Here is a 72,089-nt window from a genome sequence, read left to right as displayed (position 1 = left end):
CATGGCATCACTTCTGCAACAACACAGCACACAGGCCTCCGTGGTGCAGTGGTTAGCGTCAGGGAGGATGAGCCAGCACAGACCATCCCGGGGTCAGAATCGAACTGGTTCGGATTCTGGGCATGGCCGTCGACCTCCTGTACACACAGGTAAGGTGCTTATCCTCCCAGTGGGGCGGGTCGGTAATGGGTACCTGGCTTAGGCTGTTTGGTGTGTTCATACATATATAGGAGTAAAGACATGATACATGTATGAGGAAAATAGTAGCAACATGAGTGTAAAAGTCTCCCCCGTAATCAAAGGGAGAGACTGGTTCCCATACATCGACACCAGCCCTTCTTACCCTGATGCTTAATACGTACATAGATCACAAACCATCACCATACCAAAAGACGCAATTCTCTTTTCGGTATATCGCCGTAGTTCCAATACTCAATCTGGGAGCTGGAGGCCACTTCCTTTAGGCCTATATGTAACCACAATGACCCCAGCTAGTCTGACATACTTTTTTATATGGTTGGTTGGTTACATGGGCTTTAGGCCTATTAACCAACCGCCAGGGTCAACTTGGTCGCTGACCTCAGTAGTAATCACGAATCGAAAAATCATGAACACCCTCTTAACACTTACACAAGCTGCGAACACATCGAATGTGGCACAAGTAACTGTAGGGTCGGGTCGGGTGTGAACTACAATAAGGCAGGTAGAGCGAGATGCTTCGCCTTGAAATAAAACAATCAATAGTGTTAATTGGCCTATATACTAACAACCAATAGTGTTAATTGGCCTATATACTAACTCAAAATTCAACATGACTGACTTAATGCTTCGCTTCCTGTTAACACGGAGGTTATCATACCTACACTACCCACATACCGATGACAATATACCACAGCGTGTACGGTGACCACACAAAGCACTTATCTCTTCCAGATTAGAACTATTGTGTGCCAGCTTTACCTTTGACAATAACTGAATTCTTTCGTGGATACTTTTCCCTTAAGAGCAAATATTAAATCATGAAATATATATATATAAGCATATATGTCCTAAAAGGCATGGGTCTCACTGTATTTTCCAAAATCATTCCTCATTAGACAGGCACAAAATATTCAAAAGATAACCCCAAAAACATTGTAATCATGCAGGATTCGAAGAATGTTTATCTTACTGCTTGCAAGCAGTTAAAAGTGACGGCATGGATCGTACTCAGGAAAACCTTAAAAGATCTAATGGCCAAACGTTTATAAAGTACATCCAATTAGCGAGAGGCTTAAAAAGACGACATCCTACGCCTTGAATGGGCGAATCGAGAAGCAATGGGGCAGTCTAGTCCCACACACAGGAGTCCCTAAAACGAACGTTAAGACATATATAAAAAATAAGATCATATACTCACTCCACCTTTGCGAGAGTTGTAATCATGTCAAATTGAAGACTATTGTGCCCAGATTTGTGTCAGACCCTAATGAGAAAAACCTACGTGTTTCTGGTTTTCTCATTACCAAGCAGTACGTTTCATACATATTAAATTACACTCGCCAATCAGGATGTACCAGGCGGTGTCTAAACAGTTCGTTGGCGTAGGAAGGTGGTTTAGTGGCTGGTGACGGGTCACAAGTGTCCATGACGTGAATCACCAAGGAGAAAATTTGTCAGCTCTCACGTGACGCTTACGTCAACGTTTCCATGATAAAGCAGCCACATCACCAACTACAAAACATGAACAACTGCCGTGGGTTTATCTGAGATACGCTAAGTTTGTTAATGTCATTTAAGTCCTGCGTTAGTCACCAAGTCCGGCTCGTTCATTTACAAGCAGTTCGTATTAACCAGGGTAGGCTGAGATTTCCTCCCACCCTTGACCCACATTCCACGAATCTAACCCAGCAGTCGCTTGCGCCTACAGATCCAGGCAATACATATAGGCTTCTACCCGTTTAGATTATTTAAGGAAGTAATCATCGTTTGAAAAACAGGTCTGATTACAAGACCATTGTAGACGACTGTGGCTCCGAGGCAAGTGCCACGCAGACCGCCACATTGACTCATACCCTCTCCCGCAGCTGATAACATAATGGCTGGAGTGCACTTTACGCTGCCACCTTCACTTGACGCCTGCGTTTTTATTCCAGCACTATCAGGGACATAACTCCTCCTCTGTCCCGAGACAGACCTATTCTATTTCCATCAAAGACTTATATTCATTTAAATCTTTTATTTCAACAAAACCAAGTTAAGAAAGCACTAATGTCCCGCCTCCTTAACCACTCTTTCCCAGTACAAGGTCTCCCTAAATTGAGCGTCCAGCCTCACTTGCAACCCACCAGTCAAATAATAAGGGAAAATGTATGAATTACCATAATTCTGTAATGATTCCAACATTACGACAATGGAACCAGGTCACCCATATCATACATTAACGCAAACCTACATATTTATATATGTCGTCTATTTGCAGCGCTCCTAAAGAGTGTGGGTGACATGTAGGCTTTAAACAAAGATTTCTATGTGAAATACGATTAACAACACACGTTTTCTCTTTCAGCGTGACACAGCGAGATATTACAGACTGATTTCTGAATGATTAAGTACAAACATGCGCAAAACAAATACTAACTACCTTGTGAAATAGGTGTAGTTTACGCAATTCTGGCTGGGAATGATTGTACTCATCCTGTTTCCATAGCAAATAAAATGGCCTCCAACTCATAAAAAAATAAATCATAATACCTGGTCATCATGGTGCAACAATGTCCAAAACTTCATTTCAGAACATACACTGTAAGTCTATTTGTGCTACAACTGCCGATGAAGAAATTTCAGAATCATGTGATAGCTTTATCGAATGCACCACAAAGGGGCCATAACTTGCCTAAGGGCTTTTGATAAGTCCATCATTACTCAGCCACAGTTATTTATTATACAATAACTTCTAGAATATGCCTAGGAACTATGAAAATTTTAGCCTTATACAATCTATAAAAATTGTGCCAATTACATTCCGCATCTCCCTTTTTTCTTGATATCAGTTATACAATTAATTACCATTACTCATTCACATACTCTCTTAATTCTATGTGCCATTAGTCCCACTGCTGAAGTATTTCTAGCGATGATGGTACATTACATAATGACTCTTCTAGCCCTTTCTGCTCAGATTGTTAAACTGGCAAACAATATTCAGAAGACCTTATCACATTAGCAACAAAGTCCACATCTTTTGATGCAGTAATACAAATAGCTTTTTTAATGAATATCCACCAGAGGTTTGGTTCTTTTTCTGTTTACATAACCTTTCCAGGCTACTAATGCAGTTGCTTTCATGTCCTATCTAGAGCTTTTAAGTTTAACTACTATTAACTTCATAATTTTTAAACTTAAGAGCCTATTTTTCTATCAGCTGAACTGATAAGTCAAGTCAGTAAGTGCATGTATGTTGAGCTATAATGCAGTGCCATTAAATCTCATCCAAAAATATTCATAAAATCAAGGCAGATTCATTTTTGCATATTAGTTATCTTATACATAAACCAGTAACTCCATTCTATTTACTGTAAGTGTGATTAAGTGCCTGTGGTTTCCAAAAGAGAAAAGAATAATCAATTCACTCAAACTCTTCCCGAATGACACAAAAAAGTTCTGACTGTCTTGTTCATACATTTCATGTGCATCATGATGGTAGTAGGGTGAATCTATAAACTTCACATAGAAAACCTATTAATTGTGGCACCTACATAAATTTATGAATTACCAAAGCTCAAATATATCTCTTTATATAAATGCTGTATATTATATAGCAAATTGCCTCTTCCATCTTTGTAACATAGACATCAGACAGAAACGAATGGCGGCCCCATTTGCACATATTCACTCGTAGTTTTAAAATCAATATCTTTCTTTACCACTTAGGTGTACAATAGTATTTGTCAAAACATGTGGTTATACAAAATATATGGATTAATAAAATCAGGTGCATATACTGTACAAATTAGAATATGGTAACTTTAAGTGTCATAATTGCAGCAAAAAGCATAAATGATGAAGAGGATCAATTACCATGTCTATGGCCAATCTCCTACATGGTGATTGGAGAAAATATTGGACAACAATATTGACCACATGATTTGTAATACAATCTTACACGTATTTCAAACTGTACACTGTACTAGTATCATGGATACTCATTGTTCTATCATCAAGGAAACGTATTGCAGTTCGACATCGGAGTCTAGGGTGTACTAAACGCAATGAAGAAATCCCATGTATGGCTAGACAATGCAATGTAAAAAGCCCAGAATCAGCTGTAAATAACATAAAGCAAATATATGAAGCTCCATTTTTGTGAATGTAAGGTGTACACTGGAGGTTCAGTTATACAAAATATTCAGATAACGGTAAATACCTTGAGTACTTGAGTTTCACCACTTCAATATCTTGTTTTTCATATATCTACGACATAGTGGACAGTGCTAGAAATGAGGAATCTGTTAGAGAAGAATGGGTTTGAGATCCCATTACTGCACTTCTCCCTGTCAGCCTTCAATCTTCCATTAACCTCGCTAAAGTCTGGAGGGTTTTGAATTTCAGGAAGTGCTTCAGTAAGGAAAAATGGTAATACACTATTTTACAAAAATATAAATTTAGTACTCCCTATTGACTTATATAAGCAGTTATTCGACCTAAGAATAAAGACAGGCAGAAGCAAAATATTCAATATCTTCAAAGATAATATGTAAAAATTCTGAGTTACATTTATTGTCCAAGAAAAATTGGTGTAACGAGTCAAACAAGAGTAAATACTGTTCACATACAAACCCAATGGATTTTTTTTTTGACAATACTGCTTTCTTTTTAATCAAACCTTCATAACACATATGGACTTTTCTCAAAAATCACAAATACTATTTTTTTGTGCAATAAAACAAACATCAAAACACAAATATCAGTGACTAATATAATCATACTGAAACACTGAAAGCCCTAATGTACTTATTGTAATAAAATATCTACTAAGTTGCATCAATTATACTCAAAATGCACAAAGTTTAATTGAAATGTGCTCTTATGCAAATATATATGAGCCTTAATCACAAAATGACAATACAAACTAACATTTGATGCATACAATGAGCACACTGGTAACAGTACTCACTGTGAAATGCTATTCAGTGAGACAACATATTTCTCCAAGACAGGACTTTAAATCATAAACATTCATCAAATCATTTATAGTCTTCAAGATCAATGACAAAGTGAAAATACATGCAGAATAACCTCTCAACATTTTGTCTACATGTAATGGATCATTTATATGAGTCTAGTTTAGTTCTGCAATGCCATTTAGCTTTGAATATCTAGTGATTTTACCAGTGCTGTGTTTAGAGTATACATTAACAAAAACATTAACAACTGTTAAGAATGATTCTGAAGATCATTCCCAATCAAACAATATCAAATACGAATATCTGGGAAAACGTGGACTAAAAGTAGGTTTAATACCTGTTAATAAGCTTAATCAATGAGAAAGTAAAGAAAGTGCTCTAAATCATGCACTGTAACTGTTACTGTATTCTCACTGCAAGTCAAAATCACTTAATAATGAGCTAAAAGAAATGCAGGACTAAAGTGGTAACTCAGTGTACCATTAACGAAACTAATTTTCTTATTTTCCTATACATTAATGAAACATTCGAATTCCAATATCACTTACTTTTAAAACATCTAAACACCATATTCACATTTCGAAATAATGACTTCCATCATTATCAGTCACAAAAATAAATGATCTTTCTCAAAATATACATAAAATACCAATGTCCATATACAAAATTACTTGAAACAATGAAATCACAATTCTTTTACATGTAAACATAAATAGAAATCATTTAAATTCTCAATGTTTACCAACAAACATCCTCAAACACGTCATATTTGAAGGTTACAACTTTCTATCTGGACACGACAGCCAAATATCATCCCACACCACATATGAGACTGACTACATCATGAGGATGGACTTCCATCCTAAAATGTGGAACACATAGGGCAGGCTGGACCACCCCATTACTGGGGTGTCTCCTGAATTAACCCTGTCTGGCACAGCAATTCAAGTGGGAGCCACACCTTCCTACAGTATCTAACTACTCTTGCAGTGCTGGACGTCAATGATATATCATTTGAGAGGTTCTAGCAACTCCTTTCTTGGTTTTACTAAGGCTGTCAGTGACCCATGTCATAAATGTTTATCCTAAACACGATGCTTGAAGCTGTGACACAGTTTGGCATTGGCACTCACCTGTGTGTGGCCCTGCCGAACTTCCCTCTCCTCCCCCACCGCCTCGAGCAATAATATCCTCCCGGCTCCCTCCTCAACCACTGAGGTACATGATGACTACCTATAATAACAGAGGCAGCACTGAGAAATGAGTATCATCCCACCACATACGCCACACGTATTGGTAGAGCCTCACGTGCGGGCAGTGTTTACACCAACACTGGCCTGGGCTGGACCTCCGTGGGGCTGCCAGGCGAACCCCTGTCCGGAGCGTAATACTAATAACAATGGATCTCACTTCCCATTCGTAGATTCACTAAGTTTATTATATAAAATGGTCTTTTCCTTGCCCATTATCATGTTGAATCTTTTATTCATTCATGTCTTCATTAGGAAATGTGTTAAGTATCTGACATGGGGATTTGATAGTCTTACGCTCGCTGAGTGGGTTGAGGGGGCGGAGGGCAATTGGTTCCAATATTATTCTGAACTAGCTTTTTGTGCCACTTCCGAAGGAAATATATTCTCTAACAATGTTCATCTATTAATTAATATTACACTAAATCTATGTCATATGGATGCTGTAGGACACCTTCCTATAGTAGAAAGCTACACAGCTTAATTATAATTCCCAAAAAGCAGATATAATGAACATTTTAGAATTCAATAGTTTCAGACATCAAATGACATATCCGAGATTTATTTATCAGGAAAAGGACACGTGTGATGAGTTTTACCATGTTTATATCATTTGTGACTTGCAAACATAGTGGAATAAGACTCCACAATCCTTGAAGGATAGCTTAATCTGCAAGCAAAATAACTACCAAACTGTGATTATATATATATATATATATATATATATATTTTTTTTTTTTTTTTTTTTTTTTTTTTTTTATACTTTGTCGCTGTCTCCCGCGTTTGCGAGGTAGCGCAAGGAAACAGACGAAAGAAATGGCCCAACCCCCCCCCCCCCATACACATGTACATACACACGTCCACACACGCAAATATACATACCTACACAGCTTTCCATGGTTTACCCCAGACGCTTCACATGCCTTGATTCAATCCACTGACAGCACGTCAACCCCTGTATACCACATCGCTCCAATTCACTCTATTCCTTGCCCTCCTTTCACCCTCCTGCATGTTCAGGCCCCGATCACACAAAATCTTTTTCACTCCATCTTTCCACCTCCAATTTGGTCTCCCTCTTCTCCTCGTTCCCTCCACCTCCGACACATATATCCTCTTGGTCAATCTTTCCTCACTCATTCTCTCCATGTGCCCAAACCATTTCAAAACACCCTCTTCTGCTCTCTCAACCACGCTCTTTTTATTTCCACACATCTCTCTTACCCTTACGTTACTTACTCGATCAAACCACCTCACACCACACATTGTCCTCAAACATCTCATTTCCAGCACATCCATCCTCCTGCGCACAACTCTATCCATAGCCCACGCCTCGCAACCATACAACATTGTTGGAACCACCATTCCCTCAAACATACCCATTTTTGCTTTCCGAGATAATGTTCTCGACTTCCACACATTTTTCAAGGCTCCCAAAATTTTCGCCCCCTCCCCCACCCTATGATCCACTTCCGCTTCCATGGTTCCATCCGCTGCCAGATCCACTCCCAGATATCTAAAAACACTTCACTTCCTCCAGTTTTTCTCCATTCAAACTCACCTCCCAATTGACTTGACCCTCAACCCTACTGTACCTAATAACCTTGCTCTTATTCACATTTACTCTTAACTTTCTTCTTCCACACACTTTACCAAACTCAGTCACCAGCTTCTGCAGTTTCTCACATGAATCAGCCACCAGCGCTGTATTTGTATGTAGCATTTATGGATCTGGAGAAGGCATATGATAGAGTTGATAGAGATGCTCTGTGGAAGGTATTAAGAATATATGGTGTGGGAGGCAAGTTGTTAGAAGCAGTGAAAAGTTTTTATCGAGGATGTAAGGCATGTGTACGTGTAGGAAGAGAGGAAAGTGATTGGTTCTCAGTGAATGTAGGTTTGCGGCAGGGGTGTGTGATGTCTCCATGGTTGTTTAATTTGTTTATGGATGGGGTTGTTAGGGAGGTAAATGCAAGAGTCCTGGAAAGAGGGGCAAGTATGAAGTCTGTTGGGGATGAGAGAGCTTGGGAAGTGAGTCAGTTGTTGTTCGCTGATATATATATATATATATATATATATATATATATATATATATATATATATATATATATATATATATATATATATATATATATATATATATATATATATATATATATATATATATATCCTTTCTCCTAATGTCATAATTTGCTTGAATTATAAAAAATAAAACCTCAGTGAAAGCGGTTGTAAGCAGCACATGAGTTTAAAAAATATTCGTCATATATCATCCATCTCATTGCCCTCTGTAACATGCCAGGGGACAGAAAATGTATTCTTCAAGACCCTATTAACCCCTCTAGTGTTAAGATAAATACTAATTCCATCATTTACGTTTCTACAGTGAAAGAAATAGAGCCACACTCCCCTTTCTTCCTGTCATCAGACTCAAGATGTTATTCATGCTCTCATACACACTTTCTATAGTCCTTTCAACATCATCCCCCTCACTACGTTTGACGCAACATTCTTTTCCTTTTTCTTGGGCTTCTCAATGCTGTTTTCACCTCACGTTTAATGCCTTCCTATACCCAGTCCACGCTGACCTTTATCCCATTTTCTCAGCGCTTGATCCTTTCTCATAACATTAATCCTTCGCTTTTCATTCAGTCCTCCTCCACCATTTAAACTAGTTCCAAAATACCTTTTACCTCTCCCAGACATCTTCACTACATCCTCATCTTCACTCACCTTCATCACTCCCTCATCTTCACTCACCATCACTCCCTCATCTTCACTCACCTTCATTACTCCCTCATCTCTCACCTTCATTACTCCCTCATCTTCACTAACCTTAATTACTCCCTCATCTTCTCTCACCTTCATTACTCCCTCATCTTCACACACCTTCATTACTCCCTCATCCTCACTCACCTTAATCGCTCCCTCATCTTCACTCACCTTTATTACTCCCTCATCTTCATTCACCTTCATCACTCCCTCATCTTCACTAACCTTAATTACTCCCTCATCTTCACTCACCATCATCACTCCCTCATCTTCACTAACCTTAATTTCTCCCTCATCTTCACACCTTCACTCCCTCATCTTCACACCTTCATTACTCCCTCATCTTCACACCTTCATCACTCCCTCATCTTCACTAACCTTAATTACTCCTTCATCTTCACTCACCTTCATCACTCCCTCATCTTCACTAACCTTCATTACTCCCTCGTTTTCACTCACCATTACTCCCTCATCTTCACACCTTCATCACTCCCTCATTTTCACTAACCTTAATTACTCCCTCATCTTCACTCACCTCAATCACTCCCTCATCTTCACTAACCTTAATTACTCCCTCATTTTCACTCACCTTCATCACTCCCTCATCTTCACTAACCTTTATTACTCCATAATCATTTACCTCATTACTCCCTCATCTTCACTACTCCCTCAACTTCACTAACCTTAATTACTCCCTCATCTTCACTCACCTCAATCACTCCCTCATCTTCACTAACCTTAATTACTCCCTCATCTTCACTCACCTCAATCACTCCCTCATCTTCATTAACCTTAATTACTCCCTCATCTTCACTCACCTTCATCACCCCCTCATCTTCACTAACCTTCATCACTCATCTTCACTAACCTTTATTACTCCCTCATCTTCACTAACCTTCATCGCTCCCTCATCTTCACCAACCTTTATTACTCCATAATCATTTATCTCATTACTCCCTCATCTTCACTACTCACTCATCTTCACTAACCTTCATCACTCATCTTCACTAACCTTTATTACTCCCTCATCTTCAATCACCTCAATCACTCCCTCATCTTCACTAACCTTAATTACTCCCACATATTCACTCACCTCAATCACTCCCTCATCTTCACTATCATTAATTACTCCCTCATCTTCACTCACCCTCATCACTCCCTCATCTTCACTAACCTTCATCACTCATCTTCACTCACCATCACTCACTCATCTTCACTAACCTTCATTACTCCCTCATCTTCACTAACCTTCATCATTCCCTCATCTTCACTAACTATTACTCCATAATCATTTACCTCATTACTCCCTCATCTTCACTACTCCCTCACCTTCACTCACGTTTGTGAGATCTGTCCCCATACAAATAACGGACTTTCGTTTCGTTTCAGATCAGCCATTTCCCCTGATGCCACTTCGTCAACAAAAACTTCCTACAAAAACACAATTTATCTTTGCAATCCAAACAATGGCGTCAATTTTCGTGGCACTGTTCAGGAAACTCTTCCCCTTCTTGTGGAGCGCGGCCACCTCCCAGGGGAGCCTCTCGTGCACGGGCGACACCCCCATGAGCACGGTCAAGGACAACGACCACTTCGACTGTGGTCACTGTAGCTCGCAGGAGCTATCGTCTAACCACAGCCGCGGCGACTCTGCCGTCCTCCTCCTCCTCCAACCACGGGAGTGACGAGGAACGGACCTTCGTCGCGCCTCGCACGATGAAGATGTTCGGGCAAAATAACCCCATACACTTGGGAAGAACCCCCTCCTCACGGTGGGCTTGGATGTCCTTTCCCACTGACGCTTTCGGGGCAGTTTTTCGTTGGGTTAAAGCCGCCTTGCTCCGGAGATTGAGTGAGGACACACCAACTTGCCCTGCCTCCCCCTATGATTGCCTCCACAGCCACGAACCCAACTGTTTACACGAGTTGTTTCCGTGCCTCAGGGCCCTCAACGCTTGCAACCACGATGAGTCGACTTCAGAAATCAGGATGTGGATATGGCTGCTGAAGCGCGTATTTTCAAAGGGCGCCTTCTCATTCTCTGTCAATTTTGACTACGTGAGCAACGAATCGCCAAGCAAAACACCTTGCTGTCAGGAGGTCCCCTGCCGGGTGAGTGGTTTCATCGCCTCCATCCTGACAAGGAGGGGAGTAAAGGCGCTGAGGATCCTCTTCAACATCCTCAAAATCGTGACCCCATTCATCATCGGTACATGCATAAGTGTGTTCCTGTGAGTCACTCGTAGCGCTGACGGCGACGGATGATCCCATCTGCCTTGCAGGTTTAAGGCACACGGGACTCATATCTTACCGTGTTTCTCATTCTTATCATTACGATCAACCCTCCTCATACCATATCTGCATCACAGCCAATGCCTCATATACACATAGCATCGATATGACTATTTTACACCTTGAAACATGCCTATTTTCGCCCTCCCCGACGGACCGCTCTTTCCACACATTCCTCAGGGGGTGTTGGAGTGGTTTGTGCACCCCAAGCTCATCCTGTGAGCAGTAGCGCAAAAGGATTACAGAGGTCTCAAAGGGTCTTAGTCAGACCCAGTGGGTTGATAATACAAAGGATGTTACAGTTCAATGTAGATTCTTCATTACGTACATTATATAGTTTTACCGACCAGGTGCAAAAAGTGGATACAAATCTAAAATTTCAGGCATCTTGTTATTAACAATAAGGTGTTGTGACATTTCTTGCAGGGTTTGTTTAGACCTATCCCTAAAAGGTTCTATTTTTCTCCACATTCTAAGACATAGTGTTCTACTTTGCGTCCAAATCTTTGGCCATAAACTTTACAATTCACATAACCAACATCTTCACATAGGACAAACACCAATAGCACTTATCTAGTAGTCTGTTGATCTCATTACTTTCTCCATATACATGTTTGATTTTACACGTTTCACTGTGATGGAAAATGCTTCCACTTGTGCTTATCCGAACTCGTCTTTGAGCTTCAAAGAAGTCTCTTCCTGTCTAATTACAGTTTTGAGGCTTCTAACCCAATGTTGTTCCTCAAAGTTCCTTATGCCACCACACCTCTCAGAAAAGCAACAATATCCCAGGTCCCCTCACCCACTACAGACCTTGCACCCCTCTTAACCTGGATGTTTGTGTTGTATAAAATGTCATAAAATGCTTCATCCTATATAAATTCAGCCCAAGGAACAAGATGAAAAGTGCACAATAACACTATCTTGCGACAAATCAAAAACTATATAAACAGAAATCAACCGATATTCATCTAAATTGCCCTTAGAGAAAAAAGACACCTCAATGTAATTACCTAAAGCCATGCAGATGGTAGCCATGAATCTAGATGAAATAGAGGAGTTTCCCGTACAAGTTTTCACCTGCCAAGAAATAAGGGTGAACTAATTTAAATATTCTGATGCACACATTGGTCCGTCAACTCGTACCACGAATTGCAGCACAAAAGAACACCGAATATCATAATCATCATACACTGAATAGATCCATTGCTTCGCCTCATTTGTCATTCGATCTTGTAATTCTAACATGATATTATGCAATACTGAGCATCGTAACGGTTTGTATCAAAATTTTCATCATTTTCAATGGCTCTTGTTCAGTACATTTTTCTTATAGGTATCCAATCTATTCCATTAAAATCGTTTTAATTGAACGTTGAAATGAGAACAAACGAAAGTTGTACAAATTTAGATAAAAAATGCAATAAAAAATCAAAACAAGCAATACATACTTCAAAATTGTAATATTTCAGTTTTTAATATGGTCAATGTTGGGACATTCGGATAGTTACAAAAATCTATTTCATCTCTCGTCTTTATGAAATACGAAAAATTCATTGTGATTTATCAGTATTTTATACAAATTGGAAGCGACCACGCTAGTAATAGGGGCTTCTTTTCACCTTTGAAGTTGTCAAGAAAATTATATCATTCATGATATCCTACATAATCATATACATTTTCTATTCTTTCATGAAACATTCTTATTTGACTGACTGATGGTCGCGCCTAACAAGCATACTTGAAATATACGTAAATGACACAGTGGCAGCTTGGTTGTCACAGCCCTTGACACACAGTGTAAATGACACAGTGTAAATGTCATGGCTTTTCCCCGACCCATAGTTCTGACGTCACACATTATCAATTAAACATTTTCTTTCCCTTCGAACCAACTGGCAAGATCTTGTTCATTAAAAATAAACATTTGTAAGTATGTTACAGTCAACGCTGAGGAAGAAGAATAAGGGGAAAATTCGTTGTTTATCTATACTGTTGGAGCACATGAGTCTTAGGCGGCCATTAGGGTAAACTTTGTCCCATACATAAATAATAACAATTACCTTTCTCGTTTTCTAATCTTTCATTGAAGGGGTACACGTTGCTCGTTCTCTGGTCCTCTTATCACTCACACATTTGTGGTTTCTCGCGAAAACTGGACAAAACTACTCACCTCTGTTGATGGTGCTCCACCTGCTGTTGGGGTCCCGCTTTAATCCAAAATATCAAATTTCAAGGATCAAAGTTCCATAATAATATCCTCCCCAACAACAACAAAAAATACTAAACCTAAAATTCTAAAAAAAAAACACTAAATAGCTTAGAATTAAGGAAATTTTCCTAGTTGTTCAATTTGTAATGGACGTTTCGGAATATTATGATTATCTTCTGTTATTTGACAGTGTAAATAATGATCCCTCCAAGGAGAGACAACGCCTTTTCTCCATGTAGCATAAATCTTCAGGAATTATTGTAATTCAAATGGCTCACTCTGTATATAAATGGCTGGAGATAAAGCTAAGACTACCTCAACTTTTGACAGACTGAACATTCTTCTTAGAGAAGATTGTTTACATGAGTTTATATAAGACAGACAGACAACAGGAGGCCTGATTGGCCCACGACTGGGTTGTCTGTAATCCTTTTTTTTTTTTTTTTTAACATAACAAGAATATGTAAATCAGCTCAAAGTCTTTCAAGCCATCACCAACTCCCCGCTGCTGCATATTAGCCTTCTACGGTCCCCGTTACCGCTCTTATTCATAGTTTATTTTGGCGTTTTTCTCGGTAAATTATTCCAGTGCTCAACACACCAATAGGAAATCTTTGTTTCCACACCCGTACTACATCTTTTAGCTTTGAGTTTTGTTCCAGCTGTCCTGGTAATGCTATTTTCTTGTATTTCGAAAAGATTTTCATGATTTACGATGTCGACATTGTTCAGAATTTTGAACACTTTGGTTAAGTCGCCACAAAGTCTATGTATCTTAAGGGAGAAGAAATCCATTTTAGCCTCTCTTCTTATGCCAGATTTTTAAGGGATGGGATAAATGTTGTCGCACATCTTTGTACTTCCTGTACTTTTTCATCTTTTGACTAGTTTGTGAACCAAAACTGGACTGCATATTCAAGGTATGGTCTTACTAAAGAATTATAAAGTCTGAAAATTGTTTCTGGTGTCTTGTAATCTATGTTCCTGGCCATGAAACCTAAAATTTGGTTAACTTTTGACATGCTGCTTGACTGTTTAGTGTGCTTCAGATTGTTGCTAATGACAACTCCAAGGTTCTTCGTTCATATACTGAAAGATAAAGGATAAACAGGTGAATATACGATTACAGAAAGGAAATCAAGGGGAAGTATAAAGCATTTGATTTATAGATAGTAGTTAGTAGGAAGCCACCAGCCAGGTACTATCAATGCTATATTGCTAGTACTACCTGCTTGGGTATTTAGAAGGTTAGTGATGGCAATGCAGAGCCAGCACTTCTATGGTTGTCAAGCAGCACTCCTTTGACCCAGGTCATTGTCTTTTCTCTCTGCCTCACCCACACGCGAACTGCTGGCATTCTGTCTACACTCATACAACCTCTCCTTGTCACCAATAACAAGTGATAAGACTTAACTCATGCAACTGTTCCTAACTCTAGATTTTCCTGCACTTAGTACCATGCATCACCCCTGCCATTTGGCAAAATGGTATGAGCAATAGATTGAAGTAATAGGTGGGAAGATTTGATAGGAACATTTGGTAGAGACTATTTGGTAGAAGTAGTAGAAAGAAACATAAGCTGAGAGTATTAGGTAACAGTAGTAGAATATAACATTAGTAGACACATTTGGTAGTATTTGGGAGGACCATTAAGTAGAAGCCTCTGAAAATAATATGCTAGAGTTGCCTTCTACCAGTAGCCTGTTAAGGGTGAGGCATAAAGGCTTAGAAGCACTGGAGTTCACCAGTTATGGAGACTTTTTCTGTGGCCATTCCCTTAAGGAAGTTCCTAAAGGAAATGGGCATCAGAGATACAGATAGATAGAGACAATTTATCTGGCTGCTTAGTAAAATGGGGTAGGCATAACAACTGCCTGGCCCATTAAAGGCCATCAGCTTCAAGTTATAACCACAACTGGTCTGAGGAATGCTTATATTGTCTTTCAACATTCTGTTGCTGTCTAGGTTGCAAAAAACTTCAACATAATTAACATCAGGCTCTCAAGTGAATTAGAAAGGTCCAAAGTAACCATGTCCATATGAACCCTGGTTTGTTGTCACCTATGCAATTATTTGTCAGTCTACATTCCTTATTATAGGCCTCTGTTGAGTGTGAAAAGGTTGATGTTGGCAAAAATATGTGAATATTAATTTTGGATATGATATCAGATTTCACTGCCTAAACATTACACTTGCTCAAGACCTTCAATACATTACTTGATCATGTTTTACAGATTTATCACAAAACCTACGTTGAGAGTTAACAAGTGCCAGTAACAATAAAAGTCATTTTCTATCTGAAATAAGCTAGAATAAATACATTTGTTTAATTTGCAAAAAATGAATGGTTGGCCAGATATCACAGCAAGCAGTGAGCTACCTGAACTTGGTGCCCCTGTTCCTGGAGTGCTAATGATTAATTCAATTTTGCCAGTGATGTTAATTGGTCAGTCTTTGATAATTAGCACTTGACTACAGAGTTCCTCATAACCAGCAACTTCAGATAAGGTTGCCTTTTTTGTTTAGGTAGTTTACTTTCATTGTAATAACTGTTTTTAGATAGGGGAGAAAGAATTCTTCCCACGTATTCCCTGCGTGTCGTAGAAGGCGACTAAAAGGGAAGGGAGCGGGGGGGCTGGAAATCCTCCCCTCTCGTTTTTCATCTTCCAAAAGAAGGAAGAGAGAAGGGGGCCAAGTAAGGATGTTCCCTCAAAGGCTCAGTCCTCTGTTCTTAATGCTACCTCGCTAATGCGGGAAATAGCGAATAGTATGAAAAAAAAAAGAAAAAAAAAGATCATTACCATTTATTGTTGAGTGCAAAAAAAGATCATTAATGGGAAATACAATATATACAGTATCTACAGCAGAGTCTGTTAATCACAGAAGGTAAAATAAAATATGGAACAAAATGTCATAATTTACTAAAGAAGCAAAATTAGCCTCAATACCTAAACAAAAATGGAATGACAGCAACAAATCTGAAATTAATTTTTGCTCTGTAAAAGGCTCTGATGTTCAAGTGCTACCCACTGAAACCTGTCTACAACTATTGCTAAGATCTTGTCAACAACACCAGTAGATATGATCTTACCTCTATATACTACCCTGTACACATGGATCTAGTCGTGTGATCAGCAAGCAAACTATGGTCCTCATACTTCTACTTCCCAGAAAATAAGCATCTGGTATTGTCATCAGCACTGAAAGTTTTAACATAACATAGAGAAGGACCTAAAATTATCACAATCAATGGAAGTACATTATCCAGTACATTGTCAAGACAGTAATATAATGAAGACCTTAAAAAAAAATCTCAGGTCATAGCTATAAAAGCATCAAGAAACATAACATATCTTACATCTAATATATATCAAAATATAGAAAAAAGAGCAACATTCAAGTTCATTAACATATGTAACAACATGAAAAAATGTAAATTCCCTTTTAAAATTATAAAATAAAACTAATTTTTGTTTACAACAAATTCACACAAATTTGTACTAAACTATTATAAACTTGAACAAAATGCATATCCTGTACAGAATTCACTATGTTTTACAACCTCATTAATTTTAAGAGTCCTCTCAAGTATAAAGTTTCCTATAACAATTTTATCACATTTACCTAGAGAAATGATAATTAAATAAGCCTCAAGAACCTACATCTTGTTAAAATTTAGATAAAATAAGAACTTTAAGAAATGGCAAATATGTATGTATGTATGAAAAGACCTTTAATTATTTTCTCATCAGCTTCCAAGAGTGTCTATCTTCAACACACAAGTTTTAAGAATATGTGTATATACTCTAATATTTCTAAATCAGCAACCATGGGGCTTAACATCTGCTGAATTATGGATTTTGCTAGAGTATAGGTATAAATATTTCCAAGAGAATCTGATACTGGATCAAACAGATGAACTCTTACCCTGTGTATTTTACCCAATAGGCAAGCTCATACAAGTTTCAAACAAAATTACACCTGTAACTATTCAAGCAAATGTTACCTTAAACTACGAGGCAAATCTGACTCCAGTACATCGATGCAAATCATTCTATGAACTTTTTAAACTTACAAGATCAGTAATAGATGTGCAGTGATTATAAAAAAAAAAGTGTACTCACAGTAGGGAAAGGCTTCTTTGAAGTGTGCAGTGCTTAAGCTTAGGCAAAATGTTGGGTAAAAGTAAGAAATATATACAAAAGGACAGGCAATGGCAACCAGAGAAACCTAATGTAGCTTAACCTAACATTTAGATTATGAGATGAAGAATCTCACCCTTGTGAGAAGAGTTCAGGGTTTTTATCTTGGTTCTATATCTGAGCCCCTTGCTTCTCACACTCTTTCATAATATTTATAAAGCTGATACAATGTTACAAATTTAAAGCTAAATTAAAATGGAACTTTGGACAAATAAATGCAGACTGCATCAAATATTGGTAAACCAGAAACAATAGTAACTGTTCTTGAAAATCACAACATTAATGTGCTAATACCAAAATCAACTACCATGCTGAAGCAGGGGGTAGCAATGCTGTTTACAGTGAGGCGGGGTAGCGCCAGGAGTGGATGAAGGCAAGCAAGTATATGTGTATATATATATGTATATGTCTATGTGTATATATGTATATGTCTATGTGTATGTATGTATATGTGTTTATATGTATATGTCTATGTGTATGTATGTATGTGTGTTTATGTTGATATGTATATGCACATGTATGATTGTTTATGTATATTTATATTTATCTATCATACTTAATCGCCGTCTCCCACATTAGCGTGGTAGCACAAAGAAACAGACAAAAGAATGGCCCACCCCACCCACATACACATGTATATACATAAATGCCACACACACACACACATATACATACCTATACATTTCAATGTATATACATATACATACACAGACATACATATATACAAATGTACATATTCATACTTGCTGCCTTCATCCATTCCTGTCACCACCCCACCACACATGAAATAGCTTACACACACACACACATCCACATGAGGTAGTGCTAGGGAATGTAAATATATGTGTATATAAGTAGATGGGCCATTCTTCGTCTGTTTCCTGGCACTACCTCGCTGATGCGGGAAACAGCGATCAAGTATAACAATAATAATAATAATAATCATGATGATGATAATAATCTTAATAATAATAAAAGTAATAATATTAATAATAATAATAATAATAATAATAATAATAATAATAATAATAATAATAATAATAATAATGACAATAATAATTATAACCAAAATCGTGTCCAATACATTCTTGATACATGGCAAGACATGGGATTGATATCCCTCTTTGTACAAATTATGTGGCTGCTTGTCAAAAATTTTATTCTGTGCTAATTTGTCTTCTCAAACTGTATGATATATAGTGTCCAGTATTCTATCTATCTATCTGTCTATCTGTCTCCATCTCTGATGCCCACTCCCTTCAGGAACTCCCTCAAGGGGGAGGGTATGGCAAAAGAGTTTCCATTACTGGTGAACTCCAGTGCTGATTCTTAGCCTTTTAATGCTCATCCATAACAGGCCATGGTGGATGGCAACTCTAGTGCAGTGTTTCTGGTGTTCAATCTCTTACACACTGTACATGATGTCAAAAAAAATTATAGCAACATGGGAAAGAAACAATGTAAATGGACCCACTGTAGTCAAATTTATACATTCAGAGTATAATATCAGTATTTACTAGTTAAGGTGTTTGTTTCAAACCATAAGTTGTCCGGGCAATATCCACTGTAAGCAAATGGACAATAATATTTGGAAAATATCTTCATATCTCATTCTTTGATTAACTTCCCTGAATCCTGCAGTCTTCCTTGACTGTGGACTCATCTCTAGTATACAGATAGTGGATGCCATGATGTAACTTAAACTCGTGTACTTAACCCATGGAAAATTCTCAGGGCTAACTTAACTCTAATTGTTGATGAAATTGCTTGGCCTTTTCCATTAGAATGGGGCTAAAAATGAATGCATCTTCATTTGTTGTGTTGCTTAAAGCATTTGTAACCAAGTTTATCAAGGTCAATTAATCTTGCCTCCTGCATTGTCTTATGATCAGCAGTGTCCATATTTGTGTCACTTTTAGCAAAGAGCTTCAGCAAATTTCTATGTAATTTCTATACGTCATCAGTGAAGAACCACTATTAAAATGGTCGCACAGATTATGCACTAAATTTTCCTTCTCTAACTTGAGTAGAATCTCCACTTTATGCAAAATCACAAGTGTGGTATGCTTTTTTCACACTGTGCTTTTATCACTGGAATCTTTGACACACATTAGATGCCATTACAATGGCAAAATGAAAAAAAAAATATATGACCACAATGGGTTCAAAACAGATAAACTAACCTATGTGATATACATATGTCTGGGCTCTGGTAGCAACCAGCAAACAAAGTGGCTACTTTAAGAAACACAATGCCATTTCACAAAGCACCCATAAACTTAAAGCATTTTTCCATTTATCATAGGTGGCCACAACAGGGGTATCTTTTTGCCCATGCTAACAACATAGTTCCTTATAAAAATACACCTTTGCATGTAAAAGAATCATACCATTTCCTGGAAAAATATCAAAAGTTTGAGTCAGGCAAACAGAGCAAACTGAAGCAGTGTAGTTATAATCAATGATGTCTGTAAACAATCTAACATCCACAACAATTTCTATGGTTACTTTAATATATCCAATTAAAAGACAGATAGAAAAAAGGTGAGGGAACAAGTACACATAAAAATGAAAATAAAAACATGACACCAAAATATCACCAATCTTTGTAGTCATTAATATAAAAGTCCTCCTTACATGATGCATTCCTATAACAATAACTTGTTATCAATGAGTGGAGAAATAAAAGTAACAATAAAGGTTGCTGACAGGATCTTCCACAAGGACACAGCCTGAGCTTTCAAGTCCCAGTTTCATGTGTTTCAACACTACAGTGTTATTACCTAAACTCTCCCTTCATTTAAGTGACTCTTAACATTAATCACTTGTTATAAATATGCTGTATACAGGTTAACTGTCATATAGAAGCTTCATTTCATATATGTCACTTTATGGTAGGCTCATATCATGGACTGTGCAAAGTCATACACTGCATGCATTATTTTGAGCATTCATCATGAAGAATTTGTCAAGTGGAAAAATCAATTATGCAGTTAGAAACTCAATAATCTATATACCATACATCATTCTACAAATGCACTTTTGATACCAGCATTTTAAGCACCCTCGTACTTACATGTAAGGAGTATAAAATGAATGACATTAATAACAAATCAAAAGTATCATACAGAATCTCATAGTGAAAATAAAAATCCTTGATGAAAGCATTATGTCTACATTGTCAGTAATTTGTGTTCCTGATAACAGCATGTCAGTGTGATCAAAAAACCTATTCCCAGTTCCTAAAACACTGGTTTATCTTAAACACTAGCCAGAATATCATAAAAATACTGTACCCATAACAATAACTTACCCTAAAAATAGTACATAAACATCACAGCAATTAAATTTCAATTATCAATATCACGTGGTCATAGCACCAATAAAAACAGTCATTATCATATACCCGTGCAACACTGAGTGCACTCTCCCTTAACCATACATATATGCGAAAATCATTCAAACCAAAGCTGTCCCATTGTGCAATCTTCTATATGATATTCTAAATCCTCCTGTGTAAACATTGGTAAACCAAATACTAGCTCATGGCTTACCACAACAAAAGCACAACACCAGAACTCTCTAGCATCATGGAGAAAACCCTGGCTGCTATGTCATGCCGCAGGCCACCATCATCCTCCTGACTTCCAGACTTGTGCCATCTAATGAGGCACTTGTCATGGCTTATACATTATATATAAGTATATAACTCAAGACAAACTCAACTAATTCTGAAGAGATCCACTCTGCTGCAAGATGAAATGCACCATTAAAATTCCTGCTCTAGCTTGAGTTAATGAGTCTATCATATATTTTTTCACTTAACCTAATTCTTCCTCTTTCTTTGCTTATCCCTATCAAAATTCTCATGTCTCAACCTACTACCTTTGCTTCAAAATTCCCATGTGATGCAATGGCAAGGAATAAAATAGTTTCCTATTCTCTTTTACCCAATTTCATATCTCTTTTTTTTAAGCAATGAGAAATTACATTATGTGCAGAACAATATGCCATTTTCATTAGTGATATTTTCCTCAACCTAAATTATTCTAATATTACAATTTTGTTCATGATTTTACATAACAGGAGTTTCATATAAGTCAATTCTTGTCTTGTATACACATAAAAACCAGCTTTTCAATCAACATTTTTCCAAAGGCTTTTGATTTTCTAATGAAAAAATGTCTTGAAAATAAAGAAGGAACAGAGAAGGGGGTCAGGTGAGGATACTCCCTCAAAGGCCCAGTCCTTTGTTCTTAACGCTACCTCGCTATCGCGGGAAATGGCGAATAGTATGAGAAAAAAAAAAAAAAAATACATAAGTCTCAAAAGGATATCCTTCTACATATAAAAGAAGAAAGGTTTGAAAATCTATAATGCTGCAAACCTAATAGGCCAATAGTTGAAAATCCATGCTAAATCTTCCTTTTTTCATAATTTTTAACTAGTTACACACTGCCCATACTCTCGACAGATTGGATGTCACTTTTAAATCACTTACACATTATTATTCATATTGATAACAAATCTAAACACTAATGTATTTTCTCAAGTATCATTATCACTAAAAGCCACACAGTCACCGCACACATGCCATAATGATGGAAGACCACACTCCCTCAACCTTCCAACCAATAATATCTTATCATCCACCTAAGATGGTTATATAATGTCTATATCAAGAAAAATCATCACCATAGATCCCTCATACGGAGATGGCAATTTCCTTCAATAAAAGGAAGAAAATCTAATTACCCAGGGATTGCATGATTCAAGTTGCACCCAATGTGGGTATGAAGAAGCCAAACTGAGCCATCACATGAATGAAAAGGTAATTCTATTAACACTCAGTCCTCAGAACTGGGTCCCAGGGTCTCAATTAATTCAAACGTACCAAACATTTTTACATCACCATCAAAATATGTTTTTTTAAGATAGAGACAACTATTTTTTTCAAAAATAACCTGAAAACTTTCACCAAGAATTCTGTTCAAATTAATATTTAAGAAAAATAGAAATTTAAGTTAATACTAAACTGTGAAAAAACTAATACCGTTCTTCAATGTGTACATGCTAAACTTTATAATTCTGACATTATTCACTGTAAAAATATCTACAGTATTTAGTTATGTCTTGCTAAATTTCATTACAATCAAAACATAACTAAAGATATAAGGATGAATGACATGGTAACAACTCATCAAAGATAATGTACTGCTTTTGTCTACTGACTATCATAAAGGTGACTTATCATTTGCAGCAATATCACATGCAGGTGGAGTCTGGTAACACCTTATATTCAACACTATGTCCTATACAAGCAGTGACATTATTCAATAATATTTATCATGATGAAAATAATGAGCAAAAACAATGATATCAAAAGGAGTGCTAACAGAAGAGAAGTGCTTTGCAGTATTATACATGATATACAAATATTAATAAGAAATTTCCAAAAGCTTAAAAAATAATCTTCTTTAGAAACCTATAATTCTATTTCTAATCTTTGAATATGTCTCTGTATTTCTCCAATCCTTCCTCTAAGAACTGATAATATACGAACTCTGCAGGATCATGGAAGCCCAGGAAAACCATCCTGTCATTGAGTTCAGCATCTAAAACTTGGTTGGCATTGATGGCAGCCACGACATATCCAGATGCATCTTGTATTAGAATTTGCACTGGGAAGGTATACGCATCCAGAGTCAAACTTGCCACCATGGAGATGCCAGGCATTGAGGAATTTTCAGCATATGCCTATAAGGGAAAGTTGATAAATCAAGTTTCATAACTACAGGATCTGCAGGTCTGAAGTCAATCACTATCTTGTATCCCTTTCACTTTAATGAAAAGCACTGCGGTGGATAAAAAAATCTTCTTTAACCATTTCAGCAACTACAGAAACATTTTACAATGAAACACGCATGTTACTTAAAACACATAATAACTGTAGCAAGTACCACATGCTTCTCATATGAAATAGATGCATGTGAAAAGAATGGGCGATTCCCCATAAGGAATACAAAAAGGAAAAACAGGGAGAGAAGTTAGAAAAAATATAAAGAGGCTGAAGTGTACAAATACAAATAAAGGAATATGTAAATCAGAAGTCTTTTAAAGCTACAGTACAGTTTCAGAATGTATGGCAAACCACTAAATGATGCTGCAGTGTGAATGTTACTCTAAAGTGATCAAAAACAAGACTTCTCCTTTCCCTTACAGTAGCGCTGCCATGGATATATGAAGCCAACTAATCTATTAATGATAATGGAAATCTTTCTTTTTCTTTTATACCTATTCTCCATTTCCTGCATTAACAAGGTAGGGCCAGAAACAAAGAAAAGGCCTCCTTCACCAACATTAAGTGATATGAAGAAAGGCAGCAGCTCTACTGAAGAGTCAAAAATGAAAACTATGACAGAACAAAAGCATGTTCACAATTGACTGGCATCTTATTCAAGGGTTACCCTGTTGCTCAGTGGATATTTATGTGCAGCATGACAGATGCAGAAGATTCTCAAATCATATACATGGTGATATTCAACACAGAACATAATTAACAGAATTTTCATATTAATGGAAGATATTTAAATATTCCTCAGTAGACTGAAAATCATCAAAAAAACAAACAAAATTGTTAAGAAAAAGCTGTACTCAAACATAAAGAAAAATGCTAAAGAATATTAGCTTTGAATTATGGGATTCCTACCCATAACTTTACGAGACCTTAATCATGGAGATACTGTATATGCTTGAGCCTAGCCTATGAGACTGTTAACAGAGACTAAATCAATCAGTCAAATCACTTAATTAACTGGTCATATCCTCCTGACACAAATAGTTACTTGGTGCTCATAACTATCAGCTAATTTGACACGAGTCAAGAATAGGCATATTCATTATTTGCTTTGATTAACCAAGATCTCTTCATACATCAAAACCATTTCAACACACTCTCTTCTCCTCTCTCACCCACAATCTTTTTATTACCACACATCTCTCTTATCCTTTCATCACTTACTCAATCAAACCACTTCACACCACATATCGTCCTCAAACATTTCATTTCTAACACATCAACCCTCTGCCATACAACCCTTCTACTATTTCCCATTATAAAATGAATGGAGTATATGTGAAAATAAAGACTATGTATAAAAAAGTGAGCTAACAAATTTCACATAGCTATGGAATAATAATGAAGTTAATACAAAGATCCTCCCAGAAGAATGGTGAACATCAGCTATTGCCATCATCTAAGGCATCACTTAAGTTACCACTCACACATCATACATGGGCCAGAAACCACGGTCACACCTAATAGCCATACAAATGTCATGTTATTGTTATATAGTTCAATGAAAGCCCACTAAGATTTGAACTAACAATATAATTCCTAGTATTCCCAGGACAGTCACTTGTATACACCTCCTGGTATTTAAGGTTTAATGGTTTGTGTCAACTACTCTCTGACAACGTAAAGGCATGTATACTTATGGTTCTCTGTCATGTCTGAAAAGATTCCATACTACCTTATTTTCAGACCAGGCTTTAGCAAACTTGATGCAAACACAAAAGTAATTACATATCTGAAAAATACAGTATTTCAATGAATTACTGAGAAGCCAACAGATTCACTGTCAGCTGTGATTTCTTAGGGAGTCAAAGAAAATCTGAGAAGCTAACCTTTAGTTCAGACACAAGTGCCCAGGAAGAAATGAAGTGATCTTGAAGAAAGGCAAGCACTTTGGGAGCAGCAAGTGGCCCTTCCCTCAGTGCCCGCCCTGACCCTCAGCATGACTGGTCACCCAGAACACCCCATAAGACCAAAGAGTGCACTGGCTGACCTTGATAGCTGGCTGCCCTATAAGCCTCTGTGAAGTTGTGATACTCTACCTGAAAAATGATTTGAAATAAAATCTTTTTAAATATAACTTTAAAGTATCAAATACAATAATGTAAAGTATCAAAAGTGACAAATAACAAAAAATACATAAGGACCATGGTGAGTGAAAAGGCTTTGCATGAGTCACCCAGTGCTGTTTCTCTCTCTCTCAGCATATTGTCAGCACTACCCACCTGGATATCAGGAGGGTCAGCAACAACCACATAATTAGCAAGCACCTTAGTAGCTGTAAAGTGTCATTCATTTGTCCCAAGTAATGTTTTTTCTTTCTGCTTAGCACATATGTAGGCTGCTAACTTTCAGTCCATAAACAAACAAACTGCAATCTCAAACATAACATTTAACAACAACTAGCTAAAATGACTCACACTTTGTTTCGTTATAATTTCCTAAGTGAGTGCTAAATGCTATCCCTGTCTTTCAGCAAAATCTCATTGTAAGTATTCTCAAGCAAGTAAATACCACACACAAATATGCTCTCTCTCTCACTCTCTCTCTCTCTCTGTTTCCTGGCACTACCTCGCTGACATGGGAAACAGCAATAATGCATAATATATAACATTTTTTTTCCATTATACTTAATCGCCGTCTCTCACGTTAATGAGATAGCACAAGGAAAAAGATGAAAGAATGGCCCAACCCACCCACATACATATGTAGATACATAAATGCCCACACACACACATATACATACCTTTCCAGTTCAACATCTACATCTATATACATACACAGACATATACATATATACACATTTACATAATATTAATACTTGCTTTCTTCATCCATTCCTGTCGCCACCCCGCCACATATGAAATAGCATCCCTCCCCCAAGGTAGCACCAGGAAAAGACAAAAAAGGCTACACTCGTTCACACTCAGTCTCTAGCTCTCATGGGTAATGCTTTAAACCACAGTTCCCCTTCCACATCCAGGCCCCACAAAACTTTCCATGGTCTACACCAGATGCTTCACATGCCGTGATTCAATCCATTGACAGCACGTCTACCCAGGTATACCATATCATTCCAATTCACCCTATTTCTTGCACGCCTTTCATCCTCCTGTATCTTCAGGCCCCGAACGCTCAAAATCTTTTTTCACTCCATCCTTCCATCTCCAATTTGGTCTCCCATTTCTTGTTCCTTCTACCTCTGTCACATATACCCTCTTTGTCAATCTTTCCTCACTCATTCTCTCCATGTGACCAAACCATTTCAACACACCCTCTTCTGCTCTCTCAACCACATTCTTTTTATTATCACAAATCTCTCTTACCCTTTCATTGCTTACTCGATCAAAGCACCTCACACCAAATATTGTCCTCAAACATTTCATTTCCAACACATCCACCCTCCCTATCTATAGCCCATGCCTTGCAACAATATAACATTGTTGGAACCAATACTCCTTCAAACATACCCATTTTTGCTCTCCGAGATAACGTTCTGGCCTTCCACACATTCTTCAACGCTCCCAGAACCTTCGCCCCCTCCCCCACCCTAAAACTCACTTCCATTTCCATGGTTCCATCCACTGCTAAATCCACTCCCAGATAACTAAAACACTTCACTTCCTCCAGCTTTTCTCCATTCAAACTTACTCCCCAATTAACTTGTCCCTCAACCCTACTAAACCCAAATATATCCCATTCCTTCCCCACTCCCCTTATGTCATTTGCTCTCACCTTTTGCCATTCTGCACTCACTCTCTCCTGGTACTCCCTCAGACAAGTATCCTTTCCAAACTCACTTACTCTCACCACTCTTCCCCCCAACATTCTCTCTTCTTTTCTGAAAACCTCTACAAATCTTCGCCTTTGCCTCCACAAGATAATGATCAGACATCCCTCCAGCTGCCCCTCTCAGCACATTAACATCCAAAAGTCTCTTTCCCACATGCTTATCAATTAACACATTATCCAATAACACTCTGGCCATCTCTCCTACTTACATATGTATACTCATGTATATCTCTCTTTTTAAACCAGGTATTCCAAATCACCAGTCCTTTTTCAGCACACAAATCTACAAGCTCTTCACCATTTCCATTTACAACGCTGAACACCCATGTACACCAATTATACCCTAAACTGCCACATTACTCACCTTTGCATTCAAATCACCCATCACTGCAGCCCGGTCTCGTGCATCATAGCTGCCAACACACTCACTCAGCTGCTCCCAAAACACTTGTCTCTCATGATCTTTCTTCTCATGACCAGGTGCATAGGCACCAATAATCACCCATCTCTCTCCATCCATTTTCAGTTTTACCCATATCAATCTAGAGTTTACTTTCTTACACTCTATCACATACTCCCACAACTCCTGCTTCAGGAGCAGTGCTACTCCTTCCTTTGCTCTTGTCCTTTCACTAACCCCTGACTTTACTCCTAAGACATTCCTAAACCACTTTTCCCCTTTACCCTTAAGCTTCGTTTCACTCAGAGCCAAAACATCCAGGTTCCTTTCCTCAAACATCTTTTTTTCTCATCTTGGTTACATCCACACACATTTAGACACCCCAATCTGAGACTTTAAGGAGGATGAGCACTCCCCGCATGACTCCTTCTTCTGTTTCCCCTTTTAGAAAGTTAAAATACAATAATATAATACAATAATGAGTAAATAATAAATTTATATGTATGTATGTGTATGCGTGTTACTAGGCTCCACCTGCATGAGGTTACACCATGAGTGAAAGGCTTTATAATTGGGAATAAAGTCTCGTCCTAGAACTTCTCACTCCAAAGAAGTACATTTTACCTTGCTACTGAAAGCACTGCTGCCCTAGGCTGAAGGAGCCCCTACAATACCATTTCAAAGTAAAAAGCTAAAAGTCCTACATTTTACTGCATAAAATAAATGGCTAAGAATCTATGAAAAGCGTGTTTGTCAATGAGATTCCTTGCTTGCCTTTATCTGCCTCATAATTCTCTCAAGCACGTCTCAACCACACACAGCCCTTATACTATCACCTAGAAAGAGAGTCTTAATTATGCAATGCACCCACAGAAACTAATGACGAGCCTTATCCAGACCTACGCCAGAACAAATATACACATGCATCATCTCGATCTACACATACATGAACTGGCATATCTTCATCACAATCTGTGCCTGCACAAATATATGTCCTCATCAATATCTACATCTAAAAATAACACACAAATCCTCATTATGATCAACACACTATAGATTGACAGATGATGTTACAAAGATTATACCTGCATAAACTGATAGAGCTCCTTCTCTAGTAACATCAGAGACTCTTCTTCCTGAATCTGTTGCGTCCAGGTAAAAGCACTTGAGCTCACAGGTCCTGCTGTTTTTGCACTCATCTCACGTATGAATGTGATAGTTACTTCCATATCCTCATCTTCATTAGGACCTGTCAGCCATTCTAAGTCTGCAAATGCAAGCAACTCTTTATTTAATTCATAATTCAAAGTCTTTTGTATATAAAGGTAACTCTCAATGTGCTTATCTAAACTTTGCTTTTCATATCAGAGAATCAGAAGAGAGAGAAAACCAATATGACTGTAGATTTACACTACACTTCACACTTGTTTTCCTTGAACACAAAACAGTAAATAGTGGATAAGCAGAGAGAAGAGAACAGTTAAAGGGAGTAAAGTATGCATACACCACATGATAACACAAGAATATTCATATATTAGAGCATCTTTTTTTATATATGTACAGCAATCTTGACTGAGATCAAAGTTAACAAAAAAAGGACATCAGGTCATAATATCAAAAGAAGCAACCACATCTTTTCTTGTTTGGGCATGAAATAACCTATGATACAGTATACAAAACTTGCAAATCAGTTAGCTTGAAATGTCACTTTAACAAGATAAAATGGAATGAAATCATTGTGTCAATAACAAATCTGGACTGAAATGATGTTTGAAAGTAGCCCTAATCAACACCATGGAGTTTTATGAGAGACTGAAAGAAGTATCTGAATGTATAATACCAACTACAAGAAAATAGAGTACACAATATTATGCATCAACAGATGGAAAACTGGATGAAATAAAGAGGATGGAAAATGATGGAAAATAAAAGTAGTAATTTGCAGAGAAAGGACAGAAGTACGGTAGCAGTGGCTCCAAATAATTCTAAGAGAGACAGACAGTTCATGCCAACTCACCTACATTGAGTGGCTTGTCTGTTGGGACATGTAAGGAGAAGAATTTGACATCCAAGTCTGTTGCATTTATAATGAGTCTCCCAATAAAAGCTGCAGGGGTGAACCACAAAGGCCATCGTGGTGGAGTGTTGAGCTGGAACTCAGCATGTACTCTGTAAAAGTGGCAGGGACTCATTGTGTAACATAAAATCTTATGCTGTTGTAATAGGGATAAAAAAGCTACTTCTGTGCATTTTTGTTTTCATGCTTGTTTGCCAGAGCCTGCATTAGTGAGGTAGCAACCAAAACAAAGAAAAGACCTCATTCTCGAATGTCCATTCTCTTGCTGCTCTGTGTAATGCACTGAAATCACAGCCCCCATCGACAACAAAACCTCACAGACTTTTCCTTGGTTTTTCCAGGCTGCTTCATATGTCCTGGTTCAGTTAACTGACAAGACATCACCCTCTGTATATCACACTGCTCCAATTCATGCTTCCCCATGCATGGCTTTCAGCCTCCTGCATGTTCTGGCCCCAAACACTCAAAATATCTTTTAATCCATCCATCCATCTCTTGTTTAGTCTACCCTTCTCCTTTTCCCCTCCACATCTGGCTGACTCATGTAGCCTCTTTTCAACCTCCCTTTACTCACTCTATCCATATGTCCAAATCGTTATGGCTCTCTAAACCAAACTCATCTTATTACCACACCTCTCTCTTACCCTTTCAAATTTACTCAGGCAAATACCCCAAACTACATGCTCCCCTAAAACATTTCACTTCCAACACATCCTAGCTTCTCTGCACAATCTCCTCTATAGCACACACTTGTATCCACACAATAATGTTGGACAACGGTACCTTCAAAAATGTCCATTTTTGCCCTCCAGACAACAACCTATCTTTCCACACATTCCTTAATGTTCCCACAACCTTCACCCCTCACCCACCCTATGACTCAATACCACGTCTATGGTTCCATCAGCTGTCATGTCCAGTCCTAAGTATCTAAAAGATACCTGGAACTATACCTAACTAAATCTAATCACCTTGCTCTTGTTCACAATTACTGTGAACATCCTCCTCTCACACACTCTCCCAAAGTTAGGAATCAGTTTTTGCAGCTTCTCACTGTGGCATGCTTTTCAATCATACCAGACCAAGGTATATGCCAACATTTCAGAATGGTCAGTCAAGAACTGAGGAATGTCGCGCAATGTCATATCTCAGTCAAGAGAGAAAAATAAAATAAAAAATCCTGGGAAAGTTATGTCACTTCTCTTTGGGCATATCTAACAATGCCACCACACATGCTTTTATGATAATAAACAGTGCATGTTGGATCATTTATCCTCAATGAAACATTACAATTACATAATAATCTCCTTTGCTACTTTATGGTCCTATCGGATGAACTGTACAGGCAGTCATATGACCAGCATAAAAATATAATGTATATACATATACCAATATCTGATCCAGAAATTGGCATTGACTTTATACTTACCTGAACCAGATATCCAAACAATCACTATTTTTGGCTTGCACTACAGCAGCTGCTCCTCGAGGTCCATACCTGTATACAATTTGTCCAATCACTATTTTTAGAGGGTTTACATTCTACCTCAAAGAATACATGCTTTCAAGCACAGCTAAATAGCTAGAGCACAAGTCCACTTGCTTATTAAATGTAAATTCAGAAAAAGAAGGCAATATTACAATGAAGACAGTTACAGCAATATCACTCAGTTAGACATACAGTACTAAATGACTTATCATGACATATCCTATGACTTATCATGACATATCCTAAAGATGCTAAATACCCTACGAGTAAAACATAATCCAATTAGACACTCATCTTTTAAGTACTAATGGATAACAAATGGACAAAATTTGGGGAAGACAGGGTCTCAGACTTGAACAAGATAAAATTCCATTAATAAACCTTTCAGGAAAGAATCAATCAGTGATATGAGTTAGTTTTAAGCAAATTTTCATGAAACAGTGGAAGATCAGGGTTTATCATACTGTAATGATAACTAGCAAACATGTACTCATGATGCACAAACACTTCCCTGATACTTTTATTCTTGCTTTTTTCATCAACAATAACCAGTGCCAGTGATGTCTTTGGGTAAGAGCACTCAGCACCATGGAAACTACAAGTACCTGGACTGAAGGAAGGGTTGTGGGTGGAAGAGAGACAGTAGATGGAAAAGAAGTTCCTCCACAGGTCCTGATGGTGGGGGCGGAACATACTTATTACTGAAAGAAAATCAGTACAAGATAACAGGTAAGCTAGATGCCATAAACAGCGTGATCATAAAATCAAAATAAATCTTGTATAAATGCACAAAATAAAACTGAAGATGACACAATACTTCAAGAGTACAACTCAATCATGGAAATTATAGGTCACATTCACAGATCAAACTAATGAAACTTAACAGTTACACTTACCCAATCATATACTACAAAGGTATCATAATCACATTCACTAGTCATAATGGACCTCAGATGATACTCAAGATATGAACCCACAACCAGTCCTACAGTAGTATGAAGGTGTGAAAAAATTCCAAACACTTAGGGGTCATCATTTAGACCAAAAGAGGTAAACTGAAGAACCTTTACTCCTAACATACCTTGATTTTGATACATAATATATTCAATCAACCTCAAAATACAACTCAGGCTTGGTGACCTAAATGAGGTATACTAAATTTCTTAAACAGGACCATGATAAAATGGTACCACAATTTTGCAGTTTTCTATCAAAGACACATTCTACTTATAGGAAACAGCACTCAGTTAAAAACATTGGATTAAAAACATAAAAATTAATATCAACTGTAAAACTTCAAACAGTAAGGATGATGGCATAACCTGAAACACAATGAACAAATACCACTTATCCTCTAACCAACCTGAACATAAAATTATTTGAGGTAGTGTCTGGCAAAAGTTTCCAGACATATCCTGGTTCAGCAGAGATGCCACCTGCAGGAAGTAAGGCACCAAAAGACCTGGACCGCACCCATGACCATGATACTGCTGCCATCTTCCATGACAGCACACCATGCAGAGTTTGTCTTGACTTCTGGCAATTTGTATCAATTAAACTACTATCAAATTCATAAGACTGCAATTCCTAGAGAACAGCAACAGTTAGATATTCACATCTGACACTGAAAACATGCCTACTATAGTAACTGCAACAAAGCCTGCAAGTAACAATATCATACACATATCAATAACTGATACAATTTTTCAATAATCTGTGACTCCACAGCATATTAAATGTACACAATGAAAGGACACAAGAAATTCTCTGTGAAAATCAAATGTGATGGGTATCCTGTGAACACCATGAATAATCAGAAAGACAAATAATCATCAAAAATACTCACAGAAGTACTGGATAAAAAACATATTAAAAAATTATGTAACAATAACAGTGCCTCCTTAACATCAAAAAAAGTGTTAGCTCACTCAAAACATCAAAAAAAGTGTTAGCTCACTCAAAGAGATAGTAAACTTAATGAGAAGTGTAGCCCTAACCAGAACACAGTTCACTACTGAAAAATCTTTAGTGAGAGTAAGCTATGTTGAGAGAGAAAACAAAGGGCAGCCCAAAAGGATTTCATGGCTAGTCCATTAATAATAAGAGCACTACTTTTAAGTTAGTTTTTTAGATCATCCTCAAGACAGTTTTTTTCTGTGAAAGATTTCAAAGTGACAGTCCTGCAATACTTTTTGTTGAGTGTTCTTAACCACCAGAATGTAAGTCCAAGAATACACTCAACCAATTATAGTAAATAAGGGGATGGCTAAAAAATATATATACTTATTTTCTGTGATATGTACTCTTAATCTGCAGAGAATTCATACTTGCATTTAACATATTTACTCTAGAACATACACAAAAGAATTCCCACTGGTGTTATAATGCCACACATTTCCACACCCGATGATATGTCACATCTCTCAACTTCAAAATCCCTCAATTCTTTCCTCTTATGGTTTCCCTGATGTCAACAAGCAAGACTAAATGGTCTTCATTTTCTTCCAAAAACAAATTTTTTATCTGCAGTGAGCCATATGATCTATAATTTGCACAAAATCTAGGTTTCTGCAAGTAAATACATTTCATACCTCACCACAATTTTCTGCTTTTACAAGTTATCAAGCGTAATGCACTGTTGATTTTGTTTGATTTTAAGGTAACTTGAGGTCAAATTACACAAGCCCATAAAGTTTGAATTGAGTCTAAAGATTTTTAAGCATTTGTTATAAAATACTTTCTGCAATACTGAATTCACTGCTATTGCAGCTATCAAATACAATGAATAAGTTTGTCTTCCTACCTCAGAGTCAATAAAGCTCAAAAAGGCCGAGGGCTGCAAAGGTGTGAAGTTGGTATAAACAGTTATCACAGAAGGCTCACTGGATGGATCCCATGTCCAAACTGGTGTAAAGCCATTTTGCTGAAGGAACCAAAAGTACAATAAAGTACTAACGCATACACCTGAAATAAAGGAATTACATAAATAACATTTTTTCTGCCTATTTATCCATCCATCCATCTACCTATCTAAATATGTGTATGTGAGTGGATGGACCATTCTTTGTCTGTTTTTTGGCACTACTTCCCACATATTCCCTGCGTGTCGTAGAAGGCGACTAAAAGGGAAGGGAGCGGGGGTCTGGAAATCCTCCCCTCACTTTTTTTTTTTTCCAAAGGAAGGAACAGAGTAGGGGGCTGGATGAGGATGTTTCCTCAGAGGCCCAGTCCTCTGTTCTTAACGCTACCTCGCTGACGCGGGAAATGGCAAATAGTATGAAAGAAAGAAAGAATATAAAAATATGGAGTGAAAAAGATTTTGAGCAATTGGGGTCTGAACACACAGGAGGGTGAGAGGTGTGCAAGGAATGGAGAGAATTGGAACAGTGTGGTTTACCAGGTTGACGTGCTGTCAATGGACTAAACCAGGGCATGCGGGGCGTCTGGGGCAAACCATGGAAAAGTCTGTGGGATCTGGATGTGGATAAGGAGCTGTGGTTTCAGTGCATTACACATGACAGCTAGAGACTGAGTGTGAACAAATGTGACCTTTTTTGTCTGTTTTCCTGGCACTACCTCACTGAAGCAGGGGGTGGCAATGCTTTTTTCTGTTGGGTGGGGTAGCGTCATAAATGGATGTAGGCAAGCAAGTATGAATATGTACATGTGTATATATGTAGATGCCTGTGTGTGTGTATATATATATACATATATATAGGGGATAGGGGAGAAAGAATACGTCCCACGTATTCCCTGGGTGTCGTAGAAGGCGACTAAAAGGGAAGGGAGCGGGGGGCTAGAAATCTTTCCCTCTCATTTTTTTTTTTCCAAAGGAAGGAACAGAAAAGGGGGGTGGGTGAGGATATTCCCTCAGAGGCCCAGTCCTCTGTTCTTAACACTACCTCACTGAGGCGGGAAATGGCAAATGGTATGAAAGAAAGAAAGAAAATGTAGATGCCTGTGATCATGTATGTTTATGTTGATATGTATATGTAAGTATGTGTGTATATGGGCATTTATGTATATGAGGGAGGGGGCAAAAGTTCTGGGAGCATTGAAGAATGTGTGGAAGTCGAAAACATTATTTCGGAAAGCAAAAATGGGTATGTTTGAAGGAATAGTGGTTCCAACAATGTTATATGGTTGTGAGGTGTGGGCTATAGATAGAGTTGTGTGGAGGAGGGTGGATGTACTGGAAATGAGATGTTTGAGGACAATATGGGGCGTGAGGTGGTTTGATCGAGTAAGTAATAATAGGGCAAGAGAGATGTGTGGTAATAAAAAAGAGTGTGGTTGAGAGAGCAGAAGAGGATGTTTTGAAATGGTTTGGTCACATGGAGAGAATTAGTGAGGAAAGATTGACAAAGAGGATATATGTGTCACAGGTGGAGGGAATGAGGAGAAGTGGGAAACCAAATTGGAGGTGGAAAGATGGAGTGAAAAAGATTTTGAGTGATCGGGGCCTGAACATGCAGGAGGGTGAAAGGCATGCAAGGAATAGAGTGAATTGGAACAATGTGGTATACCGGGGTCGACATGCTGTCAATGGATTGAACCAGGGCATGTGAAGCGTCTGGGCTAAACCATGGAAAGTTCTGTTGGGCCTCGATGTGGAAAGGGAGCTGTGGTTTCGGTGCATTATTACATGACAGCTAAAGACTGAGTGTGAACGAATGTGGCCTTTGTTGTCTTTTCCTAGTGCTACCTCGCACACATGAGGGGGAGGAGGTTTTTATTTCATGTGTGGCGGGGTGGCGATGGGAATGAATAAATGCAGCCACTATGAATTATGTACATGTGTATATATGTATATGTCTGTGTGTGTATATATATGTATACGTTGAGATGTATAGGTATGTATACTTGCGTGTGTGGACGTGTGTGAATATAAATGTGTATGTGGGTGGGTTGGGCCATTCTTTCGTCTCTGTTTCCTTGCGCTACCTCACTAATGCGGGAGACAGCGACAAAGCAAAATATATAAATAATATATATATTTTTTATATTTTATTATATTTTGTCACTGTGTCCCGCACTATCGAGGTAGCACAAGGAAACATACATACATATATACACATATATGAAGAATGTATGGAAGGAGTGAACATTATCTCAGAGAGCAAAAATGGGTATGTTTGAACGAAAAGTAGTTCCGACAATATCATATGGTTGCAAGGCATGGACTATAATGAGGGTTGTACAGACGAGGGTGGATGGTTGAAAATTAAATGTTTGAGGACAATTTGTGGGGTAGATCAAATGTATAAAGCCTTACTGATCTTTCAAACATACCCTCAGTGAAATTTCATACTGATGCACTCCTTGACCAGCCTATCCTACATTTACAACAGATGTGATTATCAGAAATATCAGTACTTCGGCCTCAGTAGGTAATTAGATTTCACACACATTTAAATTACACGTCCCATACATTACTATTTCAGACCTACTATTCAAAAAGATTATATTAAACAAGTAATAATCATTGGAAACTTAGTATCTTGAAATGTTTTCGATCATATACATTGTGTTCTGTGTTTACATATTACAAAAATTTTTGAACAAGTGGCACTTGAAATTTTCAATTATTTCATAATCATAAACTTTTATTTATATCCTTATAAATCTTTCTGCAATTTCTTAGATATCTTGTGGATATCTAGCATTATGTGAATAATACCAATAATACCAATAATACCTTTCTTTGGATAACAAATAAAAGAAGGCTTCAGAAAATACAATTCCACATTCATTCCTCGTCCTCAAAATTGACTACTTCTAGATATTAGAGAAATTGATTGCCTGTTGATTTGACTGAATTTTTGGAATTTGTAAAGTGCTGAAACCTGCTGGCTATTAAGTACATTTTAGAATAAGAAAGATATCTATTGTAAAAATTATAGATTTTGGCTTCCATTAAAAGGATTACCTGTAGCTATACATGGTCAATATAAAATCTGCATATTCTGTTGCAACTGCTTCAATTTTCATTGTTATGCAGTATTAAAGGACGTTTTCAGGGCGCTTTGTCATTTTAATGCAACTTTCAGTTAATCAATGTAAAAAGGTCTTGCCAAAGAGGAGCTAGTTAACAGAACTGACTTTCCTTGTTTTTTATTTAACTTTATTGCATAATTATCTCTCTCAAGCTGAGACTGAGTTCTCACTCATATCTGATGAATACCCTTTTAGTCTGTATCTCCTTAATCCATCTGAGTTCTTTTTAGTGCTCTTTGTTTGTTCTTTTATATTTTACTATTACATTCTATATTCCAATATTTTACCTTTAAAGTCCACATAACTAACGACATTTTGTTAACTTCACCTAACCTGTCATATTTCCTTTACAATGGAACCTAAACCTGTCCTTACAACTATTAAACTATAATATTACTATTATCAATAATCACCACTTTCATCTTTAACCTTACTTAATGGGACACTATTGTAATGATAATCATAAAAGGGCCTCCATGGTGTAATGTTTAGTGTTAGTGAATAAGAGTCAACACAGGCCAGTCCGGGGTTGGACCCACACAAATTTGAGTTCTGGGTATGGCAGTCAGCCAAAACCCAAACTAGGGGTTCATCCTTCCTTCAAGGCTGGTTGATAAACGGGTATGTGTCTTAGGCTGGGGAGGGTGTATGTACATATATACACATAAGCAGACATGGTACATATAAAGAAGGTTAAGAGACGGTGCAACATGTGTAAAACTCCCCCTTTAACACACAAACAGTGATCACAATGTATCATGTCAACTAAATTGAATTACTCACACACCTAATAAAATAATGAAAAGATACAAAGCTTTCCTGTTGGAGTTCTGGTCTATTTGGTGCATTTCTCTTTCTCCTCTTGTTTGCCCTTTACTGTGCTCTTCATTCTCTGTTCCTTTTGGCATCACAGTTCTTTCAACAGGCAATACTTCCACATTTTCGCCCTCAAAGGCTACATCATATCTTCTTTTTCGCAACTCAGCCATTTCATAACATTATTTTGCACTGCACATCTGGAATTATTAATCAAGAATATTAAGTTTTCCTCTAAAATGTACTTTACCTCAATACCACTAAAAAAAAAGAAAATGTACAATATGGTTCTGAATGTCATCAATGATTTGAAACACACAAAACTAAGAAAAATACTGAGCTTACCAAAATTATTCTGATCCCTTTAAGGTTTCATGTACCTCTTAAACACTGCTGGTTATCATAACTTCTAGTTTGAAAATGGGTATGTATGAGATATACAATTTTTTTTATTACAAGAAACATTGCTAAATGAATCATCATCTGCTAGATGTAATCTAGTGAAAAAGCAGTAATACCAGGAGTGCATAATACTTATAACAATATACATACTATATATACACATCATTAAATTCTACCAGATTCTGCCCACATGGGGTCACCAAGATTTCTATACTATACACTACACTATAGAATCATTCTCCACTTCTCAGATAAGATAGCCGAGTTTTTGTGATGTTCTATTTATTTCAAGACACTTCATTAAGCATTATTACATTATTAAGCCTCATATTTCCTACGATCTATTTAGCAGTCTTCCCATGATATGCTGACGGTCAAACAAAATACTAATCACGTTCAACAGGTCTTGTAGTCTCTATACATTACCACTACAAAACATTTGCTTAAATCCTTCATGTAAGTCATATTTCTACAGAAAAAGCTGATGGTCGCTACAGAACAACATAAAATCTATATTATTAATAAATCTACGTAAACGTAACACTCTCCAAAAGGCCTCCACCCACAGTGAATCTCTCACAGTTCACAAGACAAAGATATTTTTGCTAGAATTTCTCCATAACAGCAACTCTAATGCACCTCAAATCAGTCTACACAATTTGGAGTCCATGACACAGGAATGACAGACGGAAATAAATCGTGAGAGAAAACACAAATCCTTCACCTGTTTGTTTACGTCTACAAAAACAAAGCGACATATGGCAACTCACTAATCCTGATCTGGTTGCATTTTGATCCGTAAGTTAGATTAAGATACTAGTCAATTACTTCGTATTTTTGTACCTTTAAATGAATAATTATCCTCTAATCACCACAGTAAAAGGTGATTGATAAAGATCTCATCAACTAAGTCAAAATTAGAACATGTCTAGGCACACCAAATTGCTAAAAGAAGATAAATTTCAGAATCTTATATTCAAGTTTAGTCTAAGTCTGTCGAAACACACCATACTAATATTTTTTTCTCCTTCTATTGTTGCCCGACATGGCACAGGCAAAAACATGACCCAGTCATGGCCATATCGAATGAAAGGAAAACTGAGGAATATAAGAAAAGGAGAATGTGGAAAAACTCGATTCTAACCTAAGTGTTCCTAAACCTGACTCAAAGTATATAAAGAAAAAAAGGGGGGAGGGAAAGACGAATGAATGAAGAAAATTCCTGAGTTTCAATGGTTGAGGGAAAAAGGTAATAACATGGTGGTCACTCCTCGTTTGCCTGATTTCCACATGGAAACGATGAGAAGCATGCCATGAGTCCAGGCTTTAGTGAAAGTCAGCTTATGATTGCAGCATCGGGGATCATAACTGTAGAACAGAGACAGGGCAGCATCATTACTGTGGACGGGAAGAGAGGTGATCAGCAAAAATTAATATGCCGGAAGACTGATAATTCTACTCTGGCACAGAAGTAAGTGGAAAAAGAGGCAGAACTCAAGAATGGGGCGACTGTGGCCACAGTAGCTGCTCAGAGGAAAAAAAAAATACATATACAATGTCCCCAGTTTTGAAGAAGACACAGTATTAGATTTATTCTAATCATGATCACAATAGTGACTGCATTTCAATCTATTCCTTTGCTATCGTCTATATCCTTCGTAAATTCTCCTTCCACTTCTACTTGTCCTTACTTTTTTCCATTCTTCCATGTTTCTTTGTTCCTTTAGCTGGATAGTCCTAAGTATTATAATAGGCAACATAATCTATTATTCTGCATCCATTGAGAAATCACAGAATACTTTAGTTCTAAATTTCGTAAAAAAAAAAATAATGGAGACCTCGCATTTCTTATTACATGGGTAACCTTATAGTGATTCACCCATGGGTTACTCTGATAAAGTAACTACTGATAGGTAAGCTTAGTAATGGTACAGTAACACTGATGGGTTACCCTGATTATGGCAAGGTTACTCACTAATAGACAACTTCATTTATGGTATAGTTACCCATTCATGGGGTAATGCTTGCCTACGGTAAAATAATTCAATGCATGGGCAAGACCTAACGATCACGTAAACTTAATCTTGAGTAGAATAACATAACTTAATGTGTAAAACAACTTACAAACTTGATTAAGGCCGTATCGTGTAGCTGACGACAGACCAGAGCGTCACTCACATACCGGGTTGGCTGATTCGAGCTTCATTTTCATCTTCACAAGTTTGTCCTTGAGGGAAAAAAATGGACCCTATACACAATACGGTGAGGTGCCTACGGTACAACATTATCAGCTGTAACTGTCTTCACATTTGTAGGCATTAAATAACAATATATTATAGGATTTGTTGCTTTCCTCCCACAGCTAGCTTGCCAAACTCTTCCCATATGAAAAGGTGACATTTTCAACTCATACCATCAGGCCAGACCTTCATGTGGCCACGGGTGCATGCTCAGTGAATAATAATAATAATAATGATAATAATAATAATAATAATAATAATAATAATAATAATAATAATAACAAAGAGCGTTTTCCCCGTTGATTCTCGGGAACAAGTTGCCACCATGACTGTTGGAGCCTGAGGATCGTAGTTACAGCACCAAATTTTCTTTCTTCTTCACTACGCTACTTCCGGTATCCAGCTGCTTGATTTCGTAAAGTCATGTTATGAAAATACCAGACGTTTACAGTTTTCATGGCCCAGACCTTACAGTGATTACGTAGTACCTGCCCAACGTAAGGTGTGTAGAAATTTCAGATATGATCATAAGTCCTCGTAACGATATTGCCATACGATAGGCAGGTAAATATTCACTGTATTGGGATCTGTATTTTGCTGCTCTTATTTGAGACTGATGCACTAGGTGGCAATGGGTATCCTAGCTTACAGCAGAAACTACACATATATTAGATATTAACTTTGGTTATAACATGTGGATGAAGTAATGAGAGACGTAACATCCAACACTAACCGATATTGTAGTTTAACATATCTTTAGTTGAAGGCTGTAATGTGTGTAATTATTAATCGGATATGCAATATTCCTACCCATTGATTAAGTAGAATTCAAATGAGCGATATGTGTTCTTTTTTTATTTGTCTATGATGAGAAGAAAACCACACAAATAAACTTTACGTTTTATTGTCCTCCCCTTGGAGATGTCCGTCCTTTTGGAGGAGATATCATCAGCCAATTCCTGCAGCAGCACCTCCGCTGGGGGTCTATATAGGTAGGTCAGGCATGATTGTGGCCGACGCCGGATGTGAGGGGCTTAGCTGGATGAGGGTCATGCACATCTGTGACCGACGCCGGATGTGTGAGGAGCTAGTTGATGGGGGTCATGCACATTTGTGGCCGACGCCGGATGTTCACCAACACGACTTGATGATTCGTCTCCTCCATTGGATTCTGATACGCTTGTCTCCTTTAGTTCATCTCCAACGTATAGTGGCTTCAACGTTACTGGGTTTACACCCTGAGTTGACCAAGTCTAAAGTGTGTGTGTGCCTCAAGGGTGTTCCTGATTTACACCCTTAGTTGACCCGTCTCAAGGGCGTTCCTGAAGCCAGTCCCTCACCTCCTGACTCAGGTTGAAGGAGTAGCCAGTACTACGCACGGGTGGCAGGAAGATGTCACCTGATATACGGAGGTATTGCTCACTGGTGACCCGGTTATCAACCCCTTACACCAGCTCCTCCTCCTCCTCCTCCTCCCCCGGCCCGTACGACCACATCCAGCTTGGCCAGGCGGTGCTCTCTCTCTCTCTCTCATCCACTTGTGGCTCTTGCGTCGAGTTGCTCCAGATATGTGGTGTTGCAAGGCCTTCCACACTGCCGTGCTTGCCCCAGCCTCCACGGATGATAGCCTCCTCCTCGTCAGGTGTCGTGGCCCCACGTGGTCGTCCACTGCCATACTTGGTCTTCGTCATGTGTTGCAGAAGTGGTCGTCCACTGCTGTGCTTGGTCTATGTCAGGGGTAGTAGTCCGTGGTCGTCAACTGCTGTGTTTGGTCCATGTCAGGGGTAGTAGTCCGTGGTCGTCCACTGTTGTGCCTAGTCCATGTCAGGGGTAGTAGTCCGTGGTCGTCCACTGCTATGTTTGGTCCATGTCAGGGGTAGTGGTCCGTGGTCTTCCACTGCTGTGCTTGGCCCATGTCAGGGGTAGTAGTCCGTGGTCGTCCACTGCTGTGCTTGGTCCATGTCAGGGGTAGTAGTCCGTGGTCGTCCACTGCTGTGCTTGGTCCATGTCAGGGGTAGTAGTCCGTGGTCGTCTACTGCTGTCCCTGGTCCATGTCAGGGGTAGTAGTCCGTGGTCGTCCACTGCTGTGCCTGGTCCATGTCAGGGGTAGTAGTCCGTGGTCGTCCACTGCTGTGCCTGGTCCATGTCAGGGGTAGTAGTCCGTGGTCGTCCACTGCTGTGCCTGGTTCATGTCAGGGGTAGTAGTCCGTGGGCGTCCACTGCCATGCCTGGCCCTTGTCAGGGGTCGTAACCTCATGGTCGTCCAACGTCATTCATTGTGTCCAATGAACCTTTCTTGTGGCGCCCAGTGACGGATGACACGCAGACGAACCTTCCCTGTCGCTCTGCTGCTCCACCCAATCCGTAATGCTACATATCCATGTTCTCCATTCAGTGCATGACAAATTCGACCATATCTCCTCCCACCAGTTATCATTCTTGCAGCAAATAAACTATAAGCACCGTTTCATAATGGGTGATGTTCTAGCCACAGATATTTCTCTGTGTACACGATGCTTCATTTTCTTACACGCATGTATTGGTAATCACCTGTTGAGGGCCATGTAGCTGATTCATTTGAGCGATTGCCAGTGAAAACACACACACACACACACACACAACCTTAGAACAATCCGTAATGTATGACCGTTTGTTGAGAATATTGAGCATGGAATTCACGGGACAATATTCAGTCAAGCGAAATATATTTCTCGGTTTTTTCCATACTTGAGTTCACTTTAGATCACTACTTCTATGATCTCAAACTTAAAACGCTCAATTGACGACGCGAGTCACGTGTGTAAACATAACGCTCAGTTGACTGAACTACAGAATCTCTTTCATCGTCGCGCCTTCTTGAGCGATTTTAACCACCAATATTCGCTGAAGTGCACGACTAGTTTTGATATGTGTTTAAGATGCTACCATGGACAACTGGCCTCGTTGGTTGACCATAAGAGATCCGAGATTTGCCTGTTGATGACATGTCGACCGTCGAGGAGAATGGAACCCGTTTGGTGCAGAGCAAAATGGCTTACGTATTATTAAATGTTATGTATTCCTTGAACGTTTTGTTCTAGTTTTATCTCTGTATCTTTTAAAAAAAATCCCAGAGGCTTGAATGTTATCTTTAGTGGAGTGAGCAAGGGCGAACTACCCAGTGAGGAGGTAAGACGATTATTTATCGCAAGCACGTAACTGGTCTTCAGTCGTACGAAACCGGAATTATGCCAAGATTGCACCATCACATTCCCTCCAGATGATATTCGGCGTATCACCGTTGTGAGCCAGCAACAAGTGTCATCCTTCTCCAACAACCTGGCCAGATAAATGATTTCATGATGTCTAAGAACTCTGGGTAATCCACATGTTTTCTCACCTAAACTACTATTGCATTGCCATTGCTGTCACACGGTCCCTGCAATCAGTTCTGCTACTGATATTTACTGTTATTACAACTACAGTTTTTAGATCTGCTGATATTACTATCACTCCTTATACCGCCACCGTTACTGCTGCTTCTCTTCTGTTATTATCATTTAACAAAATTCATATGTATGACCTGCATGGTACAGATGAAGATTTAGGAATCATATACTTGAGTGTTCCAGGTATAATTGAATATGATTTATAGTCGTTTCTGTAATCTTTCTGACTAGTCTAGTTTATCACTGAACCAAAGTTGGCTTCTTGAAGAGCGTATAATGTAAAGGAAACCATCAAATCAAATATTGTGTACGATAGGTTTAAGCTTTACTTCTTGTGCATTCTAACCATAGAATTTCTACTCTATCAAAAAGGCAAACTGCTTGATAAGAACTTAGCCTTTAAACCTGACAGTCTCGAACAGTACATCATCTTAACCTTAAGTCAGGTTAGATTTTATACAGTTCGCATGCTGAGACATTACAATTACGTAAGCTAAGTTGGGTTTAGGTTAGAATTTCTTCATCTTAAAATGTTGAAACATTACAGCTTTATCTAGGTTAATTCAGATTTTCTACGGTTCACATTGATGAAAGACTACAACTTAAACTAATCTTGTTTGAGTAAGTAACTTTTTTTTCCCCCACAGTTCACGATGTTGAAACTGAATACAACCAAGCCTATAGTAGGTTAGATTAGTATTTCTGCCATTCACAGTTTTGAAATAAGGTACAGTCTAGAAGCTAGGTTAACTTTTGCCTCACAAACTAACGAACTAAGAAAGCTAAAAAGGTTTTCTTATTGTGAGTGCTAGTTTGGCAACGCATATCGTAGATCTAGTAAATTATATCTCTAATGAAAAAGGTGCCGATTGTGACTTTCATTGCCTTGTGTCATGACGCTATCCACTTTAGCGATTAATATTCAAACACTGGAAATCAGACAAACGCAGTAAAAGCTTTTTTTTATATAATCTCGCTGGCAACGTTAATGTAGGCATCATGATGTCAACTGGAGAAGCGGGCGAGGGTTGCCCCACACACCCCATGACCCTGACACAATGGTACCTAGAAGTGTGTGGCGTGGTCGCCTTCGTCACTGCCTGTTGAGTCATTCTTCACTGCTGGCTACTGCCCAGTTCTGGGATGGTTCACTGTTTTGCTTGATTTCCACCACTTACCCTTTACTAGCATGCCATACAACATTCATTCTTCCTGGGCATTATTGTATACTTTATATATATATATATATATATATATATATATATATATATATATATATATATATATATATATATATATATATGTGTGTGTGTGTGTGTGTGTTCCATGCATAACGGTTTTGAAAATTATTGAAATTTCTTGATCATGACGACATGACCCTTGAACACGACAATACAACCCTTGGATATAATGCCTTGGCCTTTGTTCTGGTACTTGAGGGTCAGGTTATAAGGTCAATCCCTCATATCCAAGGGTCGCACTGTCATACTCACGAGGCATTATGAAAATTATTTACCATTATGTAGTGTACCATGAACCATGATCTGTATTGTATCTTGCTTTTCTGTATTGTATCTTGCTTTTTCATTTGTAATTGTTTAAGTACTACTCTTTGAGCATTTTATCAGATTTGCAATAATTTGTGTATAATGATACTAGCACACATCAGTAAGGTAGATGTATAATTTCGCAAACAGACGAGAACAGTATCCACACACTGACCCTGCTTGGTTACTGAGGAACAAGAGTACATAATGGTTAACTACTGAAGTCCACACTTAAACCATGGAGTGACCGAGTGATGCGTTCACGCCCGGCACACCACTTTGTGATGATGCGTTCCCAGTTCACATACCGCTTTTGTGGCACAGTAGGAGCACTCACGACACTGCCTTTTCACTAGTCTTCCCTCAAGACATCCAGGCTTGTGATGCGTTCCTATCTGACACTTCCTTTTGGCAGGAGATCCATCGTGGCATTTGTTTTGCGATAGATCCACACTTGACACTTCCTTGGAGCAAGTCCACGATTGACACTCCCTCGGAACATGTCCACGTTTGACATATTACCTAAGAACATATCCAGGTTTGACACACTATCTTTTGATAGGTTTACAAGAGACTGGCTTGTGGTAGGCCTTCACGCGATTTTCTTTTTAACCACGTTTGGCCTACTTGCTTGTTATAGCCCCCGCTTGTACACTGCCCTCATTACAACAACCACCGGATGGCCAGCCCCAGGGGACCGGCAGTTAGTCTGTCAACAGAACCTCCGTCGGGTGGGTAGTGAGACGAGGCAGTTGGGCGTACTACCTTATTTCTTAGAGCTATGTTGCTCGGGTTCCGCTTAAGTGTCAGTTCCCACGAGTCACAGGTATATGGATGATTGGTCATTAGTACCCCAATAAGTATCCATTAATGTATTGGTTGTGGCGGATGGGCGCGGGGGTAACGGTATTAGGGCGCGCCCGTGGCCTTGGCTACCACCGGTGGAAGGACGCAGCGCGGGAGGCTATATAAAGACCCCGCTGCCATTAGATAGGCTTCAGTCAGTCGTTGGTCGCCGAAGCCACCGCAACCATGGTGCCGCGTGTCCGCCCCGCGAGTGTTTTACTGTTAGTGCTGGCCACGACTTCGTGCGTGGCTGCCTTCACCCCAGCTACAGTAGACGGCCGTCTGGTGGTGCCCGACATCACCAGGGTGGATAACGCCCTACTGAAGACGGCAGAGGCGGACAAGTTCCTCTCCCTGTGGTTCATTAATGTGCTGGCTGACCCCGTCCACACTTCCAGTACGTACCAGATATATGTTTACTTCATATTTAATACAGGAGGCAGTAATTTTTGGTACGTAAATTGTGTGGACTCTCGAGTTGTGCACTGTGGGAGTGGGGCTTAGGTCAGCTGTAAGGGCGGGGTCGCTGGCGCCCTCACCTGACCTCGCTCCCAAGTCTGGTCATGCAACTTATGATACGAGTGAATATATATGACTTACAGCGACCCCCCCTCCACCCCGCGGCCCTCTTAGGCGACTAACCAGCTCCTAGACAATGGAGTAAGACAGCGCAGCTAAATAACATTGCAAGTTGCTAAAGACACTTACCCCGCAAGCCCTTCTTCATACAGGTGAACAAGCTCATGGAAGCTAATTTACCTTGATGGCTATATGTCGGGTAGCTCAGCTTAGCTTCAGCAAACCCATTGTACAATAGGACTTCCATCAGCGACTAATTTGGTGGTAAAGACTTTGTATGGAGGTTCAATGATTTGTTATTCAAGCTGTAGGTACTGTATTAAAGATAATCTTGGTTGACTTAAAGATTCACGCCCTTCCCCAGCGATTTTGTAAGGCGGGTCTGGTGACGTTAGGGTACTACTAACCTAGTCTAGAAAAATGAAGGGAGGGGGTTAATCTTCAGGTGACCCCTTAAACTTTAGGAAATTGCCGTGCACAGAACCCTTGTGTGAGGAGGTGGTTGAAGCATACGGAGTTGGTTCACTTCCAGTAGTGGTGTAAATCCCTCTTAAGGGGTTTAAATTACCTTAAGGATTGTGTATTACAAGGGGGGGGGGGGTTAACACGTACTCTCAATATGATAACACCAAAGGTTAAGTGTGAAGTATCCAGAGAGGTTGAGGTACCGAACGCTGCATAACCAGTGAGTGAGCGTAACGAGGCTTCCTGCCATGCTTAGCCAAAGGGCACGGGGGGTGGGGTGGAAGGGGGGGAGCCAAGTGGCAGGCTCTTGGACTTGAACGCCCTCATAGCCATAGGTAGTTAACTTCACCCTTGATTCTCGGACATCATTGCATCCTAGCCACACGGAGGAAACCACCCTTCTCTACCCCCCTCTCTTGGACCTCTCTGCGTTCTATACGCACACAAGGCTACTTCACTCCTGTAGAAATCCCTACACAGCCTTACGAAAATTGGCATCACATTTTTTTCTGACACTCCTGCATCCTATCTACAAACATATATGTCATTTTATGAGACGCTCCGACGTAGAAGCGAGTAAAATATATTCGTGTATTCACTCTTGGGTACCCTTGCAGACGAACAACACTTCAATGTTCTGCATCGTAGCCATGCGCGGTTGCCAAACTGCTCACTTTTGAAAACAGCTGTATCCAAACCACGCTTAGATTGTTACCCCCCCCGTCTCTCATGGACACCTTTACGGGGAAATCATATGCAGGTCATTGCATCCCAAATGGACACATTTGCTTTCTTGTCACACTCAGTCTAGTTCGTTGCCTCTGACCCAAACATCAGGCCCTTGCGTCTGCGCGTCGTTCGCAGCAGTTGCTGCTGGCTTTTAGGACATGTCATACTGCAGGGGTGAAAGAACAGTTTTCTTGCAGGGGTGAAGGACGTGTTCAGTTGCAGTTGTGGAGAATTCGTCTTTTGCCTCTGTGATGGAAATGCATTCATAAAATGTGGGTATCTTTTTCTGCAGATGATGAGCAACAAGAAGGTGCAAACAAGCCACTTGCTGCATTTGTATAGCTAGGAATCATTACTTGATCAGGCTTAACTTTTAAAGAAAAAATGTAATTGCGGATGTGCAATTATCTTATTGCATTTGTGTAGAAAGTCCCATGTTGCAGGTGTGAAGAAGACATCTCTTGCTGCAGGTCTGAAGAACATGTCTTTTGCAGGTTATAAGGACATGTTTTGCCTCAAGTTTGCCCGTTTGAAAGACGTGCTTTGTGCAGGTGTGTAGAATATATTTTGGACTGTAAGAAGGACTGCAGGACTTGCTTGAAGGGTCAAGGACACTTATCCTGCAGGTGTGAGGGACGAGTGTTTCCGCATGTGAAGGACAATTTCATATTACGGTTGTGAAGAGGAGAATCATACTACGTGTGTAAAGGAATTTCACAAAAACTTTTTTTTATATAACATTGCGAAAATCATAGAAACCCCAGCATATAAAAGCTCAGAAGTTTAAGCTGTCAGTTGTGAGAGCCCATACAACGTGTGTCAGCCATTTGTACACTCAGGGATGTCTGTCTGTCTGGTCGTCGTCGCACAAGAAGAGAAAACGTACCTGGGTCGCCCCTGCAGTGAGGAAAGAAAATGAAAGTTGCGGCTCTTAAAAACAGTTGTCTGGTGGCGTACAAAAACCAGTGTTACACACGAACGCTGAGGCTACTGTGGTGGCTAGCGATATGGGCTTCCTCTCGTCTTCTGCAGCAGCGTTTGTTTTGATGTATGTAAAGCGAAGAACAGCTATGGAATGTGAAAGAAAATGAAAAGTTGCTGTCATAAAAAAAAAAAACAACTTCGATATGGCTTATAAAACCTGTTGGTTGTGACGTCTGCCGGCAGGTGTTATCTCTGCCTGCCTATATCTCGTCCTGGCACTTGGTATGTGCTGGCCAGCGGCTACAGCTGGTCGTGTACGAATTATTACAAGAGGAATGATTGTACTACTGGTTATACTGGTTGTAGGTTATGACGTGTTAGTCTCCTTCCCGGACGCGAGCTGGCAACCAAAAGTAACCACTTGAGAGCAATGTTACAGTCCTTGGGGATTAATGGCCTGGCCTTTAACCTAACTTTAAAGGATCAGGTCATAGGTCACGCCATCATACTTGAGGGTCGTGCTTAAGAAGGATGCCATTCAAGTAAGACGAGGATGAAGGATCTTTTTCCGTTATTAGTAAACGTTTATGACTGTATTTGAACGGATATAAGTATAAGAAATCTCAGGATTTGTTAAGGTTATTTTGATAAACAATACGGTACGTGCGATTCTGGAGTGAATTGTGAACACAAGCCAAGCAGTGTCTTTGTTTGACCTTGCTGCCAGAGGAGGTGAGGATGAACTGTGGCGGTCTGCTCAAGTCGCTTTTTAGAGAAAGAAAATGAAGTTCAAGAAATGTCACCTTGATGTGACGCGATGCAGGATAAGTTCGAGAAATGCTTTTGGTTAATAATAAAGTTGCGGCAAGTGCATCAACTGTGTGTCTTTGTGATGAGTGGGAATAACAATCAAGGTAATATGTATGTATATATATATTTTTTTTCAAGAAAGTTACGGCTTGATTCGTGAATACATTTAAATAAGCACAATGAAAACTCAACTCCAATCTCATGGGACAAGCTGTGGCCCCGTTATTGGGAAGTTTTGACGTTCCAAGGTATCAGCTGTTTTGATAATATGTATGTGTGTGTTCGTGTATAGGAAGGTAAACTTTGTAACCTATCATTTCGTGATCTTAATTCAAAGAGATTAAGATTCTGTTCCAATAATGTGTATAAAAACTAGAACATGTGTCGCTTGCATGGCTATATTAGTAACAGTGGCACTTGAAGAGTTGGATTGTCTCCATGAAACATGGCGTGCCACATGTATAGAAAAATTACACTTTAGATAGAATTATACGAACTTCTACTGGAGTGCGATTTCACCCTCATAGTAACAGCGGCCGTCTTGAATGGTGTTCGCGGATACCGCACTGCTTTGAAAAGCAGCGATCATCTTCACCAAGTTTGGTTCAGGTTAACCCAGCGGTTCCGGAGAAACACCGAAATGTGAAATTTAACAGACAGATGACCAGTGATGGCCAGATAACACGAGGATTTTACATATAGTGTTTACTGTTGATGGAGATAGGAGACTGTTTGTGCCGGTAGAGTTGACCCCTTGTGTAGAATGGTATGACCCGTGAGTACCTTGGTACAGCCCGTGAGAACGGAGGTGTCATGGCCTGGCATTTGACCTGGCCCTCTTGAGGATCATTTCAAAGGTCACGCCAACGTACCCCAGGGGTCTCACCGTACCCTAGTATTTGCCAGACAGGCAATAGGGACGTACGTAGCTCTGTTGTCTGGTCAACCATAATTTGTTTCTTGCTGTGAATGACCTGTGGCCTCATGGAAAAAGAAAAAAAGAGATGCCGTGCAGGTCACGTGATGTAAACTTACTGCCAGACGTAAGAGAGACGTTACAAAAGACTTGGCAAAGCCCCGCCTCATGATTTACCTGTAAGATATAATCGTGGGTGTATGAAGTCATGACAGAACCCCCCCATGTGGCATCGTGTACGCAGGAAGGCAGCAATGGGACGCGGTGGTAATTTTACTCAGAGTTAATCGTACCCTTGCGACAGAGTTTAGGGAGAGGGGCAGAGGAAATGCTGGAACGTTGTGGGTTGAGGTCGGCAGTAACCAGGTCAAGTGCTTCGTCAGAGAGAAAACGGGGAGATGGCTGTCTTCTCCCCCCCCCCCCCCCCCCATAAAACAAACTGCCTACAGCTTCATTTAGAAGTATTATTGCCCGTGTTTCGAAGACGTGACGTCTGAGCCGAGCTGTATAGTCACCAAGAGGCTTGAAGTTCGTCAGTGCACGAAGGGTACAATTGTGGTTAGCAACAAGTGTGTGTACTGGGGGGAAGCAGGTTGCTGTAAACAGACGTGCAGCTGATGACGCGAGGCTCAGATGTGTTCTTGAGGCGTGAGACGCGTTCATGTTGACCGCCAGTGTTATGGGGTAACTTTGAAGTGATGATGGTTTGTTCACAATGGAGTAATATTGGTCATCATGAGTTAGGTAATGAGGGTAACTGTGAGTGATGATGGTTTGTTCACAATGGAGTAATATTGGTCATCATGAGTTAGGTAATGAGGGTAACTTTGAAGTGATGATGGTTTGTTAACAATGGAGTAATATTGGTCATCATGAGTTAGGTAATGAGGGTAACTGTGAGTAATGATTTATTAACAGTGGGGGTAATACTGTAGGTCATCAGAGTTAGGTAATAGGTTAACTCTTCCCTCAGGTCACTTATAACACTTATGACACTGTATCCGCAGTGTTAAGTGATGAAGGCAAGTTAACATAACGTAAACTGGTTAGTACTGTTGGTGACTGATTTGAGTGTGTAACAGTACACACTAGGAATCATAGGTCACGTGATTACCACAGTAACTACTTATCACGAAGGCAATGCAGATCGCGTGACAGTGAATGAGGAGGAGTTAACAATGCGGTTACACTGATCACTTTAAGTGATATTAGTGAATTGTAGCCTCGTCTCGCCATCACCATTTTCCCTCTCCCACTAAGCAAACGTGATGGAAGTTTTAGTCTTGCTGGAGAGATTTCAAATTATTCCTTTATAAATTTCGTTGCATAATTATATTTCAGAATTCTGGTAAGTCATTATTCGATTGTTTTATTATTATTTTGTTTTTTTTTTTTAGCATTGGGAGTGAAGAATTTCCATTGAGCCGAGACTTGAGTGGTTAAATCAACTGGTGTCATTCCAATTTGTTTTTACGTGTAAGACGAACCTTTTGCGTACATCGCATTAAAAGCCAAGTGAATCGCACAAATGTTATTAATATTTAGTAATTTTAAACCATTTGAATTATTCACATTTGAAAATCGGTTACTTAATACCCAGCTGAACTTTGGAGGTCAATTTGAATCTGGTCAGACCAGATAGATGGCCGTTAGGTTAGTGGGAGAATGTGCCGGCTGGAGTTGTCATAGAAAAGTCTCTCTCAGTTTAAGGGCACCACAAAAATTACTTGTGGCTTTGGAGGAAACATGTTCGTGGACTTTTCATAATTAGTAGAAATGATTTTAAAATAATGGGGCGTGATTTGGGGCATTTTGTTGTATCCTACGAAGGATAAATTCACTCAACCTGGAAACGAAAATTTATTAATTTTCAGCAGTATGGTACAAATATACCAATATTATTATTGTCGTCTTCCCTTCACATCATTGGTTGCTTACGGAGAAAGTTAACATGTGCATTGTACAAAGCCATCCCCCGGTAACTGAATGTAGATACGATATTCATATTTTTTCAAGTGAAGTGAAGTTTTCAAAGATTCTATTTATTTCTCTGGTCATCACAGTTATCTTTACTATGTAAAGATAATGTTCTAAGTCACCCTCCCTGGTCTAATTACTTGTTATGCATTGTAAAACCATAAGTTATTTTTGTGGTGCTCCTGAACTGATACTCCGTCCTTTATTTTTTATTAGCAATACAAAAAAAGCCTAAGTATATACGTAAATCAAAGCGTTTTGAATGTGGTTAAAAGGCATTCAGTACGAAATGGATGGAGTGAGGAAATGAGTATCTCTTCAGTGATTAGATATAGAATTAAAACCTCAAAAACAGCACCCATATCCTTCTGTGGAGAAGGGATGTAGATAGAAAACATCCCCACAGTATTTCAGTTTCTCGGAGAAGAACCTGGTGGGAAAGCGAGAAGAGGATACCGTAAGCAGACATGGTTAGCAGTCGGGTAAGCATAGAAAGTTTTAGTCCAGGAAAACCCGTCCTGTTCAAGCTGTTGGAAACTCCAGGTGTCTTGTGGGGGGATGTGCCTGGTTACTTTACAATGGATAGCGTTATGACGCGTCGGAAACTGTCTCAGTGTGTGGAGATGTGATAGGGCGTCCTCGAGCCATGTTTGATGAGGCGCACGGTGAAGCGTGTGCTGACTGACGCCACTGAGTAACGTGTTGTCATGTGGTCCTTGAATACGTTTGTGATGTGGCATCGCTGCAAAGTATTGAGATACGGTACCGATGCAAACTTGTTGTGGCAACACTCCTCTTGTAATGTATCATTACAAGCGTTTGTAACAAGCCACCGCCCTAGACTGTTGTGTATGAGGTGCCTTTATCAAATTGCCATGTGCCTTCTGCAAACTGCTGTGATGTGGACCGAACGTAAACCTTTGATATATTACGATTTGTGTCCTGGCGTTGTGATGTGGCAATTTTGTAAAATGATGTTAGAATGATAATGGCAAGACGACCAGTATGCGCTTGACCCTCGACTGATCCAGCGGCAATCATGACTTGTACTTCTGTATTTAGAATACAGTATGAACTACGACCACAGTTTCAGTATGATGGAGGACGACGGTACGACCCTTGAACACGACAAGGGCACCCTCGAGAACCACGACGCGACCCTTGAACTCATTGGTTAACGACCTGTGTTAACGTTTCAGGTGGTAGTACTGTCATACCCCATAGGTCGTACCGTCGTCGTGGTCAAAAAGGGGGAATGGTAGTTGATATATGTCGTGTATGTTGTCGTGGGACCATCTGGGTTTCGTTCCCATGCAACAGCCCGAGCATGCCTCACCCCTGACCTCAGCCGACTCGTGCAGCAGCTGCCAATGATTATTATTATTATTAACATGATATTAAAAGCATTGTTCTTATGATAGTACGAAATACCATTATTGTTTTTGGTATTAGTTTTATTGTTCTTGTTATGAATGTGAATGTTGATGTTGCTATTGTTTCATTTAGGGGCCTCGTATGAAACAGTCTGCCTGCCGTGTGTTCTGAATTTCTGTTTATCAAATGTTGAGTTTAATTCCTGTAAATTAAGGCTTCCATATGGGGTTCCAGTGTTTGTTTCGAGGTTCACATTTGAAGTGAGGGAGTATCTATCGGTCGTCATATCAAGTAGAGATATTAATGATATAGCGATGCGAAAATCTACTTGAATCTTAACGGACGAATATTAATGATCTTACGTTTTGTTTATCTAAACCCGTTTAACGCTGTTGAAGACTGGAGTGAGGGGAGGTCAGTTATCACTTATGATGGCCTGGTTAGGGTTGTATTTGATGCGGAGGGTCCTTTCTTCCCACTCCAGCACAGCCATTAACCCTGAGTGGCTTTCTTGCAACGTTAGCGAACGTGTCAATAATGATAAACGATTTATCGATTTAACTGTTCAGCCAAAGGCCGAAAGCGCCGTGAAAATACACGTAATGGAAACATTCGGACTGTTTGAAGATCGTTATTCTCATTGAAGATTGTTTATTCTCGTTGAAGATTGTTTATTCTCATTGAAGATTGTTTATTCTCATTGAAGATTGTTTATTCTCGTTGAAGATTGTTTATTCTCGTTGAAGATTGTTTATTCTCATTGAAGATTGTTTATTCTCGTTGAAGATTGTTTATTCTCGTTGAAGATTGTTTATTCTCATTGAAGATTGTTTATTCTCGTTGAAGATTGTTTATTCTCGTTGAAGATTGTTTATTCTCGTTGAAGATTGTTTATTCTCATTGAAGATTGTTTATTCTCATTGAAGATTGTTTATTCTCGTTGAAGATCGTTATTCTCATTGAAGATTGTTTATTCTCATTGAAGATTGTTTATTCTCATTGAAGATTGTTTATTCTCGTTGAAGATTGTTTATTCTCGTTGAAGATTGTTTATTCTCGTTGAAGATTGTTTATTCTCATTGAAGATTGTTTATTCTCGTTGAAGATTGTTTATTCTCATTGAAGATTGTTTATTCTCGTTGAAGATTGTTTATTCTCATTGAAGATTGTTTATTCTCGTTGAAGATTGTTTATTCTCGTTGAAGATTGTTTATTCTCGTTGAAGATCGTTTATTCTCGTTGAAGATTGTTTATTCTCGTTGAAGATTGTTTATTCTCGTTGAAGATTGTTTATTCTTGTTGAAGATTGTTTATTCTCGTTGAAGATTGTTTATTCTCGTTGAAGATTGTTTATTCTCGTTGAAAGATTGTTTATTCTCGTTGAAGATTGTTTATTCTCGTTGAAGATTGTTTATTCTCGTTGAGGATTGTTTATTCTCGTTGAAGATTGTTTATTCTCGTTGAAGATTGTTTATTCTCGTTGAAGATTGTTTATTCTTGTTGAAGATTGTTTATTCTCGTTGAGGATTGTTTATTCTCGTTGAAGATTGTTTATTCTTGTTGAAGATTGTTTATTCTCGTTGAAGATTGTTTATTCTCGTTGAAGATTGTTTATTCTCATTGAAGATTGTTTATTCTCGTTGAAGATTGTTTATTCTCATTGAAGATTGTTTATTCTTGTTGAGGATTGTTTATTCTCGTTGAAGATTGTTTATTCTCGTTGAAGATTGTTTATTCTCATTGAAGATTGTTTATTCTCGTTGAAGATTGTTTATTCTTGTTGAAGATTGTTTATTCTCATTGAAGATTGTTTATTCTCGTTGAAGATTGTTTATTCTTGTTGAAGATTGTTTATTCTCGTTGAAGATTGTTTATTCTCGTTGAAGATTGTTTATTCTCGTTGAAGATTGTTTATTCTCATTGAAGATTGTTTATTCTCGTTGAAGATTGTTTATTCTCATTGAAGATTGTTTATTCTCGTTGAGGATTGTTTAATCTCGTTGAGGATTGTTTATTCTCGTTGAAGATTGTTTATTCTCGTTGAGGATTGTTTATTCTTGTTGAAGATTGTTTATTCTCGTTGAAGATTGTTTATTCTCGTTGAAGATTGTTTATTCTTGTTGAAGATTGTTTATTCTTGTTGAGGATTGTTTATTCTCGTTGAAGATTGTTTATTCTCGTTGAAGATTGTTTATTCTCGTTGAAGATTGTTTATTCTCGTTGAAGATTGTTTATTCTCATTGAAGATTGTTTATTCTCGTTGAAGATTGTTTATTCTCATTGAAGATTGTTTATTCTTGTTGAGGATTGTTTATTCTCGTTGAAGATTGTTTAGTCTCGTTGAAGATTGTTTATTCTCGTTGAGTTGCTTTGTGAACACCCAACTCGACTCATAAAATGCGCTCTTTTGGGTGGTATGCAGAAAGTGATAAGTGATCGGTCGACTCATTTGATTCTGAGTGGTATGAGATGACTCATAATGTCTCACGAGTGACTATATTTGGCTCGTGATTGCGCTTTTTTGAGTGAGCAGGATGGTGCTGAACACCCATGCTGGTTAGTGTGAACTTGAGGATCGCCCTGGCGGAAAGCAGATATGCCCTCTGGTTGGCGTACGTACGTAGCGAACATGACACGTCAAAACGCCCAATTTGACAGGGTTAACTGTTTATTAATCATCATTGAATAGCCTCAGTGGTGCGAGGTAATGTGTAAAGGCACAATTTTTGTATCCGTATAATGCTGTCTCCCCTTCCCCTTTCCCTCGGTGGCCAACGTTAATATATATATATATATATATATATATATATATATATATATATATATATATATATATATATATATATATATATATATATATCTTTCTTTTCTTTTAAACTATCCGCCATTTCCCGCATTAGCGAGGTAGCGTTAAGAACAGAGGACTGGGCCTTTGTGGAATATCCTCACCTGGCCCCCCTCTGTTCCTTCTTTTGGAAAATTAAAAAAAAGAAAAAAAAAAACGAGAGGGGAGGATTTCCAGCCTCCTGCTCCCTCCCCTTTTAGTCGCCTTCTACGACACGCAGGGAATACGTGGGAAGTATTCTTCATCCCCTATCCCCAGAGATAGTGTATATATATATATATATATATATATATATATATATATATATATATATATATATATATATATATATATATATATTTTCCAAACTATTCGCCATTTCCCGCATTAGCGAGGTAGCGTTAAGAACAGAGGACTGGGCCTTTGAGGGAATATCCTCACCTGGCCCCCTTCTCTGTTCCTTCTTTTGGAAAAAATAAAAAAAAAAAATAGAGAGAGGGGAGGATTTCCAGCCCCCCGCTCCCTCCCCTTTTAGTCGCCTTCTACGACACGCAGGGAATACGTGGGAAGTATTCTTTCTCCCCTATCCCCAGGGATATATATATATATATATATATATATATATATATATATATATATATATATATATATATATATATATATATATTGCTTGACAAGCACAGCACAACGGTAACAGAAAAAGAAAATTATAGAACTGGAGGCGAAAATTGGAAACGTGTCAGAGGTTAAGCAAAACATATGATTAGATATGAATTAAAAAAAAAGAGAAAGGGAAAAAAAAATCTCTGACTTTTGTACATTGTTGCCAAAGGAGGGGGTGACGTGTGGCATGGTCACGTGTCGAAGCGTCACATTTCCCAGGTGTGCTGTTCACGTCACAAGGAGGTGTGTGTGTGTGGGGGGGGGAAGGTGTGTCGGGTGGGAGTGTGTCAAGGAGGGCCTGTGAACGTAAGGGAGGAGGAGGAGGAGGAGGTGATGGTGGCTCCGGGAACCCGGTTGTCCGTCCGGCACTGCGAACATTGAATTGTGCGTCAGTCTACAACCCCGAAGTGTATATACACAACCCACACACACACACGCGACACAGCGCCATCGAACTCGCTTCGAAATCCTACTAGACCATCACTGTGGTCGTGTATTTAATACCACGGGCTCCGTTGTTTGTCTCATTACATAGTGCCTTTATCGTAGAAATAGCTCCTTACACATTCAGTGAATAGGAACTACGTACCTGAACATTTTATATGAATATTATTTTCAAACCGTGATGCGTTGTGAGTATGCATAAGCTGGTTATTTTTCGTAACGTGTGCCGTAAATGTTTTTTTAAACTCTCGGTTAAATACCGTTCGAATTTCCCGTTCTCTTGTATTCGTCATGTGTTCCCGTTCACTGACTCGCTGTTGCATTCATCTACCGTTGTGTTCAACCTTCCGTTGGCATCCGTTCTGTTGCTTCTCTAGGCTGAAGAAAAACTCGTTTGTGTCGCATGTTGGCTTGCCTGTTAAACTAGGTTAGCAGCAGGATGTCTCTCTCTCTCTCTCTCTCTCTCTCTCTCTCTCTCTCTCTCTCTCTCTCTCTCTCTCTCTCTCTCTCTCTCTCTGTCTGCCCTAGTTAAATCATTCTGTTTTCTTTCTAAGTTTAACATTTCTCTCTCGCCTCGTTCAGTCATTATTCTTTTACGCTCTTTATTTTGATCATTCTTTTTTTCGCTCTTTATTTTCATCATTCTGTAGTTTCTTTAATCATTCTACGTAGTCCTTATGTCTATAATCTAGCTAAATCGTTTCATCTTCTCCCCAGTGTAATCCTATTTCTCTTTGTTTAGTCATTCCGTTATCTTCAGTTACATTTTCTTTAACCATTCTGTTTTTTCTAGTATAATTATTTAGAATTTTTGCTTTATCAATCTTTTGATGCATCTATTTTTTTCTTTTTCTCGATGCATTTATCTGCTGATCACCATACCTTAATTTGCTACCCGTCTTGCCTTAATTTGCCGTGGGTCATATAGTAAGTTAGGACCAGTAGCATATCTGGTCCTACCATAATTTGCTGCAAGCTGGTCTAACCTTAACATGCCACTCGTCTTACCTTGATTTGCTACTGGTTTTAACATGCTCCTGGTCTTACCTCGGCTCATTACTATGACCGGGAGAGAAGTGGGTCTCTCTCTCTCTCTCTCTCTCTCTCTCTCTCTCTCTCTCTCTCTCTCTCTCTCTCTCTCTCTCTCTCTCTCTTGGGCGTTGTCAGAATCCTTTTCTGTGTGTGTGTACGTGCAGCAGTGACCCAAGTGAAACAAGAGTTCTTGTGGTGTAGGCTTTGATGCCTGACGCTGCCGAGCCGGAGATCAGACAAGTGAGGTTTCTTTCTCTATTATTTTCAGTATTTCGTGGTCGATTCGTTTTGGAAGGTTGGTGTGAGCGTATGTTACCGGACTTAGCCTGTTCGAGGTTTCCCCGCGAGTGAAGAGTCGCTTGGGCGAGGCTGTGTCTCAATGGGAGTAAGGCCTTGTCAACGAACGCTCATTCTAAAGGAGTCCACATCTCCCAGCTACTGGAAGTAGCCACAGCCCAAGGCTACGGGAGTCCTTAGAAAGGCCATGGGTAACTCCAGGTCTCTTTCAAAGAAACTGGTCAACGTTGGGGTCATCATAGATAAATAACGGAAGAATGACAAGCCCATCTACATCAATAAAAACAAATAAACACACGTATGTGATCACAGGGAGGGGTAGGAGACGGTGGCTCATGTTTCACTTTCGTTTGGTAGTGTAGGGGATGGGGGTGAGGAAGGGGAGGGGGGGGTTATGACGTAGGCTTCCCCGCCGATGGTCCCCCCCACACACACACCCCCCCTGCCACTCTCGTACCCTCCTACCTCCATCATAGTAATCCCACCAACCCCCCAACCCCCTCACCAACTTTCCATCTCTGCCTCGGGCTTCTGCCAGCGTAGCACCCACACCACCTCCTTCCACCCCCCCACTATCCGTCTGGTTCCTGACTGGCTCTTCTCCCAAGTCTCTCTCTCTCTCTCTCTCTCTCTCTCTCTCTCTCTTTTGCCTAATGCGAAAATCTCGTCCTAGTTCCTCGTAGGTAGCCGTGGCCCCCCGGTGTAGATGCCGTAGATGGGTGCCTCAAGCTTGCCCCCCTTTCTGACTCGTTTCTTTTTTTCTGCCCCTGGCGTAGGTAGGAGGGACGATGAGTTGTCATGAGTAGAAGGATGACAGAGGGATGATACCATACGTACTTCTAGTTACCATGAGTCATCCCGCACACAGGCCCAGGTGACCAGTCACCTCCGGTGTTTAAGAATTCATAAATTGGCTTTTCCGCTCTTCAGACTAATCTGTGAATCATCATCAGAAAGGAGAGTGTCAAAGGACTGGGGCTGTAATGTTGTAAGCAAAGGATTAATACACACACACACACACACACACACACACACACACACACTCTTATCACGCACTCAGTCTAGTCGTGGTTTTAGGGACAGTAAAATAAGGAAGCGAGCGTTTCGTATATCTTATAAAAAAAAGAAAGTGAAAGTATGTGTATTCAACATGGCTACCATAGCGAGAGACCCCTGTATTTTTTTTTTATCTAAATTTTTCAAAGTTATAATTGGGATAGAAAAATAGCGCCCGACGTGTATTAACACTTCCATTGCGCTTTTTTTATCATTTTTTTTTTTAGTTGCACGTGATTGTTTCGTGTGATAAAAGCGTGTTGTGTTTGTACGGAAGCGTGTCGCTGGGAGATAAACTGGAAACAGGTACGGTAGAAGTAGATGAAAAAGAAAACCTACGAAAACTTAATTGTCACTGATGGTGTACCGTAAAGTCCTTCTTGGTCCACCTTTTGTGTGTGTGTGTGTGTGTGTGGTAGTAAATTTTTTAGACCTGATTCTGAGTTCCCTAAATGTTCACCATAGGACCTTCAACTTATATGCTATTTCCCCATAGGACCTATGGCTTATCGTACTTACAATGTTTTTATTTTTTTTTTTAGCTTTTCTATATCATAGAGTTTTTAGATTATCCTGTTTGCAATAGGGATTTTAGCCTAGCCCGGTTATAGGAGGATGTTAGCCTAGCCTGTTTATAGTAGGATGTTAGCCTAGCCCGGTTATAGGAGGATGTTAGCCTAGCCTGTTTATAGCAGGATGTTAGCCTAGCCCGGTTATAGGAGGATGTTAGCCTAGCCTGTTTATAGCAGGATGTTAGCCTAGCCTGTTTATAGCAGGATGTTAGCCTAGCCTGTTTATAGTAGGATTTTAGCCTAGCCCGGTTATAGGAGGATGTTAGCCTAGCCTGTTTATAGCAGGATGTTAGCCTAGCCTGTTTATAGTAGGATGTTAGCCTAGCCTGTTTATAGCAGGATGTTAGCCTAGCCTGTTTATAGTAGGATTTTAGCCTAGCCCGGTTATAGGAGGATGTTAGCCTAGCCTGTTTATAGCAGGATGTTAGCCTAGCCTGTTTATAGTAGGATGTTAGCCTAGCATGTTTATAGTAGGATGTTAGCCTAGCCTGTTTATAGTAGGATGTTAGCCTAGCCTGTTTATAGCAGGATGTTAACCTAGCCTGTTTATAGCAGGATGTTAGCCTAGCCTGTTTATAGTAGGATGTTAACCTAGCTTGTTTATAGCAGGATCTTAGCCTAGCCCGTTTATAGCAGGATGTTAGCTTAGCCTGTTTATAGCAGGATGTTAGCTTAGCCTGTTTATAGCAGGATGTTAGCCTAGCCCGGTTATAGGAGGATGTTAGCCTAGCCTGTTTATAGCAGGATGTTAGCCTAGCCTGTTTATAGTAGGATGTTAGCCTAGCATGTTTATAGTAGGATGTTAGCCTAGCCTGTTTATAGTAGGATGTTAGCCTAGCCTGTTTATAGCAGGATGTTAACCTAGCCTGTTTATAGCAGGATGTTAGCCTAGCCTGTTTATAGTAGGATGTTAGCCTAGCATGTTTATAGTAGGATGTTAGCCTAGCCTGTTTATAGCAGGATGTTAGCCTAGCCTGTTTATAGTAGGATGTTAGCCTAGCCTGTTTATAGTAGGATGTTAGCCTAGCCTGTTTATAGCAGGATGTTAACCTAGCCTGTTTATAGCAGGATGTTAGCCTAGCCTGTTTATAGTAGGATGTTAACCTAGCTTGTTTATAGCAGGATCTTAGCCTAGCCCGTTTATAGCAGGATGTTAACCTAGCCCGTTTATAGCAGGATGTTAGCCTAGCCTGTTTATAGCAGGATGTTAGCTTAGCCTGTTTATAGCAGGATGTTAGCTTAGCATGTTTATAGCAGGATGTTAGCTTAGCCTGTTTATAGCAGGATGTTAGCTTAGCCTGTTTATAGCAGGATGTTAGCCTAGCCTGTTTATAGCAGGATGTTAGCCTAGCCTGTTTATAGCAGGATGTTAGCCTAGCATGTTTGAAATAGGATTATTTGCTTATCCAGTTTACAATTGGCTTTTTTGTTTTTGTTTCGTGCATTTAGAGAGAGACTGACATATTTTGCTTTTGCAATCGGTCCTCTGTTTTGTATCCTGCGTTTTTTCTGTCCTTTGAATATATATCCACCTGTTACAGTTGGTGGGGTTCACTGCGTTCCATAGCCCAGCCTCTTGAGTCTTTACGATTTCTGTGTCACTTGAGCGCTTAGTGCGGTAAGTGAGGGACGGCGCCGTGTGTGAGTGGGGGAGAGAGAGAGAGAGAGAGAGAGAGAGAGAGAGAGAGAGAGAGAGAGAGAGAGAGAGAGAGAGAGAGAGAGAGAGAGAGAGGGAGGGAGGCGGTGCGGTTGCTAGGCTGCGGTTGTTGTGGTTGAGAGAGAGTGAGAGTAGAGAGCTAGGGGCAAGGCCACGCTACCCTCCTCTTACCCCACCCACGTCACACACACACACACACACACACACACACACACACACACACACCTGACAGGTAGACACGTCAACCAACTTTCTTCTTCAGACTTTCCCATCTGCGGACGCCATTTTAACCCTTCCCCTTCCCGACAGCAGGTGGAGATATCGCCTTTTCCTTTTGGACTTCTTTGTCTGTGGACTTTGTTATGATTCCCCGTGATTTAAGGGAGAGATGTCGAACATTACTATTTGTTCCTCCTCGTCTGCGGATGACAGAACTGTTGTGACATCAGATAATTTACGTCAGTTTTCTCCCCAAGAGTTTCACGTCGTCTGAAAATGTTTACCCTAATGTTTTGTTAACTTTACCGGGTGGTAGAGAAACCCCACCAAGTCTCACTTGGATGGTGTGGTTTCATTATGTGGAAACCGTTACACCTTACGGTGTTCCTTGGCTGAAATTCAGTGATGGGAGTTCATGATTTTACTTTCGCATCGGCGAGTGTAGTGAGCAGCGTCTGATTTAGATATACTTAACGTGTAGACGTTATCGGAAGTCGAGAAATGGTGATGTTAATGGCCGTAGTGTTATTGTGGGAGTGTCTGGCAACGAGGGTCAGGCCGTCCGAGTGTAGTAGAGACGTCGTGGCAACGAACCGGCAGCGCTGGTCATGCGCATGAAGCGGTCAAACGCAGCGGAGTGGGTCATGTGCCTTGAGGGTGGAGACGTGGTGGCCGCTTGATCTGGCAACGTTAGGTGTGCGCTCGAGGCTGAAGACTTAAAGCCCCTCCTCTTCCTCCTCTTCCTCCTCCTCCTCCTCCTCCGGCGTCATTTAAAAATCCCGGTAATTGAGGTGGAGCGTCACGTGACGTCACATGGGAATGCCATGATGTAAGCGAAGCCACCCGACAGGGGGTGTGACGGAAGCCCGAGAGGCATTACGCCAGAGGACATTCGCACCGTCAGCCGGGCCCTCGGGCAACACACGTCCTCCACGGCTCACACCGCTATTGTTCTGTGGCGACGTGACGCGCTCGGACCACCGCTGGAGTAAAAATGTTATGATTTTTAACTGTAAGTGTGCGTGAGGGTGACGCATAGGAGCGAGCCAGTCGTGAGGGTGACGCATAGGAGCGAGCCAGTCGTGAGGGTGACGCATAGGAGCGAGCCAGTCGTGAGGGTGACGCATAGGAGCGAGCCAGTCGTGAGGGTGACGCATAGGAGCGAGCCAGTCGTGAGGGTGACGCATAGGAGCGAGCCAGTCGTGAGGGTGACGTATGTGGGAGCCGTGAGGGTGTGGCTTGGATTCACCATGTAGTCGCTGAAACAACGTGACTCACGCATGACTCATTATCTCCAGAGAAAAAAAATTATATATAACAATGTTCCACCGGAAAAGGTATTTAACATTGTGCGAGTTTTACGATGACCCAACGGTTTCACAAGAGATGCTCCGTGATTGGCTAATATTTTTGCATTCACCATTCCACTAACGACGTGGAAAGTGGAGGGCGTCTAGGAGTAAACGCTCTAGAATTTTTTGGAATTACGGGAAATCAAAGGATAGTTACGAGAGAAAGACTTGGGACTTAGATTACGAATCAGTTACTTTCATCTCGAATGCCTGCCTTTCGCGGACATCCGAATGCTCTCCTTGTAAACAATCATGAAAGCCATTCAAGTAACCTGTCTTTAATTCCTCGTTCTCTCTCGCAGTACACTCTGTTCCGAGCCATTTTTTTTTTCGCATATTTTCAATGTGTTATTGTAAGTATATTAACAGCTGCAGTAACGTTGAATATATGGAAAGCATAACTTAGCTTAAGAGTGTGTTATTGTAAGTATATTAACAGCTGCAGTAATATTAAAACGAATATATGGAAAGCATAACTTAGCTTAAGAGTGTGTTATTGTAAGTATATTAACAGCTACAGTAACGTTGAATATATGGAAAGAATAGCTTAGCTTAAGAGGTGAAGCGTATTTGAAGGTTCAGCGAATATTTGTGTTACATCGTGATCTCTTAATTTATCTCTTCCCTTGTGTCTGTTTCCACCCCCCACGTAAGCACCTGAAGCGCATTCCATGTTGTCCCTCAGCTCAGCCAAACTATGTCTGCGGTCAGCAGTTACTTTCTACTCATTAAGTCAGTAACTGTGCCTCTCTTGAAATTTCATCATCCGCTAACTGTGTCGCCTTTTATTTTTCACACATTTTTCTCCGTCAGTTTTATTTCTTTTGATAATTCTGTTTTCCACGTCGTTTTTCTTGTTTTTGAAGCTGTATGTTTCTAATACCCTTGACCTCTGTTTATTTTAATTCATCGTTCGTTCTAATTTTGGATGTTATGTGTAACTATTTTCGTACTTGTAACCAAAATGTTACGTTTTCTCTGTGACCAGAATATCGTGTGTGTTTCGCGGGTTGTGATCGTGACTGACAATTAAATTTGATGGTTACTGTCTTTGATTTGTTGTGATAATAATAACCAGGAGTTGAAAGATACTCTTTCATTTTCTTTTTTCTTTTAAGAGAGAGAGTCCAGACTTGTTGAAATGACTGAATCAGTCTCCCTTCGTTTTGGAACTTTTTAAGAACTTAAGGCAGCTGGTCTAACCGCAGGGGGTTCATGCGAACCGAGACCAGCTGGTCAGAAGGTCACAGCTGGGCTGCAGCTGAGCTGGCTGTTCGCCGTGGGAAGACATCCATTCTGGGATGGCGTCATAATCAGAGTGGAAACTTCGATCGATTTTCATCGGGCGTTGAAACAAATCGGTGACGACTCTAAGTGAGGGGGGGAAAAAATGTTGTTTTAAGTGTTGTAAGGTAAGAGGGAGGGGCATATAAAGCACACCAACGTGTGATAGAGGGGAAAAACTTCAGCAATTGAAAGTGTTTGATTGTGTCATGTCCTCGATCATTGTTAGAAGGTCAGTGTGAACTTCGGGCGCCGGACATGACGATCGTGCTACACGAATGCCAGTTGTCACAATGTGTTGATATGATGGGTTCGCCAGGTGGAGCTGGGAGAAAAAGGGGGTGATGGTATGACGACGACCAACCCAACTCCGTCAATCCCTGATCTGTAGTTCAGGGGTTCGGGTCCCATGGTGAGTGAAATTTTTAACTACTGCTCTGTCGTGCAGTAGTTAGCTTTGCTACCCAACTGGCCAGGTTCGAGTCTCGGACGGGGGAGCAGCCGATTCATTGTCAGCCCAGCTGTTCATCATTCCCTTTTAGGGTTGGTCGCTGATTTTGGGTACTTGGACTAATCCGGGGGTTATATAGGTGTGTATACTTAAGGTTAAAACATGGTATATGTTACATGGTATAGAAACAGGACAACACGAATATAGAGTTGTCTCTCTAACACACACACACACACACACACACACACACACACACACACACATACACAGTCGAATACTGATACACCCTCACGGACACATACCCATACACACATGTGAATATATAGGCGTTTCAGACTGCGTTTAATATTAGGTTATGACCGCAACGGAACACGCGGGAGTAGTGGTGCGTGTATCTTCACCGGCTATTTATAAAAGATGCTTCGTCCCTGACCCATACACAACTTTATCTCGCAACACTTGGACCAGGAGAGTCAGGGTTTAATGTTACGTGCCAGGGAACGTTCAATTTACGCTAAGATACTGTTGGCTATGGAGGAAGGAGTAGTTTTTTTTTGGCTTCACGTATCTGAACACCTTGCTCGGCCCGCTGCCTTTGTCAAACCCAGTGTGATCGCATCCTATCATCTCATACTTTCCACACACACACACACACACACACACACACACACACACACACACACATATTTCCATGCATAGCTTTCCTGTTATTTCCAATTCCACCTAATTTCCATTTTCCCCCCTCTCCATTTAACTCTCTCTCTCTCTCTCTCTCTCATTGTTCTTCCCTCCACGCTTCCCATATTGTGGTGGTGTGGGTGTAAGTGTGGATGGGTTACGGTGATGTGGGTGTGAGTGTATGATGGGATGGGTTAGTGTAAGTGTGGGTGGGTGTGTGATGGTGTGGGCCGGTGTAAGTGGTGGTGGTGATTGGGTGGGCTAGTGTGGGTGTGTGTTGGGGGTGGGTTAGTGGATGGGTTGTGGTGATGGGGTGGGTTAGTGTCAGTGTGGGTGGGTGGGAGTGGGATCATCCTGGGCGGTGCAGACCATTGCGCGGCTGATCACTCACGTCCTGGCAGACAGCGTCCTCCTTCCTGCTTACTGTACCCAGCCCCGCCCCCCTCCAGCCATCCACCTCTCTCTCTCTCTCTCTCTCTCTCTCTCTCTCTCTCTCTCTCTCTCTCTCTCTCTCTCTCTCTCTCTCTAGTTATGTTTGGTTAGTTCCCCGGGGCTTCCATCCTGTCATGACACACCCTGGGGCTGGCCGTCACCCCCCCGACACGCCTCGGGGCTGGTTTTTCACCCCCCTGACACGCCCCCTGACACGCCCCGGGGCTGGTTTTTCACCCCCCTGACGCGCCCTGGGGCTGGTTTTTCACCCCCCTGACGCGCCCTGGGGCTGGTTTTTCACCCCCTGACGCGCCCTGGGGCTGGTCGTCACCCCGTGACACGCCCCGGGGCTGGCTGTCACCCCCTGACACGCCCCGGTGCTGGCCCTCATCCCTGATACGTCCCGGGGCTGGCTGTCACCCCCCTGACACGCCCCGGGGCTGGCCCTCATCCCTGACACGTCCCGGGGCTGGCTGTCACCCCCTGACACGCCCCGGGGCTGGCTGTCACCCACTGACACGCCCCGGGGCTGGTCGTCACCAGAAGTCCCGAGTCTCTCAGGGCTTAAGGCATTGCCGGAGTTTATTTACGTTGGTCGAATCGTTCAAAAGTTTTTGTGCTTCCCTCCTCTAAATCTTCTTTTACGCGGTATTTGTGCATCACTAAAACGTTATGACAAAATGTAAGAAGCATATTCCACTTTTGGCTTTACGGTTGGATGTATACAAACCACAATGTTTACATACTGTGTTTTGGCACAAGTGTTTAGGGCAAGAGCGGACACCACGACACCCCTAAACGTGACCCGCTACACACTCATCTCTGGTGCTGTTAGGTAAGGGGGTGGGTGGGTTCGTTCCTCCGCACCTTAACCTGACGTACACGCACTCTAGTGCTGTAGGGCAGGGATGGCCAACTCCGCACCCTAGCCAGACCTACACACACACGCATGGACAGGGGGTGGTAACTACAGCATATTGATGGGGTAGGAGTTGTCATCACCGCTCCTTACTCCACATCCACACGCTCAACCGTAACACACAGAGAATAAACGACTGATGGTAAGGATAAGCGTCGTTAAGATAAAATTCATTACTTGAGAGAGAGAGAGAGAGAGAGAGAGAGAGAGAGAGAGAGAGAGAGAGAGAGAGAGAGAGAGAGAGCTGGTTGTATTCTTTAAAAGAAAATATTAATTAACGACAATGAATGGACTTGTATTCGATTTCTCATGCACTAGATGAAGCCTAGATTCACTTGGACAGTTGCAGCTGTCACACTATTCTATAAACGAATAGACAACAACAATAGAGACAGAGTGGGATGGCACAGCAGTCATTATATCAGTAAATGAACACATTAAGACATGGGAACTGCAACGGAACTCACGATTGTCATGATTTAATTAGGAAATGGCTAGAAGGGATGCCCCGTTTCCGCCCTTTTGTGTTGCAGAGAGAGAGAGAGAGAGAAAATGCATGAAAACAAACGACAGCGATGGTGACCAATAGGAAATTGATGGTCCATCTGCGTCGCATCCTGTTAAGTGGATACGAAGTCGTTCATTTATTTTACCCAAATCGGAAGGCCATAATACACACGGGATATCCGTCTTCTTTGTGTGTTTGTTTGTTAAATATGATACCATTGTCGATATTTATTATTTTTTCCCCCCAACTGAAGTGAACGATCTCGAAACACATCATAACTCCATTCTCGTTGCTATACCCTTTTCCGGCTGGTTTTTCCAGACGAAGGACATGGAAAAGGTGCGTTTTGATTCCGAAGGTTTTGCTGCAGTGGTAGATACGATCTTGTATATTTGAGTGGTTATTCGAAGGAGCGATGGTGACGCAGTCCACGTCGTACAGGACTGATGCGTGATGACGGCTCGTGTGCCAGGTAGGATGCATTGGCGTTGTCGGTCAAGTTGGATGGCCATTTCTCCTTGTCTCCTTTAAGGTCAACACCTCCATTTTTTTCTATTTTTCCCCCCAAGTGCACTTTCGTGTAATAATCACATCATCAGGGGAGACACAAGAGAGAAATTTAAGTCAGTTGATATTTCTCTCTTGTGTCTCCCCTTGATGATGTGATTATTAAACGAAAGTGCACTTGGGAACTTATCGTGTTTCATTTTTCCCGTGGACTTACAAGAATATCTTGATCACGCGCAAAATTGTGATCCTTTCTAACATATATATATATATATATATATATATATATATATATATATATATATATATATATATATATATATATACATGTATATATTAGCTACTGTCGTGATTTGAATGATAGTATTGGCTTTGTTCTAGAACCAGAACACTTGAGTAATGGCATCTTGTTCATTCCGAAGCCTCTCCAGATTGAGGCCGAGGTCAGAGGTCAGTAGGACAGGTCAAAGGTCGATCTGGTATTGTAAAAACGACCTTTTGGTATCCGCATGGCTTGTCGTGGGGTCAGCTCTGTGGGAGGAGCTTTGGAATGAGATAAGGGAGGTGAGTCGAACACTCCCCAGACAGAAGAAAAATATTTCTAGTTTAAAAGTGTGCGTTTGTGGGTGGGTGTGGGTGAAGTTGAAGGACACCCTTGAGGTGGCCCCCATAAACCAGCCTTCCCCCCCATCCCGTTTTCGAAGACTGGAGTTGAACCCTGTGCGCCCGAGAGGTAGAAGGAAGAAAACCTGTTAGACAAGGTACAACTAAAGCGTTAAGTTGTACGGATGGGTCTTCAACAACACTAAAGTCCATCTTGCAGGTGTGTGTGGGATGGTTGATCTCTGAGGTGTCACTGGCATGAAAGAGAAGGAAGAGGAAGAGTATAAATCTTGGTGAATAAGAAGAAACTTGAAATAACTACATTATGAGCTAGTTCAAACGAATAAATTCACGGTATTTGTTGTCGTAAAGTCTACTGCCGTGAATTAAGAAAGGAAAATGATAATATGAGTGAGTCATTATTATTATTATACAACAGCGAGAGGGCACATAGGGTCATCGGTGAAAGCGCGCCCGAAGAAATCGATTTCTGTCGGAAAACATTCGTGGGGCGAGGCTGGGCACTTGCAGACCTGCGTCACGTCAGTAACGTACCACGACGGTATGCATCTGGCCTGGCAACGTCTCGTAACGCAGGATGATATTTAACTAAAGACTCGTTGGTTAATATTGAACCCGTCATCTCGTAATGCAGGATATTCAACTGAAGACTCGTTGGTTAATATTGAACCCGTCGTCTCGTAATGCAGGATATTCAACTGAAGACTCGTTGGTTAATATTGAACCCGTGCATATACCATTCAGGTCCTCTGAATGGGAACAGCATTTCAACCAGGTTTTTTTTTTTGTGTGTGTGTGTGTGTGTGTGTGTGTAATTAAGTTACTTCATCTTTAAAGTGAGGGAGGGAGGTCGCTCCCAGGCGGCTTTTAAGGTCGTGTTTGCTCGTATTGTTCGTCCTGGAAAGAAGAATGTGAGGGGGTTCACGAATCACTGATTCAACTGCTTCGAATATCTCTCTCTCTCTTCTCTCTCTCTCTCTCTCTCTCTCTCTCTCTCTCTCTCTCTCTCTCTCTCTCTCTCTCTCTCTCTCTCTCTCAAGGTTAGATGAAATAGTTTTGGAGGTCTTAGTTTTGCTGAGAGGGAGGTTACACTGCCTGTATGCCATGCCAGGGCTAACAAAGGAAGTCACGATAGAGAATGTGTCTCTCACTTAAATATTTGACGTAAGATTTTGGAATTTTCCCGACAGTCTTGGCTCTCTGGTACACGGTTATTTCCTCAGAGACAGTTATATTTAAGGGCAGAAAGACATCATGGTAGGTGTTGGATAAACATCCCAATATTTATTTATATACTTGTATTGAAAAAGGTTGAGAATTTACCTGAATTCATCTTTACTCTCATGATTTATTCCTTAACGAATCTTTCCTTCTGTTTCTCTAGATTTCATTTATTCCATACAGTCTTCTCCAACTGGTAGACCTCCTCCCTAAATGTCGGGTTTCGTACATTATAATCCTTACATTTTTACTTCTTCTCGCTCCTCACTCGCCTTGATTTAATGTCCGGTTTTGTGTTGTCAATAAACAGTTAAGACTGTGTTTTCTCTTGATTTAACTGATTTACTTTCATGTGAGGGAAACCACCTTCACGAAACGTAAATAAAAACAAGAGGTAAGTTGGCCTCCCTTCGGCAATGGTAAGGGTGCGCGCGAGCAGAAGCAAGGCAGGGTTGACGGAGCAGGCAGCCAGCGGTGGCGGGCGTGTGTGAGCTGATGCGTACCTCACACGTCATATCACAAGAGGATGTCACGCTATGCTGATAACAAACCTCCGCATGGCTGTCTGTGACTATGGTTGTCTGTTCTATCCAGAATGATGCGGTTTGGCCTCGCCCTGTGTCATCCCGTAGTCTCTGTCCTTTTACACTACGCAGGTATATAATCTCGTCGGGTTTTTTTTAGGTCTTGCTGCGTCTCCAATGTAGCCTAGCTTTATCTCCCATGGGCTTCGAGCCCAGCCCACCCTACCTATTCCATCTTGCACAGTTTCACCAATCTTAGCATAGCTATTC

The 72,089-nt window shown here is 40.1% G+C and overlaps 3 protein-coding genes across 7 annotated transcripts in view; 1 reads left to right on the top strand and 2 right to left on the bottom strand.

The window, feature by feature from the left end:
• LOC139748297 (TBC1 domain family member 10A-like) overlaps positions 1-6,499 on the bottom strand; it is a 51,191-nt gene extending 44,692 nt beyond the window's left edge. For both annotated transcript variants that reach the window (XM_071661289.1, XM_071661290.1), the window contains exon 1: positions 6,299-6,499. The gene's annotated coding sequence lies outside the window, so the exon portion shown is untranslated. The remainder of the gene's footprint in view (positions 1-6,298) is intronic.
• Positions 6,500-16,480: 9,981 nt separating this feature from the next.
• Positions 16,481-39,489, bottom strand: LOC139748357 (selenoprotein N-like). 4 transcript variants are annotated; one of them, XM_071661436.1, is made up of 10 exons: positions 39,445-39,489; positions 38,290-38,518; positions 34,309-34,469; positions 32,869-33,041; positions 32,111-32,206; positions 31,446-31,514; positions 29,957-30,108; positions 29,025-29,206; positions 25,580-25,789; positions 16,481-23,650 (listed from the first exon to the last, which is right to left on the bottom strand). In XM_071661436.1, exons 2-9 carry the CDS (start codon positions 38,489-38,491, stop codon positions 25,685-25,687), a joined length of 1,140 nt encoding a protein of 379 aa, XP_071517537.1. In that variant the 5' UTR covers positions 38,492-38,518; positions 39,445-39,489; the 3' UTR covers positions 16,481-23,650; positions 25,580-25,684. The 4 variants fall into 4 exon arrangements, with proteins under 4 accessions (XP_071517537.1, XP_071517538.1, XP_071517539.1 ...); XM_071661437.1 differs by having other exon boundaries at positions 39,360-39,468; XM_071661438.1 differs by having other exon boundaries at positions 32,869-33,038; positions 39,360-39,468.
• Positions 39,490-46,932: 7,443 nt separating this feature from the next.
• The window catches only part of LOC139748294 (uncharacterized), a 136,984-nt gene continuing 111,827 nt past the window's right edge, over positions 46,933-72,089 (top strand). The window contains exon 1 of the mRNA XM_071661281.1: positions 46,933-47,178. Coding sequence (XP_071517382.1) covers positions 46,968-47,178 — 211 coding nt within the window. The 5' untranslated portion in view covers positions 46,933-46,967. The remainder of the gene's footprint in view (positions 47,179-72,089) is intronic.

This window comes from Panulirus ornatus, chromosome 73, assembly GCF_036320965.1.
Source record: "Panulirus ornatus isolate Po-2019 chromosome 73, ASM3632096v1, whole genome shotgun sequence".
Classification (NCBI taxonomy): domain Eukaryota; kingdom Metazoa; phylum Arthropoda; class Malacostraca; order Decapoda; family Palinuridae; genus Panulirus; species Panulirus ornatus.
The sequence above is the reverse complement of the archived record's forward strand: the minus strand, read 5'-3'. Positions and strand labels throughout refer to the sequence as shown.

Excerpts from the sequence above, each read along its gene's own strand:
- LOC139748357 (XM_071661436.1), bottom strand. The coding sequence starts at position 38,491 with ATGGCTGAGTTGCGAAAAAGAAGATATGATGTAGCCTTTGAGGGCGAA. Across the intron at positions 34,470-38,289 it reads TCTTTTCATTATTTTATTAG|GTGTATGCGTTAGTACTTTA; the intron begins GTGTGTGAGTAA and ends CCTTTATTTCAG. Across the intron at positions 31,515-32,110 it reads CAACCCTTCCTTCAGTCCAG|GTATGGACCTCGAGGAGCAG; the intron begins GTACTTGTAGTT and ends AATTGTATACAG.